This window comes from Phyllobates terribilis, unplaced genomic scaffold (assembly GCF_046119375.1).
Source record: "Phyllobates terribilis strain yellow unplaced genomic scaffold, ASM4611937v1 Scaffold_246__1_contigs__length_2949330, whole genome shotgun sequence".
Taxonomy (NCBI): Eukaryota; Metazoa; Chordata; class Amphibia; order Anura; family Dendrobatidae; genus Phyllobates; species Phyllobates terribilis.
In genome coordinates, this window is record NW_027363006.1 from 923,533 (window position 1) to 995,621 (window position 72,089).

The 72,089-nt window shown below is 48.6% G+C and overlaps 1 protein-coding gene across 1 annotated transcript; it reads right to left on the reverse strand.

Moving 5' to 3' along the window:
- Positions 1-262: 262 nt before the first annotated feature.
- On the reverse strand, positions 263-40,823 carry LOC141217706 (microtubule-associated serine/threonine-protein kinase 3-like). Its single transcript, XM_073665841.1, has 8 exons — positions 40,815-40,823; positions 37,226-37,391; positions 37,021-37,119; positions 36,656-36,778; positions 36,402-36,511; positions 36,208-36,299; positions 35,675-35,811; positions 263-354 (listed from the first exon to the last, which is right to left on the reverse strand). The coding sequence occupies exons 1-8, from the start codon at positions 40,821-40,823 to the stop codon at positions 263-265; spliced, it is 828 nt and encodes a 275-aa protein (XP_073521942.1).
- Positions 40,824-72,089: the final 31,266 nt, after the last annotated feature.

Consider the following 72,089-nt stretch of genomic DNA (forward strand, 5'->3'; position numbering starts at 1 on the left):
TAACAGGATACCAGGGACGTATATGAGATAATAACGTGAAAATGTTATAGGAGAATATATATCATATGAAAAATTATATATCTATGATATATGATGGATAGTGTGACACTTATCATATAATATGACCCATACAGTGCAATTGTGCTAGTGAATATATAGTGAAAAATATGATGAGATGAAAAATATATTTATATAACAAAAAGGCATGGGGCACATAAATGCATGACATTATACATATATTACTAGAAGATATTTAAATTCTTTAAAATATAAAAAGAGGTTCAAATGCACTGGTGATGATGACGCTCAAGAAGATGACCAACTCTGAAAAATAGCAAACGTCAGGCGAAAGAACTAAGAAGAGAAGGAAAGAAGAAAACGTAAGTATAAACGAATAAAAACAATTAAAATAAGATTAAAAGTAAAATGACCATAATACAATGCACTCCACTAGGAACCACCCAACAATATTAAAGAAATGAAACAAAACTATTTGTCTCATTGAGACCATGGAGGGTTAAGGTGTTCAACACAGTGATCCCCCTTGCCTCCTTCTGTGCCAGGATTTTTTTCCAGTTACCTCCTCTAGTGCCTGGGTAGACCCTATCAAAACCACTCAACTGGAGACCAGAAGGGTCACTGTTATGAAACTTCATAAAGTGACGCGGTAATGTCTTGAGCTCATCCACATTGTAAATTTCTTTTGCTGCCTTGATATCCAAGACGCGTTCTCTAGTTCTTCTTCGGAGTTCTCTTGATGTAAGGCCTACATATATTCTGTTGCAAGGGCATTTTGCACTGTAGATCACCCCAACTGTGGTACATGTGATAGTATGAGTAATCTTATATTGCTTCGTACCATTTGAATTTGTAAAGATTTTCGTAGACTCTATATTGAGGCACGCCACGCAAGAGCCACATGGGTGGCAGCCCCAGCTTGGGCCCTTGGATCCAAATAAACCCTTAGCTGCTGGCCCCCCAAGGTGGCTGTTTACCAGAAGATATTTTAATTTTTTTGAGCGTCTATATGTAATAGCAGGATTGTTTGAGAGATGAGAAGAGAGAAATAGACTTCATCACAAGAACTGCCGGTTTTCAGTCATACATGCGAGTGGCTGCTGTAAGCACACCCTAGCAATTTGACCTCTCGCGATGCAGTGCATCACTGTAGAGTCAGCTATCAGTCAAAGTGCCAGGGCGTGTGTGGCGCCCCTGAGGGTTCGGTCGCCAAAGGGGTACTGCATCTCTTTAATGAGGTGTGGTATCTCTCCTTCGAGGTAAAGATGGTGCAGCTGTCAGGACCCCACCTCTGCATTCAACACTACATCTCTCCCACCTGTAGGGGGGCTTTAAGGCACCAGGGTGCTGCCCCAGCCGGGATAAGTGGAGATGGGGGAACCAAAGTAAGGGGGAACCTAGTAGTGGGTGAGGGTGGAGGATACACTTAGAGGTTACACGTACTAAATTCATATTTAATAGCCAGCCATCTTAAGTTCAAGGTCTTTGATTGTGATCTTCATCGCTGAACGTGGCTTTCTGTGTGAACCTGCAGTTGATGGGGACACGGTCCTCGAACTCTGGCCTTGAGTTGAGGAACGGGCAAGAGTTAACGGCTGTCTCTACCCGGTCAAGGTCCTTACTTAAGAAGGTCTGGAGGGGAGCGGAGGAGTATAGCTCCGCAGGCAAAAGGATCCCAGGGGGATGAAGACAGAGCGGTATACGCCACCTGTCCTCACTATTCTGGCCTAGTCTGAGGGATTCCTGCTGCAAAAGGGGTACCGGTCCCCGATATCTGACTCTGTCATTACAAGTCTTAGTCAGAGAAGCCCGGAGGCTCAGTGGATCCCACCGGGTAACGGAGCGGAGTCGCCACCCGTACCCTTGTTCTGTGCATAGTCCAGAGGGAGACCCGGCCTTAGTACACGCACCACAAACGGACAGGAGAGGACCTAGTGGGAAAGTCTAGGAACACTCTGGTGCGGGGTCCTGACCAAAGCACCTGAACTACCCGGCGGTTGTCGGACCCCCGGTCCTGGTGGCCGCAGCGTGCCGTGAGGAGCAGGGAGAAGCCTTGCAGCTGAGCATTCTACCGTGAGTAAAGCTTGGAAGACTACCCCTATGGCCTCCGGTTTCTTATTGCAACGCGGCACCGCACTACACCGCACAACATCTTCCACAACAGCTCCCATCCTCTTGTCCTCTCTGCCCTGAGGCCCTGCTCCGCCTGTGGAGAGTAGTACCATCTTCTGCTGCCGCTACATCCCGCTTCAGAGGACTGAATGCAGAGCTGGTGGAGAATCACCAGGCACCACAGGTGGTGTAGTCAATACAACCACTCGATTAACACCAACCCTGAAAGCCCATTAAATCTTTTAATGTGACGGCCCTGGGCACGGAACGGGTCCAGGCCACGGCTACATTCCCCAACATCTGACCCGGCTCCGAGTACCCCCCCATCTTCCCAGGGAGGGCTATGAGCGTCACACGTGCTTGCAGGAGCCACTCGCAGTGCTATGGGCTGCAATTGTAGATGCTTTGTACACACCTGTATGACTGAAGGCCAGTAAAGGTTCTTGGAATGATTTAAATTCCATTTTTTTCCCATGAGCTGCACGTTCAGTACAGCGGTTGGGCACTTTTCTATACTATTAACCTGCACTGCAGGTCAATAATGTGGCGCCCCTGCGGGCTCAGTCGCCACAGAGTTATTGCACCCCACTTAAGGGTGTGATATCTCCTCTTCCAGGTAAGGATGGAGTACCATACAGGACCCCAAACACACACTCAACACTACACCACTCCAGTTCTGAAGGGGGCCTATATGCACCATAGTGCCGCCCCGGGCCGGAATGGAGGAGTTGGGGGGAACCATGTAGTGAGTGAGGGTGGAGGAAGCATTTATTTTGAGCACTTAGCTGGATCATATATATATGGAGGCCATCTTGGTATCATTGTCTTTGGTTGTGGGTCGTTGGTCGGTAGACAGCACAACGCTGCAGCCAGCTGAGGGTCCACAGTCCTCGGTCTCAGGCCTCGAGACGAGGAGCAGGGCAGAGTTGCTGTAGGCTCTGTCTCGGTCAGGGTCCTGAGAGTAGGAGGCCCAGGAGGGGAGCAGAGGAGTCAAGATTCACAGGCGAAAGGATCCCAGGGGATATGGACAGAGCGGAGCCACCACCTGCATACCTTATTCTGGCCTAGCCAGAGGGACCCGGCCGCAAGAGGGGTAACCGGTCCCCAATCTGACTTTGTACTTCACGTCTCTGTCGGAAGAATCCGGAGGCTTATGTGGATCCCAGGGGGATATGGATGGAGCGGAGTCGCCACCTGTATGCCCTAATCTGAATTTACCCAGAGGGACCCAGCCTTACGCCTCAGCCTCACCACAAGTCACCAAAAAGGGCGCCCAGTCGGTCCGGGAACTACACGTTGCCCATAGAGAGATTGCAGCACCCGTACGGGACTCAGTGGGGAACACACGGCGGGAGAAGTTGAGCAAGAGAGGAACACACTAGAGCGGGGTCCTGGCAGGTGCTCCTGAACTACCTGGAAAGTGCTGAGCCCCACCCTGGCGGCCGCAGCTCGCCGTGTGACAGCAGAGAGAAGCTCTGAGCTGATAAAAAGTGAGTAAAGACTCGGATGACTTCAACCGCTATCTCTGCCTGTTCTTTCTACAGCGGCACAGCACCCGCCACCACTCTACATCACATCTACACTGCCCTGAGGCCTACTCTACCCGTGGAGAGTAGCACCAACTAAGCTGCCCGGAACACCGGCCTCAGAGGACTGTCACAGCGCCAGTAGTCATTACCGGGTACCACGGGTGGCGTCACGAACATTTACAAACCTACCCTACTTCCCCTTTTTGGTTTACATTTTTATCCCCCCTTTTATTTTTGGACTGACCACCCTGGGTCACGGAATGGGCCAGCCACTGTGACATCCCCCAAATCCATCAAGGCCCGGTTGGCGAGTACCCCGCTGCCCAGGGGGTGCGTCAATAGCGTTTGAGGATATGGACATACTAGGTTCTCTTCACATGCCACTGTCATTCTGTGGTTGGGCTTCACAGGCAATAGTGATTTTATATGTAGCAATGCAAAAGTACTTTTGAATATAGACAAGTGATCTAACGTTCAGTTTCAAGTTGCCTAAGGGGACTAACAAAGTAAAAGAAATGTTAAAAATCCACAGCCATTTTCTCACGTTAAGAGAAGTAGAAGTAGACGTTCTGAGAAAAGTAGATGACAATCTGGTCAGAACTGACTCGCATTATGTTTTTCAGGGTTTGTCTGCAGGAACTTCTCTCATGCTTTGATCAATGGAACATGTGTCAGGACCAAGAAGCTCTTGGAGAAAGACAAAACAGAGATCCAGTGACTTTCTAGTAAGTGTTTCTCAAGTACACTCGCATATGACACACACTTTCTTATCAATTTCACTCGGGGTTATTTAGTTTGGAAAAACGAAGGCTTAGGGGTGATCTTATTACTATGTACAAGTATATGAGGGGACAGTACAAAGACCTTTCTACTGATCTTTTTACTCTGAGGCCTGAGACGGGGACAAGGGGGCATCTTCTACATCTGGAGGAAAGAAGGTTTAATGATAATCACAGACGTGGATTCTTTACTGTAAGAGCAGTGAGACTATGGAACTCTCTGCCGCATGATGTTGTAATGAGGGATTCACTACTAACATTTAAGAAGGGCATGGATGCCTTTCTTAATAAGTATAATATTACAGATTATATACAGTGCTGTGCAAATTAATTGGGACAAAGCATTTTTTAAGTAAAATCGTAAGTTGGTTACCAGTCAGTGATTCAAACCAGTTTTAACATTTTTGAACAGGTGTGAGTGTACAACCGTGAGTAACAAAATGTGGTTTGACTGGTTTTAGTCAGAAAATAACAGCTAGCTGCCCCCTCAGCTTCAGTTGAGAGCTTGTTTCTGTGAGGAGTGGTTTAGTGTACTTTTTCTCCATGCCACAATTCCAAGTGTGTGAAGAAATTCCTGGAAGAAAATAAAGTAAAAGTGCTGGACTGGCCTGGCAATTCACCAGACTTAAATCTTATAGAAAATTTGTGGAGCATTGTGAAGAGACGTCTTGGCAAAATGGACTGTACAACCAAAGAACGCATGATAAACAGTGCCATACAAGTGTGGTTCCATGATGAAGAATGGAAGAATTTATGCAAAAACTTGGTAGAATCAATGCCAAAACGCATTGAAAATCTCATATCTGCTAAAGGAGGACATATTTCTTACTATAATTTGTATGTAACAGTGCATTATAACATTTTATTATTAAATATTCAAAAATATGGGTTTTTTTGGCTTTGTCCCAATTAATTTGCACAGCACTGTATACTAGATTCCTTGATAGGGCGTTGATCCAGGGAACTAGTCTGATTGTCGTATGGAGTCAGGAAGGAATTTTTTTCCCCAATGTGGAGCTTAGTGTTTGCCACATGGTTTTTTTTTGCCTTCCTCTGGATCAGCATGTTAGGCTATGGCTTGAACTAGATGGACTTATTTTTTAAGGTTGAAGGATGACTGTTACTATGTATATGTGTAAACAGATGTTAAGAAAAATTATTTTTTGCCTCATTTCTTTTAGGTATTGAAAATTCAAGCACAGCACATACCATCGTGTGTTTCCTCTTCAAAGTACCAGCCAAACTGTAAGTTACTCACAAAACACACAGACTGACACAGCAGCCATTTTTAGTTTTTACAATTACTTGAAAACTTTATGCCAATTTCCCCTTCAACTAAGGGGGCATTTACTTTTTTCCCTGTATGATGTTACCCAATAATGTGCAGGAGGTGTCAGGCAGAGGATAAAGCGCACAATCGCAGAGGATATGAGAGCTGGCTTTCTCTGTATATAATACTCTTGTCTAACTAGTTAAAAAAAAAATCTGCCTTCTATTGATTGCTGTGCAGTGGTGTATGATTCTATATACTGCTCTGCATCCATCCCAGGCTTTGGGGAATAACTTTCAGGCACCTGGGCTAAATGCTGAGCGCTGTTTGTTACAAGTGCTGATGGCACATTACAGTTCTTGTCTCACAGCAGCAGGACAGTACTGAGATGAGAGCTGCAGTGTCCGATCAGCACGTGTCACATACAGCGCTCAGCATCTACCTCAGGTACCAGGGCATTATTCCACACAGCCTGAGATAGATGCAGAGCAGTATATGGAATCACACACCTCTGCTCTCCTCCGCCTGCACAGTAATCACTGCTAGTGACAGTTTTGTCACCTGGTTAAAGCCCCACTCCAGGGTTTGTTTTCTTTTATTTCAGCGCTGGAGTGGTGCAACTAAACTAGTGGTCCCTTAACCCTATTATTATACTTACTAGCCACTGTCTTCAGCTCTTCCCAGCGCCGCTTCAGTCCCACAGCCATGTTTTGACTGCAACTTTGGACTGACCTGAAGTAATGGTCAGAAGCTCTCAGTGTAAGTGTGGGGGCCTGTTGCTGGCCTTGTTCTGGATCTCATGGGCTTAAATTGAGTTCTGACTTCCTGATAGGCCAGCAAACACTGGAGCAAGCTGGCAGGTCACAAACTGCTGGAGAACGTCAGGAGCCTCACGGAATACAGATGAAGATGCCGGTTGGTAAGGATGAGACTAGGGGCAGGGAACTTAGATTAGTGGCTCTACTCCAGTGCCGTAATACAAAAAAACTGCAGTATTGCTTTAAACATGAGTCTTATATTACTCAGAAAAGGTGAGGTCTTGCCTTAATCTGTTGGTTTTTCTTTTTTTTTTCCTTCATGCCTCCAGTTTGGTTGGTCAACCTCATACAGGGGAAATGGGTGACACTTCCAGAGACAAATCTTTACTAACATCCCTAGGCTAAAGTTCAAATTAACCTATTAAATGTAGCAAGTAACATACCCCAAAACTATCTGGTATGCTGGAGCTTAGGCTTAGGGAGAGGATACTTTGCTTCTACAGTTTATGGTTCTGACAGCTTTTGAAAAATATATATTTATTTATTGTTATGCATTTGACACTTTATTGATATAATGACTGATGTTTCTATTGTAATGGAAGTGTTATATTGTTAATATTTTCTACTGTATTCTGTGTTTGTTGCACTATTGATATGAAAACCTTGTGAAAATTGGCAAGAGACTTGATTACATATTAAAGTTGGTCTGTTCAATACTATGGGTAAAGTATTTTTTTTAACTGAAGGTAAATTTTAGATTAATGGATGTTTTTTAGGTTAGTTTCACTCGGCAGCTATTTTTTTCAATAATAATGTTTCAGGTATATGGTGACCTCCGACCCGTCACGTGGGGGGGCCACGCGGGGCCCTGGCTATCCTTAATACACCCCTGATACCCAGGTCAGACTACATGCTGTTCTTCTGCACTGGAATTATTTTAGAAGGATGGGTGCGGTAATCATCACCATACTCCCACATGTCATTTACTTTATATAGAAGAATTACTAATCACGATAAAGGATTCTTCATAGAATGTGTGGTATCTGTGTTGTCAGTTACCCGATTTGTTCTACTAGTGATGGTATTGAAAAACTGCCTTAACCTCCCTTTGGCCTGGCAAGTTCACCATTGGCTGGGCCTTCTTGCTCTGCTCCTGCCGGGGATGCTTCGTCCGGGGATTCTTCTTGAGCTGACTCTTCTGCAGCACTAGGCTCTTCTGCAACACTTACAGGTTCATCTGGCTGTGGAGGGTCTTCTGGCTGTCGAAAGAAGTGGAGTACTGGGATTATGACTGCTCCTCCTATTTGAGGCCAATCTGCCGGGAAATCTCCTAAATCAGTATGTATTACTGCTTCTTCAGGTTCCTCCGGGGTGATGAGAGGCACTTCTTCTTGGGGCTTTAGCAGTTCTGGACACAACTTCAGGTGGTCTCTAGATACCGTTGCAGTTGTTCTTCCTTCATCTTTGCTAATCAAACACGTCTTCCTGTTATCAAACCTATAAATTCAACACAGGGTAGGGTTCTGTCTCCCACTGGTCATCAAGTTTGTGGTTTCTCCTTTTCCTTTTCAATACCACTTATCCTGGTGTGAAGGGTTCTGCTGGCGCACTCTTATTATAGTGGTCTTCCTGCTTGTCCTTCACCCTAGCGAGACTGTCTTCGACACAGGCTTGTACTCTTCTGTACTGCTCCTGTCTGGACGTGTCCCAGTCCTCAGTGGACATATCTGCTTCTGGTTCTGCAACACCAAGCTCCAGGTCCATGGGCAACTTTCCTGGTCTTGCTCGCATGAGATATGCTGGAGTGCAATTGGTGGAACTCATAGGTATGTGATTGTACAGATCTACCAGGTCAGGTAGTAGGTCTGGCCACTGATTTCTCTCCTCAAGTGGTAAGGTCTTCAGCAGGTCGATGACAATGTTGTTCATCTTTTCACAGAGACCATTGGTTTGGGGGTGGTACGGTATAGTTCTTATCTTCCTACACACATACAAATGGCAGAACTCTTTGAACAACTCGGCCTCGAAGGCTGGGCCTTGGTCTGTCAGCACCTGCTCAGGGTATCCATGGGGTCTGCAGAAATATGCTTGGAACGTTTTTGCTGCTGTTTCTGCCGTCAGGTCTTTGACAGGGGCGACCACCAGGAACCTGGAGTAGTGATCTACCATGGTCAGGGCATAGGAGTACCCTGACCTGCTGGGTGACAGCTTGACATGGTCCAGCGCCACGATCTCCAGGGGTCAAGCCATCTTGATGGGTTGCAGGGGCGCCTTCTGGCTGCTGTAGTCTTTTCTTCTGAGGCTACAGGATCCACAGTCTCTGCACCACTTCTCAATGGAGCTGCGCATTCCCACCCAGTAGAATCGACACTTTAGCAGGGTTTCTAGCTTTTTCCAGCCAAAGTGCCCCGCCTGATTGTGGTAGGCCTCCAACACCATCTGGATGTCCATCTTGGGGACCACTATCTGCCATACCATCTCGTGGGTCTTGGGATTGATGTACCTCCGGCACAGCTTCTCTCGATAGATGAACAGCCGGCTTCTCTCATTCCACAGCTGTTTTGCTTGGAAAGATGCATCTTTCTCCAGGGAGGAACCTTCTTGGGTTATCAGCTCCTTGATACGGCTGACAACCAGGTCGCTGTCCTTGGTCTCCTTCCAGCTGTGGTGAGGCAAAGGGTTTAACGTCTTACCACGCTGCCTCCTGGAGGCTCATTACTCGTGGATCATCCCATTCCGGTGAAAGGCAGGTAGCTCAATCTCCTCCAGGTCATCCACTTCTTCTTCTGTGTCTGACTGGTGAGGCATCCTGGACAGGGCATCGGCGTTGGCGTTCTTGCGGCCCGCCCGGTATTTAATTGTGAATTGGTAATTGGACAGCCGAGCCATCCATCGCTGTTCCATGGCTCCTTGCTTGGTTGTTTCAAGATGAGTCAGGGGGTTATTGTCAGTGTAGGCAGTGAACTTGCTGGAGGCTAAGTAGTGCTTGAACCTTTCAGTGATGGCCCAGACCAAGGCCAGGAACTCTAACTTGAAGCTGCTATAGTTCTCTGGGTTCCTCTCAGTCGGGCGGAGCTTCCTGCTTGCATAGGCTGTCACTTTCTCTAGGCCATTCTGCTTCTGACTTAGGACAGCTCCTAATCCTTCATTGCTGGCATCAGTATACAGCAAGAACGGTTGGCTGTAGTCAGGGTAGGCTAGGATCTCGTCGCCTGTCAGTATCTCCTTCATCTCTTGAAATGATTCGGCTTGCTCCTCACCCCAGTGGAATGGGGGATTTCTGCCTTTGGGGGGACTGTCCTACCAGGAGGTCTTGCAGAGGCGCTGCTTTCTTGGTGTAATCTTTTACAAACCTCCGGTAGTATCCTACTAGTCCCAGGAACTGACGTACCTCCTTGAGGTTCTTCGGCTCCGGCCATTTCTGGATGGCAGTGACCTTCTCCGGGTCTGGTGCCACTCCCTCTGGACTGACAATGTGCCCCAGGTACTGTACCTTTCTCTTGAGCAGGTGGCACTTTGAGGGCTTCAGCTTCATCCCATACTGGGACTGTGACTCAAATACCTCCGCCAGGTGCTTCAAGTGGTCCTCATACGTCTTGGAGTACACAATCACGTCGTCCAGGTATAGTAACACAGTCTCGAAGTTGTGGTGTCTCAGGCAGCACTCCATCAATCTCTGAAACGTTCCAGGTGCATTGCAGAGTCCAAACGGCATACTGTTGAACTCGCAGAGTTCCATCGGGGTGGTGAAGGCCGTCTTCTCCCTATCCTCCTCAGCCACAGCTACTTGCCAGTACCCACTAGTGAGGTCAAGGGTGGAAAAGTAATTTGATTTGCAGACTTTAAGGCAGCCAGGGATTCCTCTATTCGTGATAAAGGGTATGCATCTTTATGTGTAATGCGATTTACTTTTCTGTAATCTACACACATCCTCATGCTTCCATCCTTCTTCCTGACTAACACTAGGGGAGCTGCCCAGGGACTACAACTATCCCTTACTACCCTGCCTTTTTCATGTCGTGCAACATCTCCTTGGCTTTCTGGTAGTGTGCTGGTGGTATAGGCCTGTACCGTTCTTTGATGGGGGGATGGTTGCCTGTGGGGATGTGATGTTGTACCCCCTAAATCCTCCCAAAGTCAAGTGGGTGCTTGCTGAATACCTGCGCGTATTCCTGAACCACCCGGTGTACCCCCTGTTTCTGGTGAGCTGGAGTGGTGTCTGTCCCAACATGGATCTGTTGACACCAGTCCTCCACCTGGGTTGCCGGGTCATTATCCTCCACTTGGTCTGGGGAGGTTAAGGACTCCACCGTGTGGATGGAGTTGTTATTTACAGCATGTAACTTGGCAACAGTGGTATATCGTGGTAATCTGACCTCGTCTTCCCCATAGTTGAGAAGACGGACGGGCACCCTCCCATTGCGTACATCCACTACCCCTCTGGCAGTTAAGAGTGTAGGTCTGTGCTCTGAGCTAAGGGGTTCTACTACCGCCTGGTAACTCTGTCCTTTAAGACCTATTGCTGCTCTACACCATATAAGCATTTCACTCATTGGGGGAATCACAATGGGCATCGGGTCTGCTACCCGCACATTACCAATCTCACCACCGGATAACTTTACTTGCTGCTGGTACATCAGGGCTCGAATCTCCTTCTGGAGGGCTCTCCTCTGCCCCGGTCTGGCGACGTCAGCGAGCTGTTGGAGTAAAAACACCACTTCCTCCAAACAGTTATCAACAATATTAGTACCTGGTACCATATACAGTCCATTCTCATCAGAGAGAGTCTCTACTACAATGAACCCCTGGTCCTTCAGCTCCACTCTCCCCACCTTTACCGCCACATCCTTAACCCCGACTAGGTTAAGAGGGAGGTTGTTAGAGGCATAAACGGAGAAATCTGTATCTGGGGGTTGGAGATTGTCCATGGACCAGAATCTCTTGTAAAGGGCATCAGGCATTATGGTTACCTGAGATCCAGTGTCCAGCAGGGCAGGTATCTCAATGTCGTCCAGGATTATGGACAGGAAAGGTCTTCCTCCCACGAACCTGCTGTGCCAGTCTGAGGGGCCTGCTGAGTCTATTCCAGGGTGTTGACCCTCGGACCGAGGGTTTGCTCTTTTAAAGGGCAATTGCGCACTGTGTGGCCTGCCTTCTGGCAGCGGTGGCTGACAAACTCTCGTTGAGGGTGGCGCTGATTGTTGGTCCTTCCACGAGGTGGCGTTTTCCTCCTCCCGGGCGGCGTTGTCCTCCTCCGGGGCGACGGCGTCCTCCTCCTTCCTCTCATCCAGGGGACATCCTCAGGGCAGTCGGCTAGCAGGATCCTTCCCTCCGTCTCTGGCTCCGTCCGTAGCTGCAGGGCACTCATCAGAGTGACCAGGTTTTTAGTCAGCTGGCGCACTTCTGAGCCCAGACTGTCCAGCTCACAAGGGGGCGCTGCCTGCACTTTAGCTTCATTAGCCAGTGGGGAAAAGGTGGGTGCTGCGGGCGTTGGAGTGGCCCTACCCTGGTAATGTTGTATAGCAGTATCTGCTGTTTCCAGGGGTTGCAGTTCCTTTATAGCCATGTCCTTAAAGGTAGCATCTGGATGATCCAAGGACCACCAACGCACAGTCCTGCTCTCCTCTTGGGACCTCAGCCCCCGGACAAATTGTTCTTTTAGCATTTTACTTTCATCAGTTATGCTGGTTGGACTGACCTGTTTCAGAGCCCGCAGGGCCCCTTGCAAACGGCAGGCATAGTCCCGAACACTGTCCACCGGTTTCTGTGAGCAGTGGTAGAACCTCATCTGGAGGTCTGCCTCAAAGAAGTTTGTAACTTTTTGAAGATTACGGACACTGACTCCTGGTCTGCGGCTGACCAAGTCTCTACTTCTCTCTCCGCAGCACCAGTCAATTGTCCCACAACAAGTGCAGCTCTTTGTTTGCCCATCATAGAATACATGTCCAGTATGCTGCATATTTTTCGCTTGAATCCAGACAGGGTGTCTGGCTTGCCGCTGTACTGGGGGAGCCACTTTGCTCCAGGCATGTACTGTAAAGTCAATGGTACGATAGGCGCTACAGGCCCTGTTGATGGGGCGGTTGCTCCATCCCGCGCGGCATCATCCCCGGTGGGATCATCGGGGTTCTCGACCCGAACCCCGGTATCGGGCTGCTCCTGCGACATCCTGGCATCCCCCTAGCGAACCGTGGCCTACCTTCTTTTTCCGTAGGCCGCAGCTCTGCAGGTGACGGTCGTCGGATAGGACCTTGCGTCGCTTCTCGTCTTACGTCAGAGCGTGCGTTGGGGCTTCCTGCCAGGACCTGACGCTGCGTCAGTGCGTGGGGCGTGTCAGAGACTTCGCGCGGTTACACAGGTACGCCTCCTAGTTTTCGCGTGGTTACGCCCTTCTTCTCGCACAGTGACGTAACAATGGCATCAATCTTCGCCACAGTACAATATACAGTTCGTGAATAAAGGCGCACAGTACCCGGTGGCAACGGGCACAACTCCTTCCATAGCCGCGGGCACGCTATCCTGTTCGTGACGCCAGGAAAGAGATGACGAGCCCAGGGGATGGGGATGTACTTGGCGCCTGGGCCTTGATGCCTGGCCTTGGGGGATGTCGCGGTAGTCGGCTCCCGGGCCCGTACCCTGGGCCTCTCTTTAAAAAGGTGGATAATTATGTGAAAGTTCGTGACGCCACCTGTGGTGTCTGGTGAGGATCACCAGCGCTGCGGCAGTTCGCTGAGGCCGGTGTTAAGGCAGCTTGGGTGGTATAGCTCCCCACAGGTGGAGCTGGGCCTCAGGGCAGTGTAAATGTAGGGATGCAGGACAGAGGGGACCCAGCCGGGTCTGAAGAAGGATTGGCAACCACACACAGTTCACTTCAGTACCTTTTACTGGTGGAAATTCAGTCACATTCCGGAGCACTATAGGGTGAAGGGTGCATATCAGGATTCTCCCCAGTGAGCAGGTATAGGGCCTCCTGTTTCTTGCCTTTGTGTAGTAAGTTTCTGACCTGCCTGGAGCTAGGCCTAACTTTGTCACTGTCCTGCACCTGCTGATCTTCTGATAGGGCCTTCTCTTGGAGTTCACACTCCCTGCTTGCGGGGCCTCCGTGACTCCTGGCTCTGGTACGTATCAGCTCTTGGGTGATCCTGGGACCTGAAGTCTTCCAGGGAATCCGGTTGTCTCTACAGGGGAATATATGGCCCTGTAGACGCGGACCCGGTGTCCGGTATATGTTTCTGGGGTGAGCTTGTACAGCTCCTCTGCCCCCAATGCTACTCACTCCACTAGCCTTCAGCCTACTCGGGGCCCTCACTAGGCTATACACACTAGCAGCTGGCAGGCTGCGCTTCACCTCTCTTATGGCGTTGGTACACCTTAAGCTCACTAACCTGAGCTACTTGAGTCTAGCTTGGCCTACCTCTGCAGACTGACTCCTGCAGGAACTGGCTGCAGACCTGTTTCTGTGTCTGAGCCTACACTAAAACACAACTAGACTGTTCTGCTCTGTGGCTGCAGCAGACTCACAGGCTGTACTTGCAGGAGCTTCCTGCTCTGTTCTGCCTGCCTAACTCCACCCTCCGTATATATATGTCCCTATCCGGGCTCCGTCTGGTGGTCTGAGGTAGGGTGGAGGTGTGTGTATGCTCTGAGGGCCTCTTGTGGAGAAATCCGTCCAAGCACCCCTCTAGGATCTGTGGCACTATTGCGCAGCAGGGCGCCACACATCCTCTATATATTACAGCGCACAGAACAGATCCTCTATATACTACACCACACAGGAGAGCCGACAGATACTCTATACACTACACCACACGGGACACATCCTCTATATACTACACCACACAGGACACATCCTCTATATACTACACCACACGGGACACATCCTCTATATACTACACCACAAGTGACACATCCTCTATATACTACACCACACAGGAGAGCCGACAGATCCTCTATACACTACACCACACGGCACAGATCCTCTATATACTACACCACATGGGACAGATCCTCTATATACTACACCACACAGGACAGATCCTCTATATACTACACCACACAGGAGAGCCGACAGATTCTCTATACACTACACCACACGGGACAGATCCTCTATATACTACACCACACAGGAGAGCCGACAGATCCTCTATACACTACACCATACGGGACAGATCCTCTGTATACTACACATCATGTGACACATCCTCTATATACTACGCCACAAGGGACACATCCTCTATATACTACAGCGCACAGGACAGATCCTCTATATACTACACCACACAGGAGAGCTGACAGATCCTCTATATACTACACCACAAGGGACACATCCTCTATATACTACACATCATGTGACACATCCTCTATATACTACACCACATGGGACACATCCTCTATATACTACACCACACGGGACACATCCTCTATATACTACACCACACGGGACAGATCCTCTATATACTACACCACACGGGACACATCCTCTATATACTACAGCGCACAGGACAGATCCTCTATATACTACACCCCACAGGAGAGCCGACAGATCCTCTGTACACTACACCACACGGGACACATCCTCTATATACTACAGCGCACAGGACAGATCCTCTATATACTACACCACACAGGAGAGCTGACAGATCCTCTATATACTACACCACAAGGGACACATCCTCTATATACTACGCATCATGTGACACATCCTCTATATACTACACCACACGGGACACATCCTCTATATACTACACCACACGGGACACATCCTCTATATACTACACCACACGGGACAGATCCTCTATATACACTGTAACATACCTGGTGGCGGGCTTGCATGGTGCACCATCTCTCACTATGCAAGATTGCAAACTTGATCTTCAGTCCAGTCTGCTAGTCTGGCTTCTATTCATGCTGTCTGTTTGTCTCTGTTCTGACTGCTTAGGGCAGCAGCCCGGTTACTTCCTGTTTTTTGTAGCTGTTGTGGGCACACCCCTAATGCGTCCTCAGCCTATTTCTGTCTGTCACTGGATATTTAAACCAGCTCCACCTTGAAGCTGGTGCCTGAGCAACTCTTATCCTCCGAGGGCTTCTTGCCTGATGTGCCCGGTCCTGTTCTGTTTTTCCTGCCTGTCCGCCTTCCTGGAGGCTGTATTCCCAGGCCTGTCTGAACACGCTCCTAGCCTGTTCGTCCCGCCTTCTGGGGGCCGCATACCCAGACCTGTTATCTGTGTCTTCTAGCCTGTTTGTCCGCCATTCTGGGGGCCGCATACCCAGACTCGCTCCTGTATCTCGCTGCAGTGTCAGTTCCTGTCTGAACACTCAGTTCCTGTCTGAACACTCTCCAAGCCTGTTACCTGTTTTTCTCTATGTCCGTACCTTCCCTTTTTCTGCAGAGTCTGAACCTGCACCTAACTCCTACTCGTTGTCGCTGTACTTCCGTTTGTGAGTTAAGAGTCCACTCGCTACTTCATTGCAAGTATATTGTGTATATCTGGTTCTGCCTTTCCCTTCCAGTCTGTTCTGTGTGAACAGAGCCCTGTCCCCTCTTCTCTGCCTTGCTCACCGCTCCGGCGGTTCCTGCCTGCTCTGCCTTGCTCACCGCTCCAGTGGTTCCTGCCTGCTCTGCCTTGCTCACCGCTCCGGCGGGTCCTGCCTGCTCTGCCTTGCTCACCACTCGAGCGGTTCCTGCCTGCTCTGCCTTGCTCACCGCTCCGGCGGGTCCTGCCTGCTTTGCCTTGCTCACCACTCCGGCGGCTCCTGTCTGCTCTGCCTTGCTCACCACTCCGGCGGTTCCTGCCTGCTCTGCCTTGCTCACCGCTCCAGCGGTTCCTGCCTACTCTGCCTTGCTCACTGCTCCGGCGGTTCCTGCCTGCTCTGCCTTGCTCACCGCTCCGGCGGTTCCTGCCTGCTCTGCCTTGCTCACCGCTCCGGCGGTTTCTAACTGCTCTGCTTGCTCACAGCTCCAGCGGTACCTCTCTGCTCCGCCTTTCCCACCACTCCGGTGGTACCTCTCTGCTCTGCTTGTCTACCGCATCTGCGGTTCTGTTCCTGTATCCCATTCTGTACTGGACTCTATCCAGCCTGTGCTTCAACCTGCTAGTACCTCCCCGTCTGCACGCCAGCCGCACTGGTCAGTACCCTCCTGTCTGCATAACAGCCGTGCCTGCCAGTATCCTCCTGTCTGCACTCCAGCCGTGCATGCCAATACCCACCTGTCTGTGTGCAAGACTAACCCGCCTGTTCCTGTATTCCCCGGTGTGGGTCAACAGCCGTGTCCGGGATCTGGCCTGGAGTAGCACCTGGTCCCACTGCTCGGTTCCTCCCTGGTGCACGGCGTCGTTAGCCGTCGTGCGAACTTGGTCGGATCGGGTTGATACTTAGTTACGCCCCTCCAGACACTCTCCGGTTCATGGCACAGTGGAATCACTAAATCACGCACATGCCAGTCAGCCCAGGTGTGTGCATAACATACTACACAACACGGGACACATCCTCTATATACTACACCACACGGGACACATCCTCTATATACTACACCACACGGGACACATCCTCTATATACTACAGCGCACTGGACATTTCCTCTATATACTGGAGCTGTGTGATGGCTTATTTTTGCCTTGGCTAGATGATGCTTTTATTAGTACAATTTTGGGTGAAATACATATACACTGCACAGTACCACTTCTCCTGTCCTGAATAGTGGATGTAATTCTCAGTATCTGTATTATTCTGTATATATACACTGCACAGTACCACTTCTCCTGTCCTGTATAGTGGATGTAATTCTCAGTATCTATATTGTGGCACCCCAGGGGTCTGGTTTCCACAGTAATAGCAATATTACGTCTGTGAGCAGGTGGGAGGTCTCCTGGTCAGGAATCCTATGCATGCCACACCTCCTGCCCAGTCCTGGGAGGGGAAGAACTTCCCCTATATAAAACTAGGGCTGAGGCAGGGTTAGAGAAAGAAAGAGCAGAGAACACAGACAGAGACACAGTCTGGTCTGTAGTGGAGCAGCTTTAGGGAAAGAAAGATCAGGAGCTCTGTGGGAGCTGTGCTAAAAGAGATCAGGGGCTGGAAGCTGTAGAGCTTGCCCTGATTGAAGAGTTCTTACCGGACCCGGAGTCCGAGGCTGTGGGGATTAATCCTTACCCAGCAGCAGAAACCGCCTGGCAGGGGATTTCAGGTCCTCTGGCCAAGAAACCCGAAGGCACGGTCACACGCAAGGGACCAGCACCGCGACGTGGAGCGGAAGCTACCAGAAGGCCCCGAGTCACCGGCCATACGGGTGAGCACCACACGGTACACTTAGGGACGTGGGCTACTTTTATCAGCCTCTAGCAAGGTAGCCAGAAGAGTACGATTAGTTGGGGAGGCCTACAACTCCGCCTGGCCAGGGGAGATCCCATCAGCTCACGGACTGACCAGGCCCCGATCGCTAGCCAGTACTCCGGGAGGGTCTACCTTGTCACCAGTAAAGACCCAAAACTACACCGCACCGTCTCTGAGTGGTTCCTGCTACCCCCTTCATCCACGTCGGCTGCCCTGAGGCCATACCCCTCCCGTTGGGGGTTATACCATCCACGCTGCACAATCCTTCCACCGGCCTCAGCGGTCTGCCCTGCAGCGGCAGCTCCATAGCTGCGTTCAACGGGTGGCGTAGTCCTCCAACATCTACTGCTAATACTCAGCCACACAGTTTGACTCCCTGGGCACGGACCGGGTCACCGCCACGAGACTACTACCCCCAACAGGCCCGGCTCCAGGTAGTCCCCGCGTGCGCAACGCTACACCAAGTAGGCCCAGGGGCGCGTCAATATTATTCTGTATATTATACTGGGTGTAATTCTCAGTATCTGTATTATTCTGTATATTATACTGGGTGTCATTCTCAGTATCTGTATTATTCTGTATATATACACTGCACAGTACCACTTCTCTTGTCCTGTATAGTGGATGTAATTCTCAGTATCTGTATTATTCTGTATATATACACTGCACAGTACCACTTCTCTTGTCCTGTATAGTGGATGTAATTCTCAGTATCTGTATTATTCTGTATATAAACACTGCACAGTACCACTTCTCCTGTCCTGAATTGTGGATGTAATTCTCAGTATTTGCATTATTCTGTATATATACACTGCACAGTACCACTTCTCTTGTCCTGTATAGTGGATGTAATTCTCAGTATCTGTATTATTCTGTATATATACACTGCACAGTACCACTTCTCCTGTCCTGAATAGTGGATGTAATTCTCAGTATCTGTATTATTCTGTATATATACACTGCACAGTACTACTTCTCCTGTCCTGTATAGTGGATGTAATTCTCAGTATCTGTATTATTCTGTATATATACACTGCACAGTACCACTTCTCTTGTCCTGTATACTGGGTGTCATTCTCAGTATCTGTATTATTCTGTATATATACACTGCACAGTACCACTTCTCTTGTCCTGTATAGTGGATGTAATTCTCAGTATCTGTATTATTCTGTATATATACACTGCACAGTACCACTTCTCCTGTCCTGAATCGTGGATGTAATTCTCAGTATTTGTATTATTCTGTATATATACACTGCACAGTACCACTTCTCTTGTCCTGTATACTGGGTGTAATTCTCAGTATCTGTATTATTCTGTATTTTATACTGGGTGTAATTCTCAGTATCTGTATTATTCTATATATTATACTGGGTGTCATTCTCAGTATCTGTATTATTCTGTATATATACACTGCACAGTACCAGTTCTCTTGTCCTGTATACTGGGTGTAATTCTCAGTATCTGTATTATTCTGTATACTAGATGGTGGCCCGATTCGAACGCATCGGGTATTCTAGAATAGGTATGCGGCCGACGGGGCGCAATTAGCAGAGCGGCGTTTAAATTTGGCGCCCAAATCGCTGATTGGTCGCGTTCGGCAACCGCGACCAATCAGCAAAGCGGTGTTTAAATTTGGCGGCAATATCGGTGATTGGTCGCGGGCGGCGGCCGCGACCAATCTGCGAACCGTGTTAGTGAGGACTGGAGAGCGTGTTTAAATTTGGCACCAAAATCGCTGATTAGTCGCGACCAATCAGCAGAGCGGTGTTTAAATTTGGCGCCAATACTGCTGATTGGTCGCGGCCGCCGACCGCGACCAATCAGCAAAGCGATGCAGCGCGGGGTTTAAATTTGGCCCCAAAGTCGCTGATTAGTCGCGTCTGACGGCCGCGACCAATCAGCGATTTTGGCGCAAAATTTAAACAACGCTCTGTTGATTGGTCGTGGTCGTCATACGCGACTAATCAGCGACTTTGGGGCCAAATTTAAACCCCGCTCTGCATCGCTCTGCTGATTGGTCGCGGTCGCCGGCCTCGACCAATCAGCAGAGCGTTGTTTAAATTTGGCGCCAATCTCGCTGATTAGTCGCGGATGGCGGCCGCGACCAATCAGCAGAACGGTGTTTGAATTTGGCGCCAAAATCGCTGATTGGTCGCGGGCGGCGGCCGCGACCAATCAGCGAACCGTGTTAGTGAGGAATGGAGAGCGTGTTTAAATTTGGCACCAAAATCGCTGATTAGTCGCGACCGCGACCAATCAGCAAAGAGGTGTTTAAATTTGGCGACAATACTGCTGATTGGTCGCGGCATTTGTGTTAAAATCGCTGATTGGTCGCTGGCGCTGCCCGCGACCAATCACCAATTTGGGCGCCAAATTTAAATATCGGACGCGACCAATCACCAATCTTGGCTCCAGATTTAAACACCGCTGTGCTGATTGGTCGCGGCCGATATTTAAAATTGGCGCCCAAATCAGTGATTGGTCGCGGGCAGCGCCAGCGACCAATCAGCGATTTTTAACACAAATGTCCGGATCTTTGTAACACCATGCGCATACTGTGGGGAGATCAGCGGTTAGGGTGTGAAGGGAGGACCGGGGAGCGGCGCTGCGGGTCGGGATACTTCTGCTGCGAGCAGTCGCTCATGTCCCGGGTTCTCACAGCGGAAGTAGCCGCACAGGCAGCGGCGCTCCCCGGTCCTCACTAATACGATTCCGCTCCCCGCTCCTCACCAATATGATTCGCTGATTGGTTGCGCTCTCCGCACGCAACCAATCAGTGATCTTGGCGCTAAAGTTAAACACCGCTCTGCTGATTGGTCGCGGCCGCTGCCCGCGACCAATCACCGATTTGGGCGCCAAATTTAAATATCGGCCGCGACCAATCAGTACAGCGGTGTTTAAATGTGGAGCCAAGTTCGGTGATTGGTCGCGGCCGATATTTAAATTTGGCGCCCAAATCGGTGATTGGTCGCGGGCACCGCCGGCGACCAATCAGCGATTTTTAACACAAATGTCCGGATCTTTGTAACACCATGCGGATACTGTGGGGACATCAGCGGCTAGGGTGTGAAGGGAGGACCGGGGAGCGGCGCTGCGGGTAGGGATACTTCTGCTGCGAGCGCCCTCTCATGTCCCGGGTTCTCGCAGCGGAAGTATCCGCACAGGCAGCGCCGCTGACATTCATGCGGCTAGGGTGTGAAGGGAGGACTGGGGAGCGGCGCTGACATCCAATTGGTCGCGGCCGCTATTTAAATGTGCCGCACAAATCGGTGATTGGGCGCGGTCTTGGCCCGCGACCAATCACTGATCTTGCGGCTAAAGTTAACCACTACTGTGCTCATTGGTCGCGGACGCTGCCTGCGACCAATCATCCATTTGGGCGCCAAATTTAAATATCGGCCGCGACCAATCACCGATCTTGGCTCCAGATTTAAACACCGCTGTGCTGATTGGTCGCGGCCGATATTTAAATGTTGCGCCCAAATCGGTGATTGGTCGCGGGCAGCGTCGGCGACCAATCAGCACAGCGGTATTTAAATCTGGAGCCAAGATCGGTGATTGGTCGGGTCCGAAGACCGCGACCAATCATCGAATCGTCTTGGTGAGGACCGGGGAGCGGCGCTGCCTGTGCGGTTACTTCCGCTGCGAGAACCCGGGACATGAGCGGGCGCTCGCAGGAGAAGTATCCCGACCTGCAGCGCCGCTGCCCGGTCCTCTCTTCCGCATGGAGGTCAGCGACGCCGGCGGTCCTTCCGCTGCTACCGGCCGGGAGATGAGCGCCTCGCGCCGCTCATCTCCCGGCTGCATCTCCGTCCCGCAGATGGGTCCGGCGGTCGGGTTCCTTCTGCTGTTGCCGGCCGGGAGATGAGCGCCTCGCGGCGCTCATCTCCCGGCTGCATCGCCGCTCAGCTCCGTCCCGCAGATGAGCCGCTAACGGCCGCCATCTTTTTTCAGAAATCCCGCGGTGCTGATTGGCTGCTGCCGGACCAATGAGCGACGCGGGATTTCCTGGACAGACAGACACATAGACACACAGACACACAGACAGACAGACGGGATAAGACGATTATATATATAGACTAGATGATGGCCCGATTCTAATGCATCAGGTATTCTAGAATAGGTATGCGGCTGACCGGGTGCAATCAGCAGAGCTGTGTTTAAATTTGGGGCCAAAATCGCTGATTGGTCGCGTTCGGCGGCCGCGACCAATCAGCAGTGCGGTGTTTAAATTTGGCACCAAAATCGCTGATTAGTCGCGACCGCGACCAATCAGCAAAGAGGTGTTTAAATTTGACGACAATAGTGCTGATTGGTCGCGGCCGGTGGTTGCGACCAATCAGCAGAGTGAGGTTTACATTTGGCGCCAATACTGCTGATTGGTCACGGCCGACAACCGCGACCAATCAGCAGAGCGGTGTTTAAATTTTGCGCCAATCTCGCTGATTGTTCGCGGCTGGCGGCCGCGACCAATCAGCAGAGCAGGGTTTAAATTTGGCACCAATAATGCTGATGGGTCGCGGCCGGCGACCGCGACCAATCAGCAGAGCGTTGTTTAAATTTGGCACAAAAAACGCAGATTGGTCGAGGCCGGTGGTTGCGACCAATCAGCAGAGTGAGGTTTAAATTTGGCGCCAATACTGCTGACTGGTCACGGCCGACAACCGCGACCAATCAGCAGAGCGGTGTTTAAATTTTGCGCCAATACTGCTGATTGATCTCGGCCAGCGACCGCGATCAATCGGCAGAGCGTTGCTTAAATTTGGCGCCAATCTCGTTGATTGGTCGCGGCTGGAGTCCGCAACCAATCAGCAGAGCATTGTTTAAACTTGGCGCCAATCTCGCTGATTGGACGCGTCCGGCGTCCGCGTCCAATCAGCACAGCAGTATTTAAATGTGGCGCCCAAATCGGTGATTGGTTGCGGGCAGCGGCCGTGACCAATCAGCAGAGCGGTGTTTAACTTTAGCGCCAAGATCACTGATTGGTCGGGTGTGGAGAGCGCGACCAATCAGCGAATCGTATTGGGGAGGAGCGGGGAGCGGAATCGTATTAGTGAGGACCGGGGAGCGCCGCTGCCTGTGCGGCTACTTCCGCTGCGAGAACCCGGGACATGAGCGGGCGCTCGGAGCAGAAGTATCCCGACCCGCAGCTCCGCTCCCCGGTCCTCCCTTCACACCCTAGCCGCTGATGTCCCCACAGTATCCGCATGGTGTTACAAAGGTCCGGACATTTGTGTTAAAAATCGCTGATTGGTCGCTGGCGCTGCTCGCGACCAATCACCGATTTGGGCGCCAAATTTAAATATCGGCCGCGACCAATCACCGATCTTGGCTCCACATTTAAACACCGCTGTGCTGATTGGTCGCCGACGCTGGGCGCGACCAATCACCGATTTTGGCGCCACATTTAAATTTAAATAGCGGCCGCAACCAATTGGATGTCAGCGCCGCTCCCCGGTCCTCCCTTCACACCCTAGCCGCATGGATGTCAGCGCCGCTGTCTGTGCGGATAGTTCCGCTGCAAGAACCCGGGACATGAGAGGGCGCTCGCAGCAGAAGTGTCCCGACCCGCAGCGCCGCTCCCCGGTCCTCCCTTCACACCCTAGCCGCTGATGTCCCCACAGTATCCGCATGGTGTTACAAAGGTCCGGACATTTGTGTTAAAAATCGCTGATTGGTCGTTGGCGCTGGCCGCGACCAATCACCGATCTTGGCGGCAAATTCAAACACCTCTGTGCTGATTGGTCGCCGACGCTGTGCGCGACCAATCACCGATTTTGGCGGCACATTTAAATAGCGTCCGCGACCAATCAGTACAGCGGTGTTTAAATGTGGAGCCAAGATCGGTGATTGGTCGCGGCCGATATTTAAATTTGGCGCCCAAATCGGTGATTGGTCGCGGGCAGCGACAGCGACCAATCAGCGATTTTTAACACAAATGTCCAGACCTTTGTAACACCATGCGAATACTGTGGGGACATCAGCGGCTAGGGTGTGAAGGGAGGACCGGGGAGCGGCGCTGCAGGTCGGGATACTTCTGCTCCGAGCGCCCGCTCATGTCCCGGGTTCTCGGAGCGGAAGTATCCGCACAGGCAGCGGCGCTGACATCCATGCGGCTAGGGCGTGAAGGGAGGACCGGGGAGCGGCGCTGACATCCAATTGGTCGCGGCAGCTATTTAAATGTGCCGCACAAATCGGTGATTGGTCGCCGACTTGGCCCGCGACCAATCACTGATCTTGCGGCCAAAGTTAAACAGTACTGTGCTGATTGGTCGCGGACGCTGCCCGCGACCAATCACCGATTTGGGCGCCAAATTTAAATATCGGCCGCGACCAATCACCGATCTTGGCTCCATATTTAAACACCGCTGTGCTGATTGGTCGCCGACGCTGGGCACGACCAATCACCGATTTTGGCGCCACATTTAAATAGCGTCCGCGACCAATCCGCACAGCGGTGTGGAGCCAAGATCGGTGATTTGTCGCGGCCGATATTTGAATGTGGCGCCCAAATCGGTGATTGGTCGCGGGCAGCATCCGCGACCAATCAGCACCGTAGTGTTTAACTTTTGCGGCAAGATCCGTGATTGGTCGTGGGACAAGACCGCAACCAATCACCGATTTGTGCGGCACTTTTAAATAGCGTCCGCGACCAATTGGATGTCAGCGCCGCTCCCCCGTCCTCCCTTCACACCATAGCCGCATGGATGTCAGCGGCGCTGCCTGTGCGGATAGTTCCGCTCCGATAACCCGGGACATGAGCGGGCGCTGGCAGAAGAAGTATCCCGACCCGCAGCGCCGCTCCCCGGTCCTCCCTTCACACCCTAGCCGCTGATGTCCCCACAGTATCCGCATGGTGTTACAAAGGTCCGGACATTTGTGTTAAAAATCGCTGATTGGTCGCTGGCACTGCCCGCGACCAATCACCGATTTGGGCGCCAAATTTAAATATCGGCCACGACCAATCACCGATCTTGGCTCCACATTTAAACACCGCTGTGCTGATTGGTCGCGGCCGATATTTAAATTTGGCGCCCAAATAGGTGATTGGTCGCGGGCAGCGCCAGCGACCAATCAGCGATTTTTAACACAAATTTCCGGACCTTTGTAACACCATGCGGATACAGTGGGGACATCAGTGGCTAGGGTGTGAAGGGAGGACCGGGGAGCGGCGCTGCAAATCTGGATACTTCTGCTGCGAGCGCCCGCTCATGTCCCGGGTTCTTGTAGCGGAAGTATCCGCACAAGCAGCGGCGCTGACATCCAATTGGTCGCGGACGCTATTTAAAATTGCCGCACAAATCGCTGATTGGTCGCTGTCTTGGCCCGCGACCAATGACTGATCTTGGCGCCAAAGTTAAACACTATTGTGCTGATTGGTCGCGGACGCTGACCGCGACCAATCACCGATTTGGGCGCCAAATTTAAATATCGGCCGCGACCAATCACCGATTTGGGCGCCAAATTTAAATATCGGCCGCGACCAATCACCGATTTGGGCGCCAAATTTAAATATCGGCCGCGACCAATCACCGATCTTGGCTCCACATTTAAACACCGCTGTGGTGATTGGTCGCGGACGATATTTAAATTTGGCGCCCAAATCGGTGATTGGTCGCGGGCAGCGTCGGCGACCAATCAGCACAGCGGTGTTTAAGTTTTGCGCTAAGATCAGTGATTGGTCGGGTCCGAAGACCCCGACCAATCATCGAATCGTCTTGGTGAGGACCGGGGAGCGGCGCTGCCTGTGCGGCTACTTACGCTGCGAGAACCCGGGACATCGCGGGCGCTCGCAGCAGAAGTATCCCGACCCGCAGCGCTGGTCCCCGTTCCTCCCTTCCGCATGGAGGTCAGCGGCGCCGGCGGTCCTTCCGCTGCTACCGGCCGGGAGATGAGCGCCTCGCGCCGCTCATCTCCCGGATGCATCTCCTTCCCGCAGATGGGTCCGGCGGTCGGGTTCCTTCTGCTGTTGCCGGCCGGGAGATGAGCGCCTCGCGGCACTCATCTCCCGGCTGCATCGCCGCTCAGCTCCGTCCCGCAGATGAGCCGCTAACGGCCGCCATCTTTTTTTAGAAATCCCCCGGCGCTGATTGGCCGCTGCCGGACCAATGAGCGACGCGGGATTTCCTGGACAGACAGACACACCGACAGACACACAGACAGACAGACAGACAGACGGGATAAGACGATTATATATATAGATATACACTGCACAGTACCACTTCTCTTGTCCTGTATAGTGGATGTAATTCTCAGTATCTGTATTATTCTGTATATATACACTGCACAGTACCACTTCTCTTGTCCTGTATACTGGGTGTAATTCTCAGTATCTGTATTATTCTGTATATTATACTGGGTGTCATTCTCAGTATCTGTATTATTCTGTATATATACTCTGCATAATACTACTTCTATTGTCCTGTATACTGGGTGTAATTCTCAGTATCTGTATTATTCTGTATATATACACTGCACAGTACCACTTCTCCTGTCCTGTATACTGGGTGTAATTCTCAGTATCTGTATTATTCTGTATATATACACTGCACAGTACCACTTCTCCTGTCCTGTATACTGGGTGTCATTCTCAGTATCTGTATTATTCTGTATATATACACTGCACAGTACCACTTCTCCTGTCCTGTATACTGGGTGTCATTCTCAGTATCTGTATTATTCTGTATATATACACTGCACAGTACCACTTCTCCTGTCCTGTATACTGGGTGTAATTCTCAGTATCTGTATTATTCTGTATATATACTCTGCACAGTACTACTTCTCCTGTCCTGTATACTGGGTGTCATTCTCAGTATCTGTATTATTCTGTATATATATGTAGCACCCTGAGGATTCGGCTGCTACAGGGGTATTGCACCTCAACCCAGAGGTGTGATATTCCACTCCCGGGCAAGGATGGAGAGTGGGACTGAGCTCGGTAGGCTGCATGCACTACACACATCCCATTTCCGGAGGGCAGACCAACGGTACTCCCACTTAGAAATGTGCAGGTACGACCGAGTCTGTCCTTGGCTGGAGTGGGAGGGGGTTGGAACATCCCATGTAGTGTAGGGGCAGATAGGGGGTGCAGTCTGGGTAGTGATAGGAGCTCATTGGGTGCTGGTCACCTGAGCTCACACATAGAGGGATATATAAGGTGGGCACCAACTAAGATCAGGGTCAGATGCAGAGAACAAGTCAGCGAGCAGAGGAGAAGAGAGACCCAGAGTGAGAGAGGAGAAGAGAGACCCAGAGGGGGAAACAGAAAAGAGGACTCCAAGAACCCAAATTAAATCCCCGGGTGAAGAGTCGGCACAGGGTACCGGATCCCAAACTGGTGGGGGCAGAAAACACACCCTAGCCAGAGACCGGAGGCCATGGGCAGCGTCTGCCACGGTCACCCACCACATCCACCCCGAAGGCATACCACATGAAGGGTCAGGGAACCCAAGGCCAAGGGTGTCCCAACAGAGGGCCCGAGGGAGCTGGACCTAGGTGGATCACTGGTGGGGACGGCCAGAGAACGGGACAGAAGGAGAGCTCAGGGCCACGCTCCGGACTTGTTTGGGGGTTGGCTGGATCCAGGACCTGGTGGACGCAGCACGGCTCGGGTGGTCACTCAAAGCTGGAGTGACCAGTACAACATCTGCAGTAAGTAAACACCCTTAACTGCACAACCCGACTCTGTCTTAATTGCCGTCTGCACTGCACCACCACAACCCCCATCCTCTGCACCTGTCCCCCCTGAGGCTATACCCCTCCCGTTGGGGGTTATCCCACCAAGCTGCGCACCCACCATCAGCCTCAGCGGACCCTGCTGCAGCGGCGGCCACAGTGACCGCATCACAACGGGTGGCGTAGTCGACACAAAAGAACTCTTAATAACATCTGTAGGACTGCCACATAACACTGAGTTTGACGCCCTGGGCACGGGCCGGGTCACAGCCGCTCGGAGACTACAACCCCCCATCTGATCCGGTGCCGGGTATTCCCCTCAAAAAGGAATATGTCCCAGGGGGCGCGTCAACTTTGGCGTAGTCGGCAGGATCACGTGCCCGCAACACCCGGGTACTGCGTGCCTGAAGAAAAGTGCAAGTTTACCTCAGAAAGAAGTCTCCCGCCGGTTCCGGAGGGTCCACGCCATCGGACTCCATCACCAGTCGTTTCCCGCCGATTGTCCGCCATTTCCAGCTTGTTCCCGCCATCTGCAGAGTTTCCCGCCACTGGGCGACGCTTCCCGCCAAATCCGAAGATTTCCCGCCTTGGAAGAGCAGCGGACGCCATTATGGGCGTGCCAAAGGAGGGCAGGAGGCCGCCTCCCATCGTGGGCCAGGACAGAAAATGGCGCCAAAAGTGGAAACCGCCCCCACCAACAGAGACTGTGATGCTGGAGGTGTCTGTCAGCGTGGAAGGACTGCCCCTGGAGCTGACAGTCACCGAGTTGCCCCGGGACGGCCCTCGAAGTGGGAGGAGACGAAAGAAAAGAGCAAAGATGGGTGCCGCCTGGAGCAGTCTGGAGCGAGCGCACCCGGAGACAAGAAGTCTAACGAGGAGTAGCGGAGGAGCTTACCCGGAGATGGAGAGAAAGCAGAACAGCACCGGCCCGCTGGCCAGGAGTCTGCTAGAGACCGAGAAAGGAGAGCAGAGCAGCACCGGCCCGCTGGCCAGGAGCCTGCTGGAAGAAGAGCAGAGCAGCACCGACCCGTTGGTCAGGAGCCTGCTAGACACCACGACCCCACTAGGCCTAGTGGAGGTCCTCGCACAGCTCCCCCGAGACCGGGAGTGTGCACAGACTGCCCTGGAGGGCCTCGCACGGAGGATGGCCCGGGTACAGCGCGAGATATTGGCGGAGTGGAGCCGAGAGATGGCCCAGCAAACCAGTCAACGGAGCACGCTACCCTGGAAGAGGAAACAGACCGCCTCTGAGGATGGCGCGGGAGGACCCAAGGCCGGAGACGGCGCCGAGAAGGGAGCCGGACGCAAGGAGGCAGGTAAAGGGGACGCCTATACCCCAAGCCGGGAAACCGCCCACCTGCCCCAGCTCCCCGTCGCAGAGCCCGAAAGTCCCCCTGCTGTGCCCGTAGCCGCCATGTCACCGCTATGGACTAGGCCCCGACCGGAAGCCGCCGCAGCGACCCCTGTGACGTCACACGCCTCGACCCGGAGCGTGACAAAGCAGGAAGAGCCTCCGGCCTGGTCGCAAGGCCTAGTACCCCCGGGCGCCGCATCACCAACAGCGCCCCCTACCTCCGCGGAGCCTCCGGCCTGGTCGCAAGGCCAGGTAGCCCAGGGCGCCGCCGTGTTAACGGTGCCCTTCACCTTCCAGATGCCCCAGGCCTGGCCGCAAGGCCTGGGCAACCCGGGCGTCGCCAACACCGCGCCCGCGCCCGCGAAACCAAGGGTGCCACATCTGGGGGAGGACTTGTTCAGCCAGCTCACATGGCCGGACGGGCGGCCCTTCATCTGGCCCGAAGAATTCCATGAGCTGGAGCGGCAGCAGAGACAAAGGCCCTTGTGTGAGCCCCTGATTCCGGCTCCGAAGCCCGTGGCACGGGTCTCGCCTCCTCTGGAAGAAGCCCAATTTGCGTGGGACCCCACGGGAGAAGATCTAATGGGGTTCACCGGAGAAACCCGGGCAGCTGCGGCAGAGCGCGCTGAGTGCTGCCGTCAGCAGCTCGCGGAGTTCGCAAGAGAGCGGGAAGAGAGGCGGGTCCGAGAGCAACAGGCCCAAGTACGGAGCGCCGAGCAGAAGAGCCGGACCAGGAGGGACCCCCGTGCAGCGCATTGTCCCCGCACCATCGGGACAGTGATCAAGTTCAACCAGCAGCATGGGTGGGGCTTCATCCGAGACCGCAACACCTTCGGTGACGTTTTTGTAACACGCAGAGACGTTGAATCCCATCTGCCGGAGGGTCACAGAGGTCGTGACCTCTACATCGGAGACGAGGTCACCTTCACCCGGCACAAGTGTGCCAAAGGACCTTACGCCCTCCACGTACACCGCCTGACGGAGGAGGAGTTGCGGTGCGAGGAGGAGGAGCAAGAGGACCCGGACGGGTCTGAAGCTACTACCAGCTACAAGCAAAGAGCAGGAGGAAGACGCCGTTGAGTGCGGCAGAGCAGGTGCTGTAAATAGTTACCCGACCGGGTACCAAAGAAACTGTTGCTACATATATAGTCCCCGTTGGGACCAGCATGAGTGAACTGTTTACCCGTTATCCCGTATCCATACCAGGCTGAGGACTGTGAGCAGCCATTCCCTTCCCTTTACCTGGCCGAGGACTGAGAGCGGCCAACTTCCCCTGTATATAGTTGCGCTTCCTAAAGCGCCCCCTACTGGTTTTATAGGAAAGCCACGTGTTCCAGAGACTGTCGCGTTTTACCTGGTCACACGTTGCACAGTGACCGGAGGAGGAGCCAGAAGCGACGAGAAAGTTATTTTTATGAAAAGTTTTATGCTGCATATATTTAAAAAGTTTTATATGTTTTATTATGTTGATATTGAAAAAAAAAAAAAAAAAAATTGCATGTATGGTGTTTTGTCTTTACAGCCCGAGGACGTGCTGTGATTTACCAGGGGGGAATGTAGCACCCTGAGGATTCGGCTGCTACAGGGGTATTGCACCTCAACCCAGAGGTGTGATATTCCACTCCCGGGCAAGGATGGAGAGTGGGACTGAGCTCGGTAGGCTGCATGCACTACACACATCCCATTTCCGGAGGGCAGACCAACGGTACTCCCACTTAGAAATGTGCAGGTACGACCGAGTCTGTCCTTGGCTGGAGTGGGAGGGGGTTGGAACATCCCATGTAGTGTAGGGGCAGATAGGGGGTGCAGTCTGGGTAGTGATAGGAGCTCATTGGGTGCTGGTCACCTGAGCTCACACATAGAGGGATATATAAGGTGGGCACCAACTAAGATCAGGGTCAGATGCAGAGAACAAGTCAGCGAGCAGAGGAGAAGAGAGACCCAGAGTGAGAGAGGAGAAGAGAGACCCAGAGGGGGAAACAGAAAAGAGGACTCCAAGAACCCAAATTAAATCCCCGGGTGAAGAGTCGGCACAGGGTACCGGATCCCAAACTGGTGGGGGCAGAAAACACACCCTAGCCAGAGACCGGAGGCCGTGGGCAGCGTCTGCCACGGTCACCCACCACATCCACCCCGAAGGCATACCACATGAAGGGTCAGGGAACCCAAGGCCAAGGGTGTCCCAACAGAGGGCCCGAGGGAGCTGGACCTAGGTGGATCACTGGTGGGGACGGCCAGAGAACGGGACAGAAGGAGAGCTCAGGGCCACGCTCCGGACTTGTTTGGGGGTTGGCTGGATCCAGGACCTGGTGGACGCAGCACGGCTCGGGTGGTCACTCAAAGCTGGAGTGACCAGTACAACATCTGCAGTAAGTAAACACCCTTAACTGCACAACCCGACTCTGTCTTAATTGCCGTCTGCACTGCACCACCACAACCCCCATCCTCTGCACCTGTCCCCCCTGAGGCTATACCCCTCCCGTTGGGGGTTATCCCACCAAGCTGCGCACCCACCATCAGCCTCAGCGGACCCTGCTGCAGCGGCGGCCACAGTGACCGCATCACAACGGGTGGCGTAGTCGACACAAAAGAACTCTTAATAACATCTGTAGGACTGCCACATAACACTGAGTTTGACGCCCTGGGCACGGGCCGGGTCACAGCCGCTCGGAGACTACAACCCCCCATCTGATCCGGTGCCGGGTATTCCCCTCAAAAAGGAATATGTCCCAGGGGGCGCGTCATATACACTGCACAGTGCCACTTCTCTTGTCCTGTATACTGGGTGTCATTCTCAGTATCTGTATTATTCTGTATATATACTCTGCACAGTCCTACTTCTCTTGTCCTGTATGCTGGGTGTAATTCTCAGTATCTGTATTATTCTGCATATATACACTGCACAGTACCACTTCTCTTGTCCTGTATACTGGGTGTCATTCTCAGTATCTGTATTATTCTGTATATATACTCTGCACAGTACTACTTCTCTTGTCCTGTATACTGGGTGTAATTCTCAGTATCTGTATTATTCTGTATATATACACTGCACAGTGCCACTTCTCTTGTCCTGTATACTGGGTGTCATTCTCAGTATCTGTATTATTCTGTATATATACACTGCACAGTGCCACTTCTCTTGTCCTGTATACTGGGTGTCATTCTCAGTATCTGTATTATTCTGTATATATACTCTGCACAGTACTACTTCTCTTGTCCTGTATACTGGGTGTAATTCTCAGTATCTGTATTATTCTGTATATATACACTGCACAGTGCCACTTCTCTTGTCCTGTATACTGGGTGTCATTCTCAGTATCTGTATTATTCTATATATATACACTGCACAGTACCACTTCTCTTGTCCTGTATACTGGGTGTAATTCTCAGTATCTTGTAATGCAGCAGCTTGCTAGCATTACTGTAAATGGTCCAGGATGTGTTTTACCTGACCATGTACCTTCCCCTTTAACTGACTGGTCACATGACTGTGACATCACACAGGTCCTGTATGCACAGTAAAGGTCTGTACACATGACTGGGACAGCACACAGGACCTATACACACAGCTGACTGATCACATGACTGTGACATCAGCAAGGTCCTGTCAGTATGGGTGTATGTGTGCACAGGATATATAAACCCCGGTAATTGGAGACAGGTGTGTTCGGTGTGAGGCGTGAGGCCTGTGCTCCGTGTGTGTGGGACACCGTTTGTGAGAGGCCTAGTGAGGCCGAGTGAAGCCTGGCAGCCTGAAAGGCAAAGACTGGATAATGTGCGGATGCTAGTGGCCTTGGAAGGCAGCGGCTTTGGAGTGAAGCCTGGTACCTGAAAGGTCGACCCTGGATCCTGTGTGGATGTCAGTGGCCTTTGAGGGAACGACGGCTGGAGACCCCTACCTGGGAAGCCGCAAAGCCACAGTGGTGGCGGATTATTGAGGAAGAGTCCTGAAAGGCAGAGCCTGGATCCTGTGTGGATGTCAGTGGCCTTTGAGGGAACGACGGCTGGAGACCCCTACCTGGGAAGCCACAAAGCCACAGTGGTGGCGGATTAAAATGGACTGCAGCAACTAAACCGGCAAAGGTAGTACACTTTGTTACATGGACTGTGTTATGGTCATTGATAATTTATTACCTTGCCGTAGGCTGTAACCTGGAGCAAGTGGGCCTGTGTGCCACTTGTCTCATGAATGTTGTAGATATGTGTGTCGGCGTGCCACGGAGTTGGACCTGGTGAACTGTGGCTTATGATGTAATAAACTGCAACATTGTGAGAAAAATGTAAAGACATTGCACGTGTGCATTGATTGACGCAGCGAAGCGAGTAACCCCCAGTATGATGACTAGCGCTGCCTTACAATCTGTATTATTCTGTATATTATACTGGGTGTCATTCTCAGTATCTGTATTATTCTGTATATATACACTGCACAGTACCACTTCTCTTGTCCTGTATAGTGGATGTAATTCTCAGTATCTGTATTATTCTGTATATATACACTGCACAGTACCACTTCTCTTGTCCTGTATACTGGGTGTCATTCTCAGTATCTGTATTATTCTGTGTATATATACGCTGCACAGTACCACTTCTCTTGTCCTGTATACTGGGTGTAATTCTCAGTATCTGTATTATTCTGTATATTACACTGGGTGTAATTCTCAGTATCTGTATTATTCTGTATATATACACTGCACAGTGCCACTTCTCTTGTCCTGTATACTGGGTGTAATTCTCACTATCTGTATTATTCTGTATATATACTCTGCACAGTACTACTTCTCTTGTCCTGTATACTGGGTGTAATTCTCAGTATCTGTATTATTCTGTATATATACACTGCACAGTGCCACTTCTCTTGTCCTGTATACTGGGTGTCATTCTCAGTATCTCTATTATTCTGTATATATACACTGCACAGTACCACTTCTCTTGTCCTGTATACTGGGTGTAATTCTCAGTATCTGTATTATTCTGTATATATACATTGCACAGTACCACTTCTCCTGTTCTGCTGAAGAAGAGGTGGCATTGGCTTTGGGGAGGGTCAGTACTGATGGGTTTATTATTTTCTATGTCTACAATCCTATGGTTAAATAAAAATTAATCCTGAACAACTTGTTTAAAGGGGTTATCTGAAGGTTGGAAATTGTCCTCTATCATTGGGATATGGAATAATTTTCTGATTGCTGGGAGTCCAACAGCCGGAACCCCCACTGTTTCCGAGAACCAGGGATTTGAAGAGCTCTGGGTGAATGGAGCGGTAGTCGATCATTCGCACTGCAGCTCCATTCACACGTGGCTTAATAAACATCCCCTATAATGGAGTGGTGAGGGGCATGAACAAGAAAGCAAAATGTGCTGAACTTTTCATTGTGCCTCAATGGGATGAGGGGGGCGGTGATGTGGTATGTGGGCTGGTGGGGTTTGTGTGACAGGCGTGCTTTTTCATTTTTCATCCCATTCCAGCCCTGATCTATATATATATATATATATATATATATATATATATATATAATTAAAATTCTTTTAAAAGCAGAAGTGTTAATATGTATTTTTTATCGCTTAGCAGAATGCAGAGTGAAGTTTGATAGATATAAGAAAATCTCAATAAATATAGGAGTTGTTTTTTTTTTTTATTAGGGATAGGGTAGAAGGATAAGGGATGAACAAAATCAGGGACAGAATCAGTAGACAAAATCATAGTCAGTAAGAAATCCGGATCAGATACCAGGTGATCAGTAAAAAAAGCCAAGTCAGGCGAGCAGTTTGGATACAGCGGAGCCTGGTGACAGAGGCATTACCGAAACAAGTCCGGGTAGAGATGTTACAGTTAGAAGGCCACAGGTAGATGGTGAAGGTCCTTCTTTACAGGTCCAGCAGTGATGGTGGATCGGCTGTACTCCGCTAGATGCGGAGCTTTTCCGTCTTTTAGATGACACTTGGGCAACAGCGACAGCATGCAAATGCGCGAGCAGCCCTGGATAGTCCACGCCGGCAGGATGATAAGATCCGGCGGAAGATGGAACCTAAGAGAAGAGAAATAAATACAATGTAAGTGATGGGACTCCATATTACATGATGCTACTGTGCGGTCAGTGTGGCCGGCCGGACAGCAGAGGAATCTTATTCACACAGATGTCCGGGGTCATTGTCAGCCATCATACATGTGACAATCCCATCACTGACAGATGACATCTGCTCCCCATGACTTATTCTCATCACTAACATCACACAACATGGAGATGATTCTCACACTTACCTCGTCTCTTTTTCCCCTTTTTCCCATTTTCTGAGTTTTGTTGGTCTATACTCAGATTCATTTCAGATTTTCTTTCCTCTTCAGTTGTAAATTCTGATGAGAAAGTAAAAAAACTCAGTAAAGAAATATTCTTATAGGATCTGCTTTGTGTACTGTATATAGAAGAATTGTTCTAGTCCTGTCCCCTATAGTCCTGATAATCTGGCATTACATTATTATAGGGCAGAATAAGTCCTATATACCGTTCATGACCTAATCTGAGGGGCATTAGATGTATCACTGATATGGAGCAGTAAGCGCCCTGTGTGCCGCCACGTGGTGCATCACTAATGAGCGATATTCTACTATAGGAGACGATGTCTCCTTATATTGAAGTGAGTTCCTGGATGCTAAAACGTATTTTACAGAATCCATGAAAACAATTCCTGGATAAAATTAAGGAAATAGAAATACAGTATGGGCCCATGGAAAACATAATTGGGATCCATGAAACCTGGACAACATAGGAGACCTAATACAGAAAAACCAAATATTTGAGCCTTGAAGTCAACATTCACCTTTTGATGCTGTACATACATACCTGATGATGGGGACGAGGAGGGTAAGCTGTTTATAGCATTGTCGCTATCAGATTCAGAAAGCGATTCTTTCTGCCTGTCAGGAAGAATCAGGGGGTCGGACCAGAAGACCCAGGAGGTAACTTCCAACTCTCCCATTCTATGATTTAAGAAAAACATGTAAATCACAAGTCAATGCAGAATAAAAGGGGTGGTCTCACTAGAAGAACACCGACTAGAGGGCCTAATAGGACATATGACTGTCATAGTGAGGAAGGTTTTATGCTCCAATCTACCTTCTATGGATCAGAGCGAAAAACAACTAGCAATAATGGCTGGCATGTAATACTACATCTCTCCTACAGTATGGGCAGCTCTAATACGTGTGAATGGCTGCAATTATGGGCTATTATCACCAACGGTTTCTGAAGCCAAAAGCACAATGACCGCTAATCATTGAGGCTGAATTTGATATTATGGTATTTATGTCCTATATTATGTGTTGTGCATATATATCAGCCTGGAACTCCCATTAATGACCCCATAATCTACTCACATTTCTGAGATATTTGTATTGGTTGCTGGCGTACACTCTGGAGGAGACTTCTGGTCCTCATCATTCATCTTTCTGGTAGTGATGGTACAGAGCTAAACATGGACAAAAACAAGATATGAAATACTTTTTTTTTACTTTTAGAGGTCTTTTTTGTTTCACATATTTTGGATTTATTGCGCACATACGGTACTTACTTTAGAAAGCCTTTCAGAAGAAGATGTAAAATTTTGGAAGTCAAGGTTCTCATTGTTCACACTTGTACCCTCCTCATCCTCTGAGACCGAATGGTCTATTTCAGAGTGATCTACAAAAGTAATGAAGTATTATTAGAGGTTGTTAGTATAAAACAGGCGTCATTTATCACAATATTAGTGGGTACTGATTATTACATTTTATGGAAGACAAGACAAACAGCCGCTTAGTCTAGATGATGTCTTCTTCTACTTACCGATAAATAAGCTGTTGTCCACATCTGAGGCAAGCTGAGGAATGTACTCTGGCTTCTGACTTAGAAGGTTGTTAAAATCTAAGTCACTCAGGAATGGATGACTCTTGATCTCAAGTGATCCTCCTGGAAAAAGAACAAAACAAAAGTGATGTGGACATTGTCAGAGATTGCTTCACATCTGAACAGTTTAACTTAATCTGAATTAATGACATAACTGAGTCAACATGAAGGAAGAAGACTGAAAGTCATAGTGTGGAGAACTAGAAATGGACAATCTGATAGAGAAGTGTTGATCCTCAAGGACATGAGTGATAAGTGTGATAGGTGAATATTAATACTAATATGAATAGTATTATATCTCTTACCTGTCCCAAGTCTATCTGCAGGATTTGTTCTGAGCAGCTCAGTAATCAGGTTCTGTGCATTGGGAGTAGGAGCGGAATTACAATCCCAAATTATGTCACCTGTTATACAGAAAATAAAATCTCTTTACTGGACTGTAAGGTAAAGCAAAGTAAACACCTAAACCAATGTAACTGATCAAAGCAATGGTCGGATCATTCCACTTACCAATGACAATCCTGTCATAAAGCTCAGCTACAGAATCTCCATCAAATGGTACAGATCCCGTGAGAAATTTATGTAGGATTATCCCCATTGACCACCAGTCAACAGGTCTTCCATAGCCTTCTTTCAGGATGACCTCTGGGGCGATGTAATATGGGGTGCCACATAACTGGAAAACAGAAGATAGAGATGAAAATGATAAAATGGTTATTATAACACGTTCTCGCCATAAAAACACAATGACAAAAGATAAAATATCAATGGAAACGTTCTCTAGAAATGAAGAATGTAGAGAAGACACAATAGTGTGATGAGATTTGTAAAGAAAAAAAAACATATGCCAAAGGCAAGGTGAACAGATGGGGTATATTAGTTAACCAAATACCAAAGCAAAACAAAGAAAACCCCTTAAAATATAATCTTTAATAGCTACATTTAAAAGCACCCATATCAATATATGAAGACAAAATGCATAAAATGTACAATATATGGGTAGTGGGATAAACGTAGGATAATTGACATGCAGGCTTGCCCTAGAGATCCCAAATGGGCTGAGATCCCGCCTGCCAGTGGAGGTTGACACCCTAGCTAATCGGTTTGGCGCCCCCCTCCACATCGGCACTCCCTCCGTGACGCTATCCACCCCTAGACAGACATACACATATACAGATAATGATGAAAGGCAGACAGTCATGTTGCTGCTAACATGCTGAATGAAAAAAAGGCAATATTCAATGTATCAATTATATGGAAACAGGGAAGCTGATATAATGTAGTTCCACTAGTACAGATAGGATATCAAATGCACCAATCTATACACAATTCAGTATGATATATAAACCATCATTCAGAAGCCTATTATAGATACATAAAGTACATTAGTGCTGGCAATTACGGGCAACAAGAACAATATTATAAAAGCACGTGTGCTCAATTAACGGTAAACATAGGAACATAAATATGTCCAAAGTAGTAACAAGTCACCTATATAATGACATTGAGCATGAAGATAATAGTCTAGGACAGACGGTATATATAGACAACCTCAAAATCCCCCTGGCTAATCTATAATCAGGACTGATCTACACAGGACACGTCCAAATGTTGGGACAGAGCATTATCCAGTGTGCGAATTACAAAAAAAGTTGCCAAAAAAGCATTTTAGTCAGCAGTAACCAGAGGACTTATCTGTAAATTGTCCCAACACGTTTCTCCCCCTCCTAATTTGGGGTTCATCAGGGGATCATATTAGGAGATAGCCACAATGAGTCAGTGGACAGACGCGGGAGATAAATACACCCCGATCGGAGAATACTGCTGCCGCCACATTTTATGGATTTTGTCTTTATATATTGATATGGGTGCTTTTAAATGTATCTATTAAAAGTTATATTTAAGGTCTTTCTTTGCTTTGGTCCTTGGAGATTTGTAAAGAACAAGCTAAATTCCTGTAAGTGTTACCCACCTCACGGTCCAGGAACTCCCTGGTGATGTCCTCCGCTAATTCCTTGTAGGTGTTGGTTTTTGGCATCATGACACCAACTTTTGAAATCCCAAAATCGGTAACTTTTATGTGTCCAGCAGATGTAATCAGGAGGCTGTGAAAGAGAAGATGGTTTTAGCCTCACAGACCGTATGATAATAAATGATAACTTCCCCCCTTTATTATACTACGAGGGGCACTTACTTATCCGGCTTCAGGTCTCTGTGCACCACACCGTAGCTATGGAGGTATTCCACAGCAAGAACCGCTTCTCCAAAGTATAAGCGGGCCAAGGGGACAGATAGAGGACCCCTGGTGCTTAGGAGGGTCTCACAGTCACCACCTATAGAATAAAAAGGAAATGTGACCGGTGAGTGGTTTATACAGCAGATCACCATGATGTATAATGGGAAGTGAGCAGAGACATTGGGATAGGAGAGAATATAAACAGATATAATGTATAGTGCACATAATATTAGTCTGAATCGATGGAGAAATGTCCTCCATGTAACTAATAACATAAAGTGATGTCACATCTCGTCTATAGCTGGAGATACTGACATGCTCAGTGCGGACTTACAGGGAGATCACACAGACTGTGGCGTACAGAGAAATCTCAGGGCCCCATAGCAAAAGTTCTAACTGCACGCCCCTTCAAAAAAAACCCTTACTGAAGTCAATCGATGTTCTCAACAGCAATACACCTTTTATAGCCATTTTAGCATATGATGCTCCCAAAAATGCCCCCACCCACAGACTGAGTTAGATATCCCCACAGTGAAATCTTAATCCAGTTTCACCTTACAGATATAATGTAGCACCTGTCTATAATGTCCCCACTCAGTATGAGGCCAGTCACAGCCCCCTACTCAGTATAATGGCGCCCACAGCCCCCCCTACTTAATATAATGGCCCCCATAGCCCCTCAGACAATATAATGGTCTCCACCACTGCCCACTCAGTATGATGGCCCCCAAAGCCAATCAAACAGAATTAGGATCCCCACACAGAATAAGGACCCCCACTGCACACCATTCAATATGAGGACGCCCAGGGGGTGTAGGGGCATGTACAGTCACCAACTCAATATAGCGGCATTCACAGTCCCCTATAGCCCCTCACACGGCACACCATTCAGTATTATGGTACCCACAACCCTCAATTCTCAGTATTATGGCTTCCACCAATCTCGCAACTCAGTATTATGCCCCCACCAGCCCAACAACTAAGTATAATTGCTCTCACCAGCCCCACCACTCAGTATTATGGCCCTCAGCAGCCCCACCACTCAGTGTTATTGCCCCCAACAGTCCCTCCACTTAGTAGTAAGGCACACAATAGCCCCACTACTCAGTATTATGGCCCCCACCAGCCTCAACACTCAGTATTATGGCCCTCACCAGCCCCACCACTCATTGTTACGGCCCCTACCAGCCCCACCACTTAGTAGTAAGGCACCCACCACTCAGTACTACCACCTCCACCAGCCCCACCTCTCAGTATTATGGCCCCCACCAGTATCAACACTCAGTATTATCGCTCTCACCAACCCCACTACTCAGAATTATGACCCTTATTAGCCCCACCACTCAGTGTTATGGCCCCCACCAGCCCCACCACTTAGTAGTAAGGCACCCACCAGCCCCACCATTCAGTACTATAGCCCCCACCAGCCCTACCTCTCAGTATTATGGCCCCCACCACTACTTAGTGTTATGGCCCCCATCAGCCTCACCATTTAGAATTATCGCCCTCACCAGCCTCACCACTCAGTATTATGGCCCCAACCAGCCCTACTACTCAGCATATGGTCTCCACCTGCCCCATCACTCAGTGTTATGGCCCCCACCAGCCCCACCTGTGCAGTGTAAGTACTGAGACTCCACACTACAGATGCAATATTGTGGCGACATCGAAGAACCTGCAGTACACGGAGTCTCGGACCCATCTGCGGAGGCTGAATGGTGGATTTAGGAACCTTTGGCTCCCTGATCCACCATTGTTTTCATCGGTATTCATATTCTGACAATGTGAATACCACTGAAATTGTGATGACAGGTGGTGGAATGGGGCCCAGTGCCGAGCGGTGCCAGGCCCGATCTGACTCACTGGCACCATAGCACTGCTGCACACAGATCAATGAATTTCCAGGCATCTTGGTAATAGAAAACCTACAGTAAACGCACTGTGAGGATGTAACTGTCCTAATTATCCTAATTATAAGAGCAGTGATAAGATGTAAGCAGACATGGGCTGAATATACTACAATATACATGTCCTACCTCCTACATACTCCATGACCATACACAGGTGAGATTTTGTTGGAAAGGAGCAGAGCATGGAGACCACGAAGGGACAATCAGCGAATGTTAGGATGTCCCTCTCCAGAAAGGCCAATGCCACTCTTTTTGGAGTGTTCAGGTTTCGCTTGAACATTTTCTTCAAAGCAAAGATCTGGTGTGAGTCTTTATGGTGCGCTAAGTAGACGGCACTGGAGAGAAAGAGAATCAATGGTTAGAATGAATCTTTACTACAACAACATCTATAGAAGTCATTATATAATGTTTTGTACTAATGTTTAATGCTAGAAGTCTGTCCGTCACTGGAAGTCCATGTCTAGAATTTGATAAAAGATCACTACATAGATCACCTATGGGAGGTGTCCACAATGCCACGTCCGCCGGAGCCCTCACCCAGGTCACATTACAGATGAGAGAATCTACTGAAATTATTCTTGGGCAGATTCACTACATTAGACCAGTAGATACGATTCAGTGCAAATAAAAGTTGGTCCAAATTAAAAGTGGTCCAATTGCCATAACATGACGTTAATTATGCTCCCGCATACCCCAAGACATAACAACATAATAAATGGAGGGGAGCGAAGGAGTTACAAAAAATGAAACCCATTATAGCCACTTGTCCTCTGTGCCAGTCTTTATTGCTGAGACCAGGGAGTAGACTCACATGGTCATGGTGGAGGTTGGGGGGTGCAGATGTCATTGATGAAATTTCGTGTCACCCCCTCACTTGACCATGTGTTGCCAATTACTCTTATCAGTTCGCTAATGGATTCCGAAAAGAACAGACCGGTGCGGAGGATCGGGAAGCTCTGATGGGGGTGGCAGTGTAAGAACAGATGAGGGTCTAGGACAGGCAGGTGTAATATATTATTCTATTTTAATCCCTTTCCTTAATAGTTTGTTTTCCTACAGATCATATAATTTCCCTATGATAACACTGAAGGGCAGAGCACAGAGTCTGGAGCATTGTCATTGGGAACCTTGAGAAATGTGGATTATGCCAACAGAAAACTCACCCAAAACTTCCACTGCTGATCAGTTTGGATGTCCCATAGTCGCTCTTATGCGGCTGTCTTGACGGGGTCAATGATTTGATCACGCTCTATAAAAGAATAAGAAATTATATAAAGATATAGAAGCTGCTGGAAAAAAGCTCCAGATGCAAAAACGTCTCCCTTCTGTCATCTCCTCTTAGAATAGAGACATCCCATGGTTATATGGGAGACAATACTGGAGGTGTCATTCCCACCCCATAATCTGGTGATACACCGTCATCTCTCTCCATGATACTTACACCGTCAGATTGTTGGATCTCCGGGATCTCACAGATTCTACTGTCAGCATCCGCCAACACAGTTGTTTCTAAAAGAGTGAAAAAATTATGAAGAAATAAAATGTATTAGACGATATTAATCCTACATATATATTACAACAATATAACTCAGACATGACAAGATGTCTGTAAATGGGAATAATACTTATTATATAGGGATTCCAAATATGTGAACGTACGGCGCATCCATGAATAAATGTAATGGAAATGATGAAGGACCCCCCAATCATCACATGAATGAGGACCCCCCCACCCTCGCTGTACATGTGAGTGATGGTAAGAGAGCTGAAGCGTAGGAGCCATATGCAGATTATCCTGGAAGTGCACTGGGGGCGTGTCACAGTATGGATTTCTTCTTCCACGCCCCCAGTGCACTTCCATGCTGATTTGTATACGGCTTCTACATTAGATTTCCCTTGACTGAGACATTGGATTTCTGCAAAAAATTATTACAGAGAAATGGCCAGTACAGTCATACCACAATATGCAAAAATGTGCTGACAGGTTCCCATTACACAGAATATACAGAGTAAATGTAAGATTATTCCCTGTTCTGTATAATATCTGGATATTTCTTGTAGGAGGTCGGGTGATCGGCTTACCTGTAGTCAGATTGCTGTTCAGTCCCGGGATTAGATTTTGCTCGTCTTTGGTGTCGCCTTCTGCTGTTTCCTGATAGATATAATATATATATAATTAACATGTGGAACCTTACACTAAATCATCACATAGATAAATCAGGAAGGACTAAACCTGCATTTACAGATGCAGCCAATTGTAACTGTACAAATCAGACGTGTGCTAGAGAAGATGACGGCTCCTTACCAGGCGTTCCAATGAGCGAGCCGGACGCTCCAGTACACACAGGACTTTTTCGGCCAGGTCTTTAATAAAAGCCAAATCTCCATATTGAGATCTTTCTTCAGCCTAAAAAGAGGAAAAGAAACAAAAAGGAAAATTTTGAGATGAGAAAGGTCACAATGGAGGAGGCCGCCATTGTATGTGACATTTGCTCCTCTCTGCAGATACAATAACTCTGGGGACTCATCGTGTTTTATATTGGAGGAAAGAAACTTCTATCCCACCATTATCTATAATATAACCAGGGATGGGTCCTTCTTTCCGAAGCCTCTATAGACTGCGCAAGCGCACTGTACCTGCACAATGTGGCCGCAGATAGAAGAACACATCCAGACCGGGAGGCGGATGGGGATGGAGGAGGAGTGTGGTGCCAGAAATAGAGGTATGCGTCATTTCATCATGGCTATGGAGGGTCTCCTGCTAAAAGTGGGGAGGCTATGGAGGCAGTGGCGTACCGCCAATGGCGGCAGGCCACGCCACTGCTATGGGGCCCGTGAGCCGGGGGGGGGGGCCCATAGCAGTCGCCTGCACCGTGTATGCCCCGCAGCGGGGCCCTTGCAACAGGCTCCGCTCCCAGGCCCGGCGTTAGCACCCGGGCAAGTGCCGGGTCCCTGAGCAGGCGGGGGGCCCCGCTCCGCTCAGGGCCCCGGCACAATACTTACCTCTCCCCGTGCCTCCGCAGCTCCGGTGTCTTCCGCGTCCTGTGCTGTGACGTCTCAGGTTAGAGGGTGGGATGACGTCTTTCCACCACACCCTCTGCTGAGCAGTCACAGTGCAGAGCGGGAAGACAGCGACGCTGAGGAGTCCAGAGCAGAGCAGCGGCAGCAGGTGAGGTAAGGTGAGTATGTAATTTTTTTTTTTTTTAATGTATGGAGGCCTGGGGCCCATACATTATATAAGGGCTCGTACACTGTATGGAGGACTATATGGGGGCCCATACACTGTGTGGAGGACTATATGAGGGGCAGTATACTGTATGGATGACTATATGGGGGCCAGTATTCTGTAGGGAGGACTATATGGGGGCCAGTATTCTGTAGGGAGGACTATATGGGGGCCCATACACTGTGTGGAGGACTATATGAGGGCCAGTATACTGTATTGAGGACTATATGGGACTATATGGGGGAAGTACACTGTATGGAGGACTATATGGGGGCCAGTATTCTCTATGGGGGCCAGTATTCTGTATGGAGGACTATATGGGGGCCAGTATACTGTATGGAGGACTATATGGGGGCCAATACACTGTATGGAGGGCTATATTGGGACCCATACACTGTGTGGAGGACTATATGAGGCCAGTATTCTCTATAGAGGACTATAAGGAGGCCGGTATACTGTATGGAGGACTATATGGGGGCCAGTACACTGTATGGAGGACTATATGCAGGCCAGTATACTGTATGGAGAGGACTATATGGGGGCCAGTATTCTGTATGAAGAATGTCTTATACTGTGTGGAGGACCATAGGGAGTGCATTATACTGTGTGGAGGACCATAGGGAGTGCATTATACTGTGTGGAGGACCATTGGGAGTGCATTATACTGCGTGGAGGACCATAGGGAGTGCATTATACTGTGTGGAGGACCATGGCGAGTGCATTATACTGTGTGGAGGACCATGGCGAGTGCATTATACTGTGTGGAGTACCATGGCGAGTGCATTATACTGTGTGGAGAGGTGTGGGGCCATTATACTACATGGAGGGCTGTGTGGGGGTCACAGTTGGGGGATCATACTGTGTTGGAGTCACCATACTTTGCCTTGAGAGTTGAGGTGGGGTACGGTAGAGTCATTATACTGTGCATGTGGAGGAATTCACCATGGGGGTAACATACTGTGTTTAGGGGGGGCACTGTTGTTGGCATCATACCTTATGGGGAAATAAAAGAGGAATCTAGGACTTCAGCAGGAGAAAAATTACTGTGTAAAGGCTGGAAAGTTATGAGATATGCTCTTCCTTGACCCCCGACAATTTTCACTTTTTTGGAGGGGCTCCATTTAGCGCTTCTGCTATGGGGCCCCATGATTCCTATGTACGCCTCTGTATGGAGGTCTCCTGCTGGACGTGGGGAGGCAATGAAGGTCTCCTGCTGGACGTGGGGAGGCTATAGGGGTCTCCTGCTGGATGTGCGGAGGCTATGGGGGTCTCCTGATGGACATGCAGAGGCTATGGGGGTCTCCTGATGGACATGCAGAGGCTATAGGGGTCTCCTGCTGGACGTGAGGAGGCTATGGCGGTCTGCTGCTGGACATGCGGAGGCTATGAGGGTCTCCTGCTGGACATGCGGAGGCTATGGGGGTCTCCTGCTGGACGTGCGGAGGCTATGGGGGTCTCCTGCTGGACGTGCAGAGGCTATGGGGGTCTCCTGCAGGACGTGCGGAGGCTATGGGGGTCTCCTGCTGGACGTAGGGAGGCCATGGGGGTCTCCTGCTCGATGCGTTGAGGCTATGAGGGTCTCCTGCTGGATGTGGGGTGGTTATGGGGGTCTCTTGCTGGACATGGGGAGTCTATGGGAGTCTCCTGCTGGACGTGCAGAGGCTATGGGGGTTTCCTGCTGGACGTGGGGAGGCTATGGGGGTTTCCTGCTGGACGTGGGGAGGCTATGGGGGTCTCCTGCTGGACGTGGGGAGGCTTTGAGGGTCTCCTGCTGGACCGGGGAAGGCTATGGGGGTCTCCTGCTAGACGTGCGAATGCTATGGGGGTCTTCTGCTGGACGTGGGGAGGCTATCGGGGTCTCTTGCTGGACATGCGGATGCTAAGGGGGTCTCCTGCTGGAGGGGTGGAGGCTATGGAGGTCTCCTGCTGGACGTGGGGAGTCTATGGGGGGTCTGCTGCTGGACGTGCAGAGGCTATGGGGTCTCCTGCTGGACGTGGGGAGGCTATAGGAGTCTTCTACTGGATGTTGCGAGGCTATGGGGGTCTCCTGCTGGACATGAGGAGTTTATGGGGTTCTACTGCTGTACATGGGGAGGTTATGCGGTATCTTGCTCAATGCATTGAGGCTATGGGGGTCTCCTGCTGGACGTGTGGAGGCTATGAGGGTCTCCTGCTGGACGTGAGAAGTCTATGGGAGTCTCCTGCTGGACGTGCAGAGGCTATGGGAGTCTCCTGCTGGACATGCAGAGGATATGGGGGTCTCCTGCTGGATGTGGGGAGGCTATGGGGGTCTCCTGCTGGATGTGCGGAGGCTATGGGGGTCTCCTGCTGGACGTGTGGAGGCTATGGGGGTCTCCTGCTGGATGTATGTGTGGCACCCCAGGGGTCTGGTTTCCACAGTAACAGCAATGTTATGTCTGAGAGCAGGTGGGAGGTCTCTTGGTCAGGAATCCTATGCATGCCACACCTCCTGCCCAGTCCTGGGAGGGGAAGAACTTCCCCTATATAAACCTAGGGCTGAGGCAGGGTTAGTGAGTAGAGAAGAAGTAGAGAAGAGAAGCAGCATAGGAAGAAACAACAGGAGCTCTGTGGGAGCAGTGCTACAAGGAGTCAGGGGCTGGCAGCTGCAGAGCTCGCCCTGACTGAGAAGTTATCACCGGACCCGGAGTCCGAGGCTGTGGGGACTAACTCCTATCCAGCAGCAGAAACCGACCGGCAGGGGATTGCAGGTCCTCTGGCCCAGAAACCCGAAGGCACGGTCACACGCGTGGGACCAGCACCGCCGTCGTGGAGCGGAAGCTACTAGAAGGCCCCGAGTCACCGGCCATACGGGTGAGCACCACACGGTACACTCAGGGACGTGGGCTACTTATACCCGCCTCTAGCAAGGTAGCCAGAAGAGTATCGTTAGTTTGGGAGGCCTACAACTCCGCCTGGCCAGGGGAGATCCCATCTGCTCAAGGACTGACCAGGCCCCAATCGCTAGCCAGTACTCCGGGAGGGTCTATCTTTGTCACCAGTAAAGACCCTGAACTACACCGTACCGTCTCCGAGTGGTTCCTGCTACCCCCATCATCCACGTTGGCTGCCCTGAGGCCATACCCCTCCCGTTGGGGGTTATACTATCACGCTGCACAATCCTACCACCGGCCTCAGCGGTCTGCCCTGCAGCAGCAGCTCCTTAGCTGTACTCAACGGGTGGCGTAGTCGTCCAACATCTACCGCTGATACAGCGCCACTTAGTCTGACTCCCTGGGCACGGACCGGATCACCGCCACGAGACTACAACCCTCAACAGATCCGGCTCCGGGTAAGCTCCCGCGTGCGCAACGCTGCGCGACACAGGCCCAGGGGCGCGTCATATGGAGGCTATGGGGGTCTCCTGCTGGAGGTGGGGAGGCTATGCGGGTCTCCTGCTGGACATGCGGAGGCTATGGGGGTCTCCTGCTGGATGTATAGAGGCTATGGGGGTGTCCTGCTGGATGTGGGGAGGCTATGGGGGTCTCCTGCTGGATGTATGGAGGCTATGGGGGTCTCCTGCTGGATGTGGGGAGGTTATGGGGGTCTCCTGCTGGATGTGTGGAGGCTATGGGGGTCTCCTGCTGGACGTGGGGAGGCTATGAGGGTCTCCTGCTGGACCAGGGGAGGCTATGGGGGTCTCCTGCTGGATGTGCAGAGGCTATGAGGTTCTCCTGCTGGACATGGGGAGGCTATGGGGTCTCCTGCTGGATGTGTGGAGGCTAAAGGGGTCTCCTTCTGGACGTGGGGAGGCTATGGGGTTCTCCTGCTGGACATGGGGAGGCTATGGGGGTCTCCTGCTCTATGCGTTGAGGCTATAAGGGTCTCCTGCTGGATGTGGGGAGGCTATGGGGGTCTCTTGCTGGATGTGGGGAGGTTATGAGGGTCTCCTGCTGGACCACGGGAGGCTATGGGGTCTCCTGCTAGACCTACGGAGGCTATGGGGGTTTCCTGCTGGACGTGGGGAGGCTATAGGGGTCTCCTGCTCGATGCATTGAGGCAATAGGGGTCTCCTGCTGGATGTGTGGAGGCTCTGGGGGTCTCCTGATGGACGTGAGGAGGCTATGGGGGTCTCCTGCTGGATGTGGGGAGGCTATGAGGGTCTCCTGCTGGACTGGGGGAGACTATGGGGGTCTCCTGCTAGACGTGTGGAGGCTATAGGGGTCTCCTGCTGGACGTGGGTAGGTTATAGGGGTCTCCTGCTTTATGCATTGAGGCTATGGGGGTCTCCTGCTGGATGCAGGGAGGCTATGGGGGTCTTCTGCTGGATGTGGGGAGGCTATGGGGGTCTCCTGTTGGAGGTGGGAGGCTATGGGGGTCTCCTGCTGGAGGTGGGGAGGTTATGGGGTTCTCCTGCTGGACATGGGGAGGGTATGGGGGTCTTCTGCTGGACGTGGGGAGACTATGGGGGGTCTCCTGTTGGAGGTGGGGAGGCTATGGGGGTCTCCTGCTGGACGTGTTTAGGCTATGGGGTCTCCTGATGGACATGGGGAGGCTATGGGGGTCTCCTGCTGGACGTGGGGAGGCTATGAGGGTCTCCTGCTGGACCGGGGGAGACTATGGGGGTCTCCTGTTAGACGTGCGGAGGCTATAGGGGTCTCCTGCTGAACGTGGGGAGGTTATAGGGGTCTCCTGCTTGATGCATTGAGGCTATGGGGGTCTCCTGCTGGACGTAGGGAGGCTATGAGGGTCTCCTGCTGGATGTGGGGTGGCTATGGGGGTCTCTTGCTGGACGTGGGGAGTTTATGAGAGTCTCCTGCTGGACGTAGGGAGGCTATGGGGGTCTCCTGCTGGACGTAGGGAGGCTATGGGGGTCTTCTGCTGGACGTGGGGAGGCTATGGGGGTCTCCTGTTGGACGTGGGGGGGCTATGGGGGTCTCCTGCTGGAGGTGGGGAGGTTATGGGGTTCTCCTGCTGGACGTGGGGAGGGTATGGGGGTCTCCTGCTGGACGTGGGGAGGCTATGGGGGTTTGCATGTGCGCATACTACGCTATCCGGCTGCATTTTATTGAAGACACTCTATGTGTGAATTCGCAGACACAGTGTCTTTAAAAAAATGGTGCCGAAATTGTACCAATAAAAATGCTTGTCACTAGGGTGTAGAACGGGTTCAATTATCTATATGGAGAAGTTTTGTGCGGAGTGTCCGCTATTTACCTGCTGTAGTAATGTCCTGATGTTATGAAGTAAATCCGTCACATACTCTGAGGTGAGATGACCTTGTTGGTATTTGGTCAGGCAGTTCCTTACTAGCTGCACCACCAGCCGGTGAGTGAAGCTGAGGACGCCATCGGGTGGTAGAAGCACAATGTTAGGGCGATTGTTGATAAGAATACCCCATAGCGCTTGTACCTGAAAATTATCCAGAAAAAATCCGGCCATAGTGAGAAACTGTAAGTGCGCTCAGTAACTAGCTATGGAGCCAAAATGGCACCCGCTACCCTGTGTACATTGTAGAAGTAGTGACTGTGAGCTGTGATGTCATAATGGGCGAGCATCACCAGTGATGTCATGATAGAATCTTGTGATAGAATCTTCAAGAGGCGACTCTGCACAAACAGATGCTGCCGAGCAATGTGTACAGTGGAAACTCCATAGAATAAAATCCATCTCCATGTTATCATGACCGTTCTCTTTTATTTCCAGTTAGAACACAACCAGTATAAGGGTATGTTCACACGCTGCATTTTTGCAGCATTTTTTGCTCAACAAAAACCAAACTGGTGGCAGGAAAAACACTGAGTAAAATACGCACGTTTTTGCTGTGTTTTTAATTGTTTTTTTTCTCATTCATTTGAATTGGTGAAAAACGCTGCAACGGCCCTAAAAGGATTGACAAGCTGCAGAATACAAAAAACACTAGAAAAGAAATGCAGCATGTGAATGAGACTTCAGAAATCTCATTCACTAAGCTCGTACTTTAAAGTGCAGTGTTATTGCCGCAGAAAAACAGCCAATTGTGAACACACCCAAAAGATATACTCCGTCATATGGGAAATAATGTGTAGGTTTATTCCTCATTTGTCTTTTTTTTCTCCATAGAACATTTTAGTTTACTATTAACAACTGTGACAAATATTGAAGGTATTGAAGAATTAATAAAAAGTGATAAATCATTTACATCATTGTCATTGATCGTTGTGTCTTTATAAAGTTCAATCCTTTACCTTGTTGTGTTTAGGTCGCGAGATCGTGCAGCTGCAGGAGCGGTGAGCCGCTGTCAGTCGGCCAGACTCCCTATAAAGCCGGTTTCACACGTCCATATATTTCCAGTACCGGAAAGGAAAAAACGGTACCAGAGATATCCGTGTCCCGTGTGTCCCTGTTTGTCACACGTGTGGCAACAGTGTGCCGCATCAGGATCACACGTACCGGCACCTGGGAATTAGCGTTACATTTTAGTGGGTTTGATATGGTTATTTCTGCTAACATCCATCCACAGTTTTAGTAAAGTGCCGTGAGCAGCAGAAAGTGCACACAGTGTAAGATCCTCACCATGGTCCTCCACACAGTGTAAGACTCTCGCCATGGTCCTCCACACAGTATAAGACACTCGCCATGGTCCTCCACGCAGATTAATGCACTCCCTAAGGTCCTCCACACAGTATAATGCACTCCCTAAGGTCCTCCACACAGTATAATGAACTCCCTATAGTTCTGACGCGCCCCTGGGCCTGTGTCGCGCAGCGTTGCACACGCGGGAGCTTACCCGGAGCCGGATCTGTTGAGGGTTGTAGTCTCGTGGCGGTGACCCGGTCCGTGCCCAGGGAGTCAGACTAAGTGGCGCTGTATTAGCGGTAGATGTTGGACGACTACGCCACCCGTTGAGTACAGCTAAGGAGCTGCTGCTGCAGGGCAGACCGCTGAGGCCGGTGGTAGGATTGTGCAGCGTGACAGTATAACCCCCAACGGGAGGGGTATGGCCTCAGGGCAGCCGACGTGGATGATGGGGGTAGCAGGAACCACTCAGAGACGATGCGGTGTAGTTCAGGGTCTTTACTGGTGACAAAGATAGACCCTCCCGGAGTACTGGCTAGCGGTTGGGGCCTGGTCAGTCCTTGAGCAGATGGGATCTCCCCTGGCCAGGCGGAGTTGTAGGCCTCCCAAACTAACGATACTCTTCTGGCTACCTTGCTAGAAGCGAGTATAAGTAGCCCACGTCCCTGAGTGTACCGTGTGGTGCTCACCCGTATGGCCGGTGACTCGGGGCCTTCTAGTAGCTTCCGCTCCACGACGGCGGTGCTGGTCCCATGCGTGTGACCGTGCCTTCGGGTTTCTTGGCCAGAGGACCTGAAATCCCCTGCCTGACGGATTCTGCTGCTGGGTAGGGTCCGGTAAGAAATCTTCTCAGTCAGGGCGAGCTCTGCAGCTGCCAGCCCCTGACTCTTTGTAACACTGCTCCCACAGAGCTCCTGTTGTTTCTTCCTATGCTGCTTCTCTTCTCTACTTCTGGCATGGCCCAGGAGCTGGGCCCAGCCGGAGCCACAGCTCCCTGTCAGCCCTTCTGGCTGAACTCTCCCTCTGAACCCTCTAACCCTGCCTCAGCCCCAGGTTTATACAGGGGAAGTTCTTCCCCTCCCAGGACTGGGCAGGAGGTGTGGCATGCATAGGATTCCTGACCAAGAGACCTCCCACCTGCTCTCAGACATAACATTGCTGTTACTGTGGAAACCAGACCCCTGGGGTGCCACAGTTCTCCACACAGTATAATGAACTCCCTATGGTTCTCCACACAGTACATTGCACTCCCTATGGTCTTCCACTAAGTATAATGCACTCCCTATGGTCCTCCATGCAGTAAAATGCACTCCCTATGGTCCTCCACGCAGTATAATGAACTCCCTATGGTCTTCCACGCAGTATAGTTCACTCCCTATGGTCTTCCACACAGTATAATACACTCCCTATGGTCATCCACACAGTATAACGTACTCCCTATGGTCCTCCACACAGTATAATGCACACCCTATGGTCCTCCACACAGTATAATGCACACCCCATGGTCCTCCACACAGTATAATGCACTCGCCATGGTCCTGCACACAGTATAATGCACTCCCCATGGTCCTGTACGCAGTATAGTGCAGCCCCCCAAAGAGTAAAATGCGGTCCCCCACCATAGGGTAAAATGCAGCCCCAGTCCTCCAGTATTATCAGGACACACTGATTTAAAAATAAATAAATAAATAAATACATACTTACCGCTCCTCGTTCCCTGCTGCTTCAGTCTCTGCAGCTGATCACCTCAGCAGCTGCCAGCTCCACTGTCTGACACAGCGTGGCGCGTCATCATGCCGCTGCGTCAGACGCAGAGGAGGAATGATGGGAGAGGGAGTGTCACATGAAGCTCCCTCCTCCATCATTGCTTTCAACCAGGGCCGGCTCCAGGTTTTCGTGGGCCCTGGGCGAAAGGGTCTCAGTGGGCCCCTGTAACACTGTAAAATAATACTCTTTCTGTATTATTTTTTTCTACTGAGGACTTCGCAAAGTATCAATATCACGATATTCTTATAAAAAAAATGTATCTATTTATTCTTGGATTGTCCATTAACCCCTTAAGCCCCGCGGGTGGTTTGCACGTTAATGACCGGGCCAATTTTTACAATTCTGACCACTGTCACTTTATGAGGTAATTACTCTGGAACGCTTCAACCGATCCCCCTGATTCTGAGATTGTTTTTTCGTGACATATTGTACTTCATGATTGTGGAAAAATTTCTTCGATATCACTTGCGTTTATTTGTGAAAAAAACGGAAATTTGGCGAAAATTTTGAAAATTTTGCAATTTTCAAAATTTGAATTTTTAAGCCCTGAAATCAGAGCGATATGTCACACAAAAGAGTTAATAAATGACATTTCCCACATGTCTACTTTACATCAGCACAATTTTGGAACCAAAATTTTTTTTTGTTAGGGAGCTATAAGGGTTAAAAGTTGACCAGCGATTTCTCATTTTTCCAACAAAATTTACAAAACCATTTTTTTAGGGACCACATCACATTTGAAGTCACTTTGAGAGGTCTTTATGACAGAAAATACCCAAAAGTGACACCATTCTAAAAACTGCACCCCTCAAGGTGCTCAAAACCACATTCAAGAACTTTATTAACCCTTCAGGTGCTTCACAGGAATTTTTTGAATGTGGAAGAAAAAAATGAACATTTAACTTTTTTCACAAAAATGTTACTTTAGACCCAATTTTTTTTATTTTCACAGGGGTAACAAGAAAAAATGGACCCCAAAATTTGTTGTGCAATTTCCCCTGGGCACGCAGATACCCAATATTTGGGGAAAAAACACTGTTTGGGCGCACGGCAGGGCTCGGAAGGGAAGGAGCGCCATTTGACTTTTTGATTGTAAAATTTGCTTGAATAATTAGCGGACGCCATGTTGTGTTTGGAGAGCCCATGTGTGCCCAAACTTTGGAGCTCCCCCACAAGTGACCCCATTTTGGAAACTAGACCCCCCAAGGCACCTTTCTAGATGCATAGTGAGCACTTGGAACCCCCAGGTGCTTCACAAATTGATTCGTAACAATGAAAAAGTGAAAAAAAAAAACACTTTTTCATTTTTATGAATCAATTTGTGAAGCACCTGAGGGTTCCAAGTGCTCACAATGCATCTAGATAGGTGCCTTGGGGGGTCTAGTTTCCAAAATGGGGTCACTTGTGGGGGAGCTCCAATGTTTGGGCACACAGCGGCTCTCCAAACGCAACATGGTGTCGCTAACAATTTGAGCCGATTTTCCGTTAAATTTGTTAGAGGACACCATGTTGCATTTAGAGAGTCCCTGTGTGCCCAAACATTGGAGCTCCCCCACAAGTCACCCCATTTTGGAAACTAGACCCCCCAAGGCACCTATCTAGATGCATAGTGAGCACTTGGAACCCCCAGGTGCTTCACAAATTGATTCGTAACAATGAAAAAGTGAAAAAAAAAAAACACTTTTTCATTTGTATGAATCAATTTGTGAAGCACCTGAGGGTTCCAAGTGCTCACAATGCATCTAGATAGGTGCCTTGGGGGGTCTAGTTTCCAAAATGGGGTCACTTGTGGGGGAGCTCCAATGTTTGGGCACACAGCGGCTCTCCAAACGCAACATGGTGTCGCTAACAATTTGAGCCGATTTTCCGTTAAATTTGTTAGAGGACACCATGTTGCATTTAGAGAGTCCCTGTGTGCCCAAACATTGGAGCTCCCCCACAAGTCACCCCATTTTGGAAACTAGACCCCCCAAGGCACCTATCTAGATGCATAGTGAGCACTTGGAACCCCCAGGTGCTTCACAAATTGATTCGTAACAATGAAAAAGTGAAGAAAAAAAAAACACTTTTTCATTTGTATGAATCAATTTGTGAAGCACCTGAGGGTTCCAAGTGCTCACAATGCATCTAGATAGGTGCCTTGGGGGGTCTAGTTTCCAAAATGGGGTCACTTGTGGGGGAGCTCCAATGTTTGGGCACACAGCGGCTCTCCAAACGCAACATGGTGTCGCTAACAATTTGAGCCGATTTTCCGTTAAATTTGTTAGAGGACACCATGTTGCATTTAGAGAGTCCCTGTGTGCCCAAACATTGGAGCTCCCCCACAAGTCACCCCATTTTGGAAACTAGACCCCCCAAGGCACCTATCTAGATGCATAGTGAGCACTTGGAACCCCCAGGTGCTTCACAAATTGATTCGTAACAATTAAAAAGTGAAAAAAAAAACACTTTTTCATTTGTATGAATCAATTTGTGAAGCACCTGAGGGTTCCAAGTGCTCACTATGCATCTAGATAGGCGCCTTGGGTGGTCTAGTTTCCAAAATGGGGTCACTTGTGGGGGAGCTCCAATGTTTGGGCACACAGGGACTCTCTAAATGCAACATGGTATCCGCTAACAAATTGAATGGAAAATCGGCTCAAATTGTTAGCGGACGCCACATTGCGTTTGGAGAGCCCCTCTGTGCCCAAACTTTGGAGCTCCCCCACAAGTGACCCCATTTTGGAAACTAGACCCCCCAAGGCACCTTTCTAGATGCATAGTGAGCACTTGGAACCCCCAGGTGCTTCACAAATTGATTCGTAATAATGACAAAGTGAAAAAAAAAACACTTTTTCATTTTTATGAATCAATTTGTGAAGCACCTGGGGTTCCAAGTGCTCACTATGCATCTAGATAGGTGCATTGGGGGGTCTAGTTTCCAAAATGGGGTCACTTGTGGGGGAGCTCCAATGTTTGGGCACACAGGGACTCTCCAAATGCAACATGATATCCGCTAACAATTTGAGCCGACAATTTGTTAGCGGATATCATGTTGCATTTGGAGAGTCCCTGTGTGCCCAAACATTGGAGCTCCCCCACAAGTGACCCCATTTTGGAAACTAGACCCCCCAAGGCACCTATCTAGATTCATAGTGAGCACTTGGAACCCCAGGTGCTTCACAAATTGATTCATAAAAATGAAAAAGTGTTTTTTTTTTTCACTTTTTCATTTTTACAAATCAATTTGTGAAGCACCTGGGGGTTCCAAGTGCTCACTATGCATCTAGAAAGGTGCCTTGGGGGGTCTAGTTTCCAAAATGGGGTCAATTGTGGGGGAGCTCCAAAGTTTGGGCACAGAGGGGCTCTCCAAACGCAATGTGGTGTCCGCTAACAATTTGAGCCGATTTTCCATTCAATTTGTTAGCGGATACCATGTTGCATTTAGAGTCCCTGTGTGCCCAAACATTGGAGCTCCCCCACAAGTGACCCCATTTTGGAAACTAGACCCCCCAAGGCACCTTTCTAGATGCATAGTGAGCACTTGGAACCCCCAGGTGCTTCACAAATTGATTCGTAATAATGAAAAAGTGAAAAAAAAAACACTTTTTCATTTTTATGAATCAATTTGTGAAGCACCTGGGGTTCCAAGTGCTCACTATGCATTTAGATAGGTGCCTTGGGGGGTCTAGTTTCCAAAATGGGGTCACTTGTGGGGGAGCTCCAATGTTTGGGCACACAGGGACTCTCCAAATGCAACATGATATCCGCTAACAATTTGAGCCGACAATTTGTTAGCGGATATCATGTTGCATTTGGAGAGTCCCTGTGTGCCCAAACATTGGAGCTCCCCCACAAGTGACCCCATTTTGGAAACTAGACCCCCCAAGGCACCTATCTAGATTCATAGTGAGCACTTGGAACCCCAGGTGCTTCACAAATTGATTCATAAAAATGGAAAAGTGTTTTTTTTTTCACTTTTTCATTTTTACGAATCAATTTGTGAAGCACCTGGGGGTTCCAAGTGCTCACTATGCATCTAGAAAGGTGCCTTGGGGGGTCTAGTTTCCAAAATGGGGTCACTTGTGGGGGAGCTCCAAAGTTTGGGCACAGATGGGCTCTCCAAATGCAATGTGGTGTCCGCTAACAATTTGAGCCGATTTTCCATTCAATTTGTTAGCGGATACCATGTTGCATTTAGAGAGTCCCTGTGTGCCCAAACATTGGAGCTCCCCCACAAGTGACCCCATTTTGGAAACTAGACCCCCCAAGGCACCTATCTAGATTCATAGTGAGCACTTGGAACCCCAGGTGCTTCACAAATTGATTCATAAAAATGAAAAAGTGTTTTTTTTTTCACTTTTTCATTATTACGAATCAATTTGTGAAGCACCTGGGGGTTCCAAGTGCTCACTATGCATCTAGATAGGTGCCTTGGGGGGTCTAGTTTCCAAAATGGGGTCACTTGTGGGGGAGCTCCAATGTTTGGGCACACAGGGGCTCTCCAAACGCAACATGGCGTCCGCTAACAATTTGAGCCGATTTTCCATTCAATTTGTTAGCGGACACCATGTCGCGTTTGGAGAGCCCGTGATGTGCCTAAACAGTGGAGCTCCCCCACAAGTGTCCCCATTTTGGAAACTATACCCCTCAAGGATTTTATTAAGGTGTATAGTGAACATTTTGAACCCAGAGGTACGGCACATTATTTGTTTACATTAGGTCATCATATTGAATAAGTTGTCATTATTCTTGAGCGCAAGTGCTCGCTACTTGAGTTTGCATCGGGTACTCAGGTATGCACCATGTACAGCGTGTGCTCGAGTGACATGCTCGAGTCCCTGCTCCGCATGTTTCACGGTTATTAGACACCCAAAAAAAAACATGCGGGGATCGCTCGTGCATGGCAGGCAATCCCCGTAAAGTTTTTTGGCCGCGAAGCATATGGGGCAGAGACTCGAGCATGTCACTCAAATACCCACGATACTCAATGCATACCAGAGCACCCGATGCAAACTCAAGTAGCAAGCACTTGCTCTCAACACTAGTCGCCATATTGTTATCTTTTTTTCTTACTTTTGAAAAAAATCCCAACCCCAGCCCTAACCCTAGCACAACCCTAGCCCCAGCACAACCCTAGCCCCAGCACAACCCTAGCCCCAGCACAACCCTAGCCCCAGCACAACCCTAGCCCCAAACCCAGCCCTAACCCTAGCCCAATCCTAACCCAAGAGTTTATTTTTGACGCCGTTCCTTGTGCGGTATAAGTGATTAGACGACTTTATTCTTCGGGTCGGTGCGATTACAGCAATGCCAGAATCATATGGGGTTTTTATGACTGACAGCTGTCACACACTAAAAGACGCATTTTTTATAAAATCTAGTTTTTGCATCGCCATATTTTGAGAGCTATAATTTTTCCAGATTTTGGCAGACAGTCATGTGACGGCTCGTTTTTTGCGGGATGACTTGACGTTGTTATTGGTGCCATTTTCAGGCACGTGACATTTTTTGATCGCTTTCTATTCCGATTTTTGGGAGGCAGAATAAACAAAAACCAACAATTCAGGAATTGTTTTTTTTTTTTTTTTTATTCTGTTCCGCGTGTGGTAAAATTGATGAGGCAGCTTTACTCTTCGGGTCAGTACGTTTACAGCGGTACCACATTTGTATCATTTTTCTATGTTTTGGCGCTTATACACAATAAAAGCTATTTTATAGAAAAAAATATTTTTTAGTATCGCTTTATTCTGAGAGCTATAACTTTTTTATTTTTCGGCTGATGGAGCTGTATGGTGGCTTGTTTTTTGCGGGACGAGATGACGTTTTCAACGGTATCATTTTTATTTATATGCGTCTTTTTGATCGCGTGTTATTCCACTTTTTGTTTGGAGGTATGGTGATAAAGCATTGTTTTTTGCTTCGTTTTTTTTTTTTTTTTTTTACCGTGTTCACTGAAGGGGTTAACTAGTGGGACCGTTTTATAGGTCAGGTTGTTCCGGACGCGGCGATACCAAATATGTGTACTTTTATTGTTTTTTTTTTATTTTTTTTATAATAATATTTATTGCTGGGTACATTATATTTTTATTTTTGGTGTATTATTTTTTTTATTTTTTTATAATATTTTTGCACATTTTTTTATTTTTTTTTTCCACTTTCACACAGTTTATACACTTTATTACTTTGTCCCACTCTGGGACTTTCACTTTTTTTTTTCTGATCGCCTGCATGGCACAGGAATGGAGCACCATCCCTATGCCATGAAGGCTGTCAGAAGTGCACAGTGTGAAGATTGCTTGGAGATGCACTGCGCATGTCCAAGCAATCTTCCTGCTCTCTGGTGACCCGGATGTTGTCATGACGACATCGGGTCGTCATGGCAACACCCGGGAAGCCTTTGCAGACTGCGCTGGAAGCCGGAAGAGGAGGTGAGTATCGGCGATCACCTCCCCTTGCCCCCGCAATGCCGCGATCGACTTCGATCGACTTCGATCGCAGCATCGCGGGGGTTAATGTGCTGGGAGCGGTGCAAGACCGCTCCCTGCACATAGTACCGGGTGTCAGCTGTGACAATCAGCTGACACCCGGCGGCGATCGCGCCCGCACAGCCTGTGTGCGCGCGCGATCGCGATGACGTACTAATACGGGTCTGGCTCTTAAGTCCCAGGGCACAGACGCGTATTAGTACGTCAGATGTTATTAAGGGGTTAAATAGAATCAGATTGCAGCAGGTACATACAATAATTAGTTATAAAGTAATTGTCCATTTGTCCATAATTAGCTTAATTGTTGAGATTCACCCATCTTTCCTTGGATCCTGGCTGGTAAATCATGTCTTTGTCCAGCACGTGTCCAGGCCTACATGTCAGATACTTCTCAGCATGAAGATTCTGTGTCTTGTGGGGTGGGCAGAGCAAGAGAGCCCCCCCCTTTCTGTACCATGGGCTTTTATAGCCGGTCGTATGGCACACCTGTTCTACATATGGTAGTGAACCAAAAATACACACACAAATAGCGCATGTCAACTAGACACGATGGCTGAGGCATAGAACTCAGATTTAAGAAAAATGATTATCGAATAATAATTATTTAACATTCCCCCCTTTTTGAGGATAAAAAGGACTGAAAAATCCTCAAAAGAAGACAGGTTTATCATTAGGATAACAATCATTTTTTTTCCTTTTCTTCTTCCTTGGCAATATTATTAAATTTCCATAATAATAATAATAATAATAATATCAATATCTGATTATTGTTATATAATGATGTGAATTCATGTTATGGTAAGCCGTGACTAATATTCATTTAATATGTATAATTATACTTCCCTATATCTAAATCGAAGCAATCGCGGGTCCAATCGTCATCATCTGATGTCATCGGGTCGTCGTCTCGTCTTCTTCTTGGTTCTTTTATAACAGTCTTTAGATGAAAACTCCTTTGAAATAAATGACAGCGTGTAGATATTGTACAGTCCATAATTGTATTCATTATTGTGCAGTCTATAAACTGTATTCTTTATTAGAAAGATCATGTGTCAATTGATAAGAAAAAACAAAGTCCATGGATGAAATGTAGCTTTAATATCTGTGTGATGTCACCTGGACTTACGTTGGATAGTTCTGGAATCTTCCGTGTCGTCCGCACTGGTCTCGTGTCACTTTTGGAACAGATGTGACGTCTTTGGTCAGTAAAGCAAGGGTTAACTTGACACTTCCCTGCTTTATATAGCCCCATAACCAGTACTCAGTCCTTTATATACAGGACACATATGCCAGGTATTACCTGTTCACCAGCTTTCATTGAAGCGTTGCAGGTGATAGGAAACCACTGGAACGTGATGAAACTTGAACACAACACAGTTCATATAGGATCATCGTCCTCTGCCGTCCCGGTGATCAGTGGTGTGAATTGTTGTAACATACCTGGCGGCGTCCTTGCATAGTGGTCCATCTCCCACTGTGCAAGAGCGCGCACTTGATCTCCTGTCCAGAATGTCTCTCTGGCTTCCCTCCATGCTGTCTGTTTGTGTCTGTTTCTGCTGCTTAAGGGCGGCGCCCGATCACTTCCTGCTTTTTGTACCTGCTGTGGGTCACACCCCTTGTGCGTCCTCAGCCTATTGCTGTCTGTCACCTGGTATATAACCCAGCTGCGGCAATCAATCCCTGCCTGAGCATAGTGTTTCATTCAGTGTGTGCTTGCACTCTGTAGGTGCCAGGTCCCGTTCTTTGTCTCCTGCCTTGCGGTATCAGTTCCCGTGTCTGAACTGAGTCCTGTCTATGTCTCCTGCCTTGCGGTATCAGTTCCCGTGTCTTAACTGAGTCCTGTCTATGTCTCCTGCCTTGCGGTATCAGTTCCCGTGTCTGAACTGAGTCCTGTCTGTGTTCTCTTGTCTGCCTATCCTGGAGGCTGTATTTCCAGGCCTGTCTGAACACGCTCCTAGCCTGTTCCTCCCGCCTTCTAGGGGCCGATTACCTAGACCCGTTCCTGTATCTTGTCTGTCCTGTCTGAACACGCTCCTAGCCTGTTCCTCCCGCCTTCTAGGGGCCGATTACCTAGACCTGTTCCTGTATCTTGTCTGTCCTGTCTGAACACGCTCCTTGCCTGTTCGTCCCGCCTCTCTGGGGGCCGTATTCCCAGACCCGCTCCTGTATCCCGCTGCAGTGTCGGTCTCCTCTGTACACTCAGTTCCAGTCTGTACTCTTTCCTATCCTTTACCTGTTTTGCCTCTATGTCCGTTCCCTTCCTTTTTCTGCAGAGTCTGAACTCGTACCTAACTCCTGCTTGTTGTCTCTGTACTCCCGTTTGTGAGTTTTTGGTCCACTCACTACTTCACTGCAAGTATCCTGTGGGTATCTGGCTCTGCCTTTCTCTTCCTGTCTGTTCCGTGTGAACAGAGCCCTGTCCCCTCTGCTCTGCCTTGCTTACCGCTCCGGCGGTTCTTGCCTGCTCCTACTCCTTTGTTCACCGCTCCGGCGGTTCTAGCCTGCTCTGACTCCTTTGCTCACCGCTCCGGCGGTTCTAGCCTGCTCTGACTCCTTTGCTCACCGCTCCGGCGGTTCTAGCCTGCTCTGACTCCTTTGCTCACCGCTCCGGCGGTTCTAGCCTGCTCTGACTCCTTTGCTCACCGCTCCGGCGGTTCTAGCCTGCTCTGACTCCTTTTCTCGCTGCTCCGGCAGCCTTGCTCCGCTCTGACCCTTTTGCTCGCTGCTCCGGCAGTCTCGCTCCGCTCTTATCCTTTTGCTCACTGCTCCGGCAGTCTTGCTCCACTCTTGCTCACCGCTCCAGACGGCCTCGTCCTGCTTTACTCTTGCTCAATGCTCCGGCAGTCTCGCTCAGCTCTGACCCTTTGTTCACCGCTCCTGGCGGCCTTGTCCTGCTCTACTCTTGCTCACCGCTCCAGGCGGCCTTGTCCTGCCCTGTTCTTGCTCACCTCTCTGGGAGGTCTCACTCTGCTGTGTTTGTCCGCCACATCTGTGGTTCTGTTCCTGAGTCCCAGTGTGTACTGGGTCCTATCCCGCCTGTGTTCCTACCTGCTAGTGCCTCCCTGTCTGCACTCTAGCTGTGCTTGCCTGTACCCCCCTGCCTGCATACCCGCCTGCCTGCATACCAGTCGTGCCTGCCTAAACCCACCAGTCTGTGTGCCAGCCTACCAGTCTGTTCCTGTATTCCCCTGTGTGGGTCAACAGCCGTGTCCGGGGTCTGTCCTGGAGTAGCACCTGGTCCCTCTGCTCGGTTCCTCCTTGGTGCACTGGCGTCGTATGCCGTCGTGCGACCCTGGTCGGATCGGGTGAATACCTAGTTACGCCCCTCCAGGCATTCACTCTCCGGCACGGTTCAGTGGAATCACTACAATCACACGCACACGCCGCTCAGCCCGGGCGTGTGCATTACAGCATGCTCAGGCCATGGTTCCAGTTGAGCCCCACGGCCTTCGCTCTCTGAGAAGTTTTCCAGCGAATACATGCATTAAAATAAATAAATAATTTTTTTTTTTTTCCTTAGCTGAGTTCCAGGCGAATTACGCACCGTCCAGATGGATCTATCAGCTCTCGTTCCTGCGCATCCGCCACGTTACTATGGGGATCCAAGACAGTGTAGTGCATTTGTGGAGCAATGCATGCTACACTTTAAGGCCTACCCTCTCTATTTTCCTTCCGATTGGGCTAAAGTGGCCTTTATGATTGACTACCTAGCGGGTGATGCCTTGAAATGGGTCACCCCCCTATGGGAAGCATGGGATCCTGTCGTCCTTGACCTGCAGGCCTTCCTGGTGGCCTTTCGTATGGTCTTCGAGGACCCTAACCCTGAAGCCCCTGCTGAAGCTTCACTTCCCAATATCCCGGAGCAGCCCCGACGGGTAATGTGTGTGGGTAGCGCAATAGTCCTTCAGCCCAATGAGACTACTGCCCACCCAGAATCCTCACAGGGTGACTACGCTTTCCGGAATACTTCTCCCAACCTCAAGAGGCAGTCCAGACGTGCTAGACGTAGAGGCAAGCCGTCACGCCAGGGTCTGTCCTCCCTGAGACCTCCTGACCCCAACCTTGAAGTCCCTACTGAAGCTTCATCTCCCTGTATCCCGGAGAAGCCCCAACGGGTAATGTGCGTGGGTAGTGCACTAGTTCTCCTGCCCGAAGAGACTTCTGCCCATCCAGACTCCACACAGGAGAACTTCCTGCACCCGGCATCAGATGCTTCACCCACTTTAACCGGTGTGCATGTCCAATGATGCTCCAAAGCTGTGGTTACCTCAGAGTCTGTGCACCTCTACTACCTGGTGGAGGACCCCCTGTTGCCTCCTGAATCCTCCGGGATACCACTCGATGACAAATGGAGAGAGACTTCTCTACACCCGGTACTCGATACTTTGTCCGCTTCGTCCTGTGAGCATGACAATGGGTACCCCAAAGTGGTAGTTACCCCCGAGTCTCTACACCCCTCCGACCAGGCGGAGGACCTCCAGTTGTCTCCTGAACCCTTCGGGGTGCTACCTGGTAGCGAAAGGACAGAGACTCTCCTATACTCTGTACCTGATACCTCGCTCGCTTCGTCCAGTGAGTCCAACCTAGTGTACTCCGAAGCAGAGGTTACTCCCGAGTCTCTACACCCCTCCGACCAGGCGGAGGACCTCCAGTTGTCTCCAGAACCCTTCGGGGTGCTACCTGGTAGCGAAAGGACAGACTCTCCTATACTCTGTACCTGATACCTCGCTCGCTTCGTCCACTGAGTCCAACCTAGTGTACTCCGAAGCAGTGGTTAACCATGAGTCTCTACACCCCTCTGACCAGGCGGAGGACCTCCAGTTGTCTCCAGAACCCTTCGGGGTGCCACCTGGTGGTGAATGGACAGAGACTTTCCTATATCCTGGATCTGATACCTCGCTTGCTTCGTCCAGTGAGTCCGACCTAGTGTACTCTGAAGCAGAGGTTACCGGTGAGTCTCTACACCCCTCTGACCAGGCGGAGGACCGCCAGTTGTCTCCAGAACCCTTCGGGGTGCCACCTGGTGGTGAATGGACAGAGACTTTCCTATACTCGGTACCCGATACCTCGCCTGCTTCGTCCAGTGAGTCCGACCTAGTGTTCTCTGAAGCAGATGTTTTCTCTGAGCCTCTGCACTCTTCTGACCCGGCGGAGGACCTCCAGTTGTTTCCTGAATCCTCCGGGGTACCACCAGATAACAAAGAGACAGTGACTTTTCCTCATTATGTACCTGATAACCCGTCTATTTCTTCCTGTGAGCTTGACAAGATGTACCTTGAAGCAGAGATTACCCCCAAGTCTCTGTCCCCCTCCAACCCGGTGGAGGACTTCCAGTTGTCTCCTGTACTCTCTGGGGTGCCACCTGAAAATATGTGGAGAGAGACTTCCTTGTGTGCTGTTCCTGGTACTCCACCCGTTTCGTCTGTTGCTAAGGGTGGCTGGATGGGAGGTAGCATCCTAGCTACCCAGAGGAGACCAGTTTTTCCGGTGGACAGTGGAAGTGATCTCTTCGAAGTGAAGAATTGGCCCTCGAATTCCCTGCGGAAGATTCTGGCAGGCCTGAAGAAGAGGGGGCGTAAGGGGGGGGGTACTGTAACATACCTGGCGGCGTCCTTGCATAGTGGTCCATCTCCCACTGTGCAAGAGCGCGCACTTGATCTACTGTCCAGAATGTCTCTCTGGCTTCCCTCCATGCTGTCTGTTTGTGTCTGTTTCTGCTGCTTAAGGGCGGCACCCGATCACTTCCTGCTTTTTGTACCTGCTGTGGGTCACACCCCTTGTGCGTCCTCAGCCTATTGCTGTCTGTCACCTGGTATATAACCCAGCTGCGGCAATCAATCCCTGCCTGAGCATAGTGTTTCATTCAGTGTGTGCTTGCACTCTGTAGGTGCCAGGTCCCGTTCTTTGTCTCCTGCCTTGCGGTATCAGTTCCCGTGTCTGAACTGAGTCCTGTCTATGTCTCCTGCCTTGCGGTATCAGTTCCCGTGTCTGAACTGAGTCCTGTCTATGTCTCCTGCCTTGCGGTATCAGTTCCCGTGTCTGAACTGAGTCCTGTCTGTGTTCTCTTGTCTGCCTATCCTGGAGGCTGTATTTCCAGGCCTGTCTGAACACGCTCCTAGCCTGTTCCTCCCGCCTTCTAGGGGCCGATTACCTAGACCCGTTCCTGTATCTTGTCTGTCCTGTCTGAACACGCTCCTAGCCTGTTCCTCCCGCCTTCTAGGGGCCGATTACCTAGACCTGTTCCTGTATCTTGTCTGTCCTGTCTGAACACGCTCCTTGCCTGTTCGTCCCGCCTCTCTGGGGGCCGTATTCCCAGACCCGCTCCTGTATCCCGCTGCAGTGTCGGTCTCCTCTGTACACTCAGTTCCAGTCTGTACTCTTTCCTATCCTTTACCTGTTTTGCCTCTATGTCCGTTCCCTTCCTTTTTCTGCAGAGTCTGAACTCGTACCTAACTCCTGCTTGTTGTCTCTGTACTCCCGTTTGTGAGTTTTTGGTCCACTCGCTACTTCACTGCAAGTATCCTGTGGGTATCTGGCTCTGCCTTTCTCTTCCTGTCTGTTCCGTGTGAACAGAGCCCTGTCCCCTCTGCTCTGCCTTGCTTACCGCTCCGGCGGTTCTTGCCTGCTCCTACTCCTTTGTTCACCGCTCCGGCGGTTCTAGCCTGCTCTGACTCCTTTGCTCACCGCTCCGGCGGTTCTAGCCTGCTCTGACTCCTTTGCTCACCGCTCCGGCGGTTCTAGCCTGCTCTGACTCCTTTGCTCACCGCTCCGGCGGTTCTAGCCTGCTCTGACTCCTTTTCTCGCTGCTCCGGCAGCCTTGCTCCGCTCTGACCCTTTTGCTCGCTGCTTCGGCAGTCTCGCTCCGCTCTTATCCTTTTGCTCACTGCTCCGGCAGTCTTGCTCCACTCTTGCTCACCGCTCCAGACGGCCTCGTCCTGCTTTACTCTTGCTCAATGCTCCGGCAGTCTCGCTCAGCTCTGACCCTTTGTTCACCGCTCCTGGCGGCCTTGTCCTGCTCTACTCTTGCTCACCGCTCCAGGCGGCCTTGTCCTGCCCTGTTCTCGCTCACCTCTCTGGGAGGTCTCACTCTGCTGTGTTTGTCCGCCACATCTGTGGTTCTGTTCCTGAGTCCCAGTGTGTACTGGGTCCTATCCCGCCTGTGTTCCTACCTGCTAGTGCCTCCCTGTCTGCACTCTAGCTGTGCTTGCCTGTACCCCCCTGCCTGCATACCCGCCTGCCTGCATACCAGTCGTGCCTGCCTATACCCACCAGTCTGTGTGCCAGCCTACCAGTCTGTTCCTGTATTCCCCTGTGTGGGTCAACAGCCGTGTCCGGGGTCTGTCCTGGAGTAGCACCTGGTCCCTCTGCTCGGTTCCTCCTTGGTGCACTGGCGTCGTATGCCGTCGTGCGACCCTGGTCGGATCGGGTGAATACCTAGTTACGCCCCTCCAGGCATTCACTCTCCGGCACGGTCCAGTGGAATCACTACAATCACACGCACACGCCGCTCATCCCGGGCGTGTGCATTACAATTGTATTGTATGTAATGGACACAGTCTATTATAACACTCAGCATTCACACCTGTTACCTTCTGAGACTTCCGGATATCAGTTGCTTCTTCTTGTAACTTTTGAGAGTCTCTTTGATTTATAAATATGAAAAGTCTTTATTAAGATAGAATTCATAATTGCGATGTCTTGATTGATGTCTTCATTCCCTAATCTGGTACCAAATCTGGCAGTTTTTCCTAACCTATAATATCACAGCGTACCATAGCAATCAATAATATCCATCTAATTATTATCAAAATATTAAAATAAATTATGTTTGGAATAATAAACAATAATAGATAATAATTCATTATTAATCAAGTTCTCCATATGATAGAACATTTTTATGTCATAGGGGTAATTACCTTTTCCAACCCATAGGTGTCAGTGTGTTTTGAAACAAGTGTTTATATCTTTATTAAACCAATAATACCAAAGAATGTATACTGCTGAACTAAAATGAATAAATATATGAATGTATGAAGGAATGAATGAATGAATGAATTGTTGTGTTTACTCAGAAAATGTAAACATTTTTCTTATATTAATTCAAATCATCATTATATTTGATGAAGCAATATTCTTGTACTTGACATTACCCCATTAAATATTAATGTGTTTTCTCAATTGAAATCTTGAACTGAATTAAAATCAAAAATTGAGAATTAAAAATGAAAAATGGAAAAATAAGAAAATAAGTAAGAATACAATTTTAAAAATGAAAAATAAAATTAAGAGTAAAAATAAGAATAAAAATAAAAATAAGGCCTTTAAATTGTAATGACAAATGCAGAGTAATTATATTCTCCATAAAAAATACCCTTATATCTCCATTATCTGGATGATTTCATATTTGTCATAACCTTGTATCACCAAAAAATTATTAAACTATGCAACTTTGCATGTAATACCCTTCTTAATTATACCATAGTACCTTATTATTATTTCTTCTTTATTAAAATGTGTGGAAAATAAGTATTGATCAAAAGTGATTATGTAATCAGGATCAAAAACACATTTTCCCCCTTAATACCAAAAAATATTATTTTATAAAATTTATGTATATATCAGAACCAAATTAAAATAATTATTCTTCTAGAAATATTTTGCATAAATTTCATATCGATGAGTAGCATAGATTTGTCTAAAGAGAGGTGTGTACCTATTTAGGTAACCATTAAAAATAATATCATAGTTATTCAAGAATATTATCATGTGGAAAATTATTCTAAATGTAAATTTGCTTTGTAAACCATTTGATGTGTGGTTGCTCTTATCCACTATTAGTTAAATCAAGAAATAATAATTATTAAAGAAATATAGAAATATATATATGTAGATAATACCTAATTATGTATTATAATTTCCTCAGAATTAAATATATTTTTGTACCTTCACATAAAGAAACATTTTTTTTTCTTTCCAAACATACAAACATACGAGGCCTCTGTCACATCAATCACACTTAGCAGCTGCTGATTTACTCATCTGTCACCTTCACTCTGACATTCACAGATCTGTTCAACTCAAACATTCCACATATGAAGTTTTATATATATATATATATATTTAACCCAAAATTGTTGTATCCCAATTTATTAATGCGCATTGTCATATCTTAATATTTCTTTGAATATTCCCCAAGTACATATTATATAATATGAGAGTAAGTCACTGGAATTTCAGACACTTGAAAAAACTCTTGACTTAGATTCTTTTTTCACTGGCTGCCAGGTTTTAAGTTACATCAGCTGAAAATAGAATGAATGGGATCTATACTATTAGCTCAAAGTTCAAAGGCCGCAGCTGTCACACGTCATGCTGTAAAGCTACTTGTTATAACGAACACTTCATGCACAGAAAATATTAATTCATAAGTGCTACACATAATGATCCAACTAGTTATATTGTTATTATTTTAAAATGTTATACACATAAAATCATGCAATTTTTCAACTTCCTGTGTGAATAAAGAAATAAATCCATTTTAGAGTTGTTTGATCAAATCCTGCTTTGGAATGAAACCTCTAAGGAAATATAAGAAGATAAAATTAAATATCAAATTCATACAGAAAAAGAATTATTTAAATATCTTATACATATATTGGTTGGTTCTAATGTAATTCAAAATATTGCTACTTAAATTTATATATGAAGTTCTAATTTATTAATTAATATATATATATTTTTTATAAATATATATATAAATACAATTATACACAATCTCTACTTAGACAAGTGTATATATATATATATATATATATATATATGAACTATTAGAAACTATGTAACTACAATTTTACTGTATAAGATTATAAATAAATATTGAGACATTATAACACTTCTATGCTACATTATAATTACAGTTTTTCCTTAGCCACTCCCTAAACCAAATCTTCTGTCTCTCTCAAATATCTCCAGGAACGTCCTATTTAGGAAAGACATTTTTCTATCCTTCAAAACCTCAGAGAACTGCCTGTCCTTCTGTCCACATTCCCTGACGTCACTCTCACCTGGTCGTCTCACCTGTCTCTGTCCGTCTATTTCGGCCATTTTCTTTTCTAGGGAAAAGTCACAGCTTTGCATTTTTAACTCTTTCTGTGGAGATATGGAGTTTTGAATCATCTGATATGGCTTATAACAGATATGAAATCTCCTGCGTATTTGATAGAGTTCACTATGGGGATGACTCAGTCTAGGAGAGTTTGATATTGGCTTTTGGTAAGATTTTACCTTTCCTGGTTTTATAAATTTAACTTGATTTATTTTCTTTTCACGATTCTCATGTTTTCTAACAGAATCCAGCAACTGCGCACATTTGAATAGGGATTCTTTTTGTGACGCTATAACTCTAGATACTGGATCTAGAAATTTGAATTTTTGTACAAAAGTTGTTACCATTTGTTGTACTTTTCCATTTTTGATGAGAGCTTTGTACAACCGTTCAAATATGGACATGAATGTATATGTACATTCCTTCCTACCAATCCTTAGTTTCTGCAGATCTTCTATGTTGGGAAAATCCTTTGTGACACAATAAATCAAATATCTTAACCTGTCCAAATCATTTTCCCATCCATTAGGAGAGTCATTTTCACAGGGCATTAAATGTAAACGTCTGGACAATGTCACAGGAATCCATATTTTAAATAATTGATTCCTCTCCTCATTGGTTAGATCAAACTTATCAGAAAAGCTCTCAAATGTCTCTGAATTTCTACAGGCATGGATTTTGACATCATATTTTGGCATGATTTTGTATAATTTCAGCAAATTTTTCCTCATTTTAATTTGCAGTTGAGCCTGGGTAATTCCTGAATTCTCTGATATTTTTAGTGGCTCTTGTACGTCCGCTCCTCCTACGTCACTCACGTCTCCTCCCACATCACCTAGTATGTCGGTTTCTCGTATGTCAGTCATGTCTCCTCCCATGTCAGGTTTCTGTATGTCCGTCTCTTGGTCAGACCCAAGGTCACCTTCAGTTACAGACACGTGTCTTACTTCTTGTTCATTTTCCACATTACAGTCAGAATCAGTATCACCATCTGACACTTCTACACTATTTTCCTGCTTAGAAATCTCTAACACAAGACTATGAAAAAAATCTACCAAATGTAGAATATTTCTCAATTTCTGTTTGTCTCTATTTACCAATTTAAAAGTTAACTGTAAATTCTGCAATTCACATTCTTTGTATAAACTGAGCCACAAAACTTCTATGTCATCTCCTACATTAACTTTGAAATTAATATTACTTTGTTTAGCAAAAGAAGAAATTATATCCATATTTTGCTTACCTTAAGATTCCTTGGCTTCCCTTTATCAGCACGTCCTGTCTTCAGTTCGTCTGATTCTTTTCCTGTGTGATTCTGTTCCTTGTTAGTACCTCTGCTTCCTGTTAGTCCTCAGTCTATAGGTTCCTTTCTGCTTCTCGTGACAAACTAGTGAATTTACTGACACGTGAACAACAGCTGTTCAGCTCGTCAGGACTTCCCCCCTTGTTCACGGAAGAAATTCACTTACTTAATTTAAAAAAACGAAAAAACAGGACTGGCTGGCTCACCATTGTAAAATAATACTCTTCCTGTATTATTTTTTCCTACTGAGGACTTCGCAAAGTATCAATATCACGATATTCTTATAAAAAAATGTATCTATTTATTCTTGGATTGTCCATTAAAAAGAATCAAATTGCAGCAGGTACATACAATAATTAGTTATAAAGTAATTGTCCATTTGTCCATAATTAGCTTAATTGTTGAGATTCACCCATCTTTCCTTGGATCCTGGCTGGTAAATCATGTCTTTATCCAGCACGTGTCCAGGCCTACATGTCAGATACTTCTCAGCATGAAGATTCTTCTTGTGGGGTGGGAAGAGCAAGAGAGCCCCCCCCTTTCTGTACCATGGGCTTTTATAGCCAGTCGTATGGCACACCTGTTCTACATATGGTAGTGAACCAAAAATGCACACACAAATAGCGCATGTCAACTAGACACAATGGCTGAGGCAATCCTTGTATAGAACTCAAAATTAAGGATAAAATGAATATCCATTATTAATTAACATTCCAAATGAATTTCCATAATTAACCATTTAACAGTGTTCAAAGTGTGTATCAAATTGCATGTCCATCTAATAAGCTTAATGCTAATGGACCTATGTCCCCCCATCCTGTCCTCTGCACAGTTATCCTCTGTTCACTGTAAAGGACCAATGGGAATAGTTTCCTGTGCACGGACACAGAGATCTGGCTGTGGAGACTGAGCATGTGTGTCCTCTAACACTTTTTTTTATACTTATGCTATAAAATCCTATTCTACTGGAAAGTGAAAGCGGTATCCCAACAAGAGACGCAGTCTATAGATTTGTCATGTATGACACTTTATGGGATATTCCTATCAAAGGAAACCTGTGATGTCTTCCAAGTCTCCCAAACTGTTATTATCCTTCATTATGATGCAGGAACCAAAAGTTGATTGCTACGTGCAGTAAAAACATTTCTTACATCGCTGCTAGCAGTATGCAAATTGGCTGGAACTAGTCCAGAGGGGGGGGGTCTATTGGCTGGGACTAGTCTGGAGGGGGGGGCAGCGGCATCTATTGTCTGGGACTAGTCCAGAGGGGGAAGTGGGGATGCGCAATCTATTGGCCGCCAATACTAGTCCAGAGGGGGGTGAGCATCTATTGGCCGGGACTAGCCCGGCCTCATGTGCTATAATCATGCCCCCTCTTTGTGACTGAAGAAGAGTTCAATGTCCCTGTCATAGTTTTAGTGTAAGACGTCACTCGCTTCCCAAAATCTCCTGCACCGAGGCTGTGATGGGGACAATAAAGAAACATCCAATTCTAGTCACCTGAGCGCTGCTGCCAATCACAGGCTTTAGCAGTCTTGGGTCCTCCAAACGGAGCAGGCAGCACCGACCTCAGAGCGAACTGCGTTGGATTTATTTTTTAAATATATATTTTTTAGGAGCATCCATGCCTTACAAGAAATTCTCAAATCTGCTGAGATATTTTTCCTTTATAAACACAAATTCTGTACTGAACTTTATTGCAGATTTGGATGGTGAATCCTCAGTAATTACGCCCCATGTAAACATATTGTAGCCTTACAATAGTGAGAGCATTAAAAGTGTTGGAGCGAGTAACTGTTCTTCTTGTGCTTATTGCCCTTAAGATCATTCAATACAGAATAGAA

What these genes read in the sequence shown, in the direction of transcription:
- LOC141217706 (XM_073665841.1), bottom strand. An exon ending in TTATGACAGGATTGTCATTG is followed by an intron (nt 37,120 to 37,225) that starts GTAAGTGGAATG and finishes TCTGTATAACAG; the next exon opens with GTGACATAATTTGGGATTGT. An exon ending in GGACAACAGCTTATTTATCG is followed by an intron (nt 36,512 to 36,655) that starts GTAAGTAGAAGA and finishes TTACTTTTGTAG; the next exon opens with ATCACTCTGAAATAGACCAT.